This window comes from Schistocerca gregaria, chromosome 4 (assembly GCF_023897955.1).
Source record: "Schistocerca gregaria isolate iqSchGreg1 chromosome 4, iqSchGreg1.2, whole genome shotgun sequence".
NCBI lineage: Eukaryota > Metazoa > Arthropoda > Insecta > Orthoptera > Acrididae > Schistocerca > Schistocerca gregaria.
Window position 1 is genome coordinate 361,812,195 of NC_064923.1, and position 72,089 is coordinate 361,884,283.

Genomic DNA, 72,089 nt, shown 5'->3' on the forward strand with positions numbered 1-72,089 from the left:
GAAGGAGAGTTCAAGTTATCGTCGCTGTGTAATTCCTGCGTCGTCATCTCGGTATCTGTTGAATCCACTGGTCTCAGGTGGATACTGTCGTTGTCGTCCACTGTCCCTTCGGGACTATGGACTATGGCTATCGTCAGCAGAAGTCAGTCGACGCTTCTTTCTTCTCTTCGGCGAACGCTGTTTCCGTTGCCTTGCTTCCGCATCGGCTGTTTGGGTTGCGTATCCTCCGTCTTGGGCCTGGCGTATCACGCTCCCGGTGGAAGCACTGGCAGCCACCACGGATGAGCCTGGAGCGGCCGTCAGCTGCGTCTCTCGTGTGGTGTCCTGTGTCTTCTGTGGTGGAACCGGTGGTTGGAGTTCCAGTCCGTTGGTGTCCATGTTCTCTGTAGGGGGCAGCTGCTGGTGCCCATCGGAAATCTCCCTCACGTCGCCTCTCAGAGCTTCCACAATGATCAACGGTAAGACAGTCATCTGTTGTGGCGTCTGAACGTTATCCCGTGGGGTTTGCAATAAACGTCGCTGGAGGCATTCCGAGCGGACGTGACCTTCTTTCCCGCACCCCGAACAAGTGCGAGGTTGCCCATCATAGATAATAATCGCTCGACAACATCCTATGTACAAATAAGAGGGGACGTGCTTTCGCAGTGCTATCCGTATTTGTCTCACCCTATTTAAAACGGGGTACGTGGTAAAACTCGTCCATTTTTCGGCCACCTGGGATAGAACTGTACCGTATGGTCGAAAGGCGTCGGTAACAAGTTCAGACGGGACCTGAAACGGAAGTTCTAAGACTCGTATAGTGCGGATCCCCATTCCCGCGTGATCGACCGTAACCGCGCCAACATTCCCGTTGGATTGACAGAAACGATACCCGTACGGTGATCGTTGTAGAAGTCTTTCGCAAGCAGCCTCGTCAACAAGCTTGACATAGACGACGCTTGAAACGATCGATAAACTGATTCCCACGATTTCCTGTGGATCGATTTTTACCTCTTTTCTCGTGTGCCTTTGGTCGTGTATAGTCGTTCGCAAAACTGAACTTCAAAGTCGTTTTTCTGTACGAGTGTGCCATCTCGTTCTAGACTCACAACACCGCACACGCCAAGCTGCTCCGGCGTAAACAAACAGGCGCGCGCACCACATCGCGGCCGGCAGGCAACACGGTCCGCACTGTGTCGCTGCGAAGGCAGACTGTTTCATAGATGAAGAAAATTTTTTGAAGCAGTTTTTCAGAAAACACTTTACGTGTAGCATAATAAATAAAACAAACGGTATTTTGGATGCACGTTTTTTGCACTATGTGGCTGACCTCAAATGACTGCAGACGTAAAATCTGAGGAATGGCACAGGTCCCCTGTATCCAATCCAAAGATTTAGAAACCATTCATGAAGACATGATTTGTGCACTATGGGTTGGGCAGTCATCATGCTGGTAGCACAAGTTCCTCATAATCTGCAGAGAAATGTCTTCTAGCAAAAATGTAAGATGGTCTATTAGCAGACTTCTTTGCTTGTCTATGAGAAATGAGTGTATGAGGTGTTGGTTCCCTATCTCAGGCCACATGTTTACACATCGTCGATGCTGGCGTTCCACTTGACCGGGATTGTCAAGATACCAATAGTGCATGTTTTGGCTGTTTACACAACCATTACTGGTAAATGTGGCTCCACCACTAAACAACATACGTGATACATTTGGAGGTTCTTGTATTAGTGCCCATATACAGAAGTTAACACAATGGAGAGTGCATTTTCATAACAGCTGGTACATAACATGTGTTGTTTCAATCTTGGCTCTCCCTTTGATGGTATATGTTTTGCCAGGTACAGAGCTGGTATACTTGGTGATAGGATGCTGCATAGGGAAAGTCTTGCAGCAGGAACTGTAACAGGAGTAGGATCCATGGAGTAGATGTTGTACTAGAATCCTGTCACAAACACCACTGACGTTCTAATTTACCCTATTTTTAGTTTTTTGATTTCAATAGCCATTGTTCCATTTTAAAAAGTGTATGTTTACACAACAAATACGCATTCTAAATATTATTACATTCTGTTCATTGGCTAGCAATATGAGTCCCTGACTACCAATCCTTTCTATGGAAACTACATGACAATGTCACTTTCCACTCCTACAGTATTTCCAGTGCAAGTTTTAGGTGACTCAACCTGCATAGACAGGCATTGGGAAACTGCTTCAGTTTATATATGTTGAGAGAAGACAAGATTAATATTACTGTTAGTAATTGATGGGGAGATACTTACAGACTGTATTATACTCCTTATTATACTCCTTATTATGCGTGAGAGTGCTGGTTGGTACCTACTGGAGCTTCATCGTGATCCTTTCACTATGACAAACACAGTTATAATAAGGAGGGCTCAAGTAAATGTGTCGATAATATAACAAATGGAGTGGAGGGGAGAACTCAATTCCTATAGGTACAGGGGCTACCTGCCTTCTCTTAAGCCTTCCTAGGAGAGGGGGAGGTTAGGGGAGGTGAAAGGAATGTATGGATAAGACAAGGGTCCTGCTGCAATGAATATGACTTGCAAAACTGCTTCATTTGTGGGGGCTGATGGTGGGTCCCCAAGGGGAGGCGAGTGGGTGGTGACCTTGAATGTAACTGCTCCAGTTGCCACAGGTGTAACATTAACCCCTGTCCTTGAGATAAGAAAATGGTAATGGCCTGACTACTGTGAGAATCATCATTGACAACCTACTCTGACTGTTGCTAGGCTCTGACCACTGCCACAGGAGGACACACAATGTTGCAGGGCCTCCATTACTGGCTTGGAGCTGGTAGGTGCAGATGTGAAGGGCATACTGTGTGATTGGTGCGCAGTATGGCAATTGCCTCTTGTGGGAGTCAGACATTGCTCATCGAGAACCTTGATAATGAGTATGCCTGCCCTCATGTTTCCATGCACTCCAGTATCATACAGTTGTCACATCTGAATGCCCTACCAATCTGGAAACTGCATGGTTAAATCAGCCATCCAGATGAAGGCCCACACTAAGACCCCTGAGAAACTCTGCCAGATGCTGATAATGCTGTATCACATTAGTATGTGGTATCTGACTGCTCAAAATCTGGTGACACTCATACCTCTTATATGCCCTACCAAGCCTGGTAGCAACACTAAATGCAACAACACTAATCCACTCTAGTGGCTGTTCTACCTTTCACAGACATTTGGAACTCTGGTCATTTACACATCTGTGGGTGGTGTGTAAGTGCAGGAAGTTACAGTTAAATCTGACTATGTTTTCTTGGTGCTCCACTTTTATCACAGTCATTCATCATTGTACAGTAGTGAAATATGGACTCTACAAAAATGGGTGAATTGAAGTTTTTGGGATGTAATGCCACAGAAGAATGCTGAAAATTAGATAGGTTGGTAAGGTAAGGAACGATGAGGTTCTCATCAGAAATGGCAAAGAAAGGAATATAATGAAAATACTGACAAGTGGAAAGGATAGGATGACAGGATGGTAAGTCATGTGTTAAGAAATCAGCCAGTGAATTTCATTGTGACTGAATGAGCTGTAAAGGTAGCAGTTGTAAAGGAAGATAGAGACTGGAATTCATCTAACAAATAATTGAGCACATAGAGTACAATGAGATGAAGAGATTGTCACAGAACAGAAGTTCATGATGGACTACATTAAACCAGTCAGAGGACTCCTGACATTGGGTAGGGGGTGAGGGGTGGGGGGTGGGGTGGGGGAGAAGTACCCATCTACCACCTCAATGTGGCTAGTGCTTAACCATGCTGACCATTCATTTGGTTGCCTTAGATTCAAAAAGTACTGTATGAAAAAGGAAGATTAAAGTCCTGTTAATAATAACATCATGAAAGTCAGAGTACAATGCCATATAGAACAGAAACAAAACAGGAAATTATTCTGGTAGTCATTGTAATGACCCTAGGCAAACAAACACTAACATACAGTGATCAGACCCAGGGAAGTATACATATTGTCAAGGCTCCTCCTCCACTACATTCTATTTTCTGAGCTGTGCCTCATCTCATATACCAATCTGAAGCAGGCCTACTGTGGAAATTGCTCATTAGTATTCTCTTACACTGTCACAGTGCCTGGATTCAACCTCCTAGCCATAGCTTCATACATGCTAATGATGTGATTTTCTATTTTTGATTCATTTATGAGGAGACCAGTCCTGTGTTCTGCAGCCCCCATAGCATTATTCACCTGTACTACATAGTTCTTTCCTGGATCCCCTTAATATTGTTACATTGTTAGAATATACTTTGTAAATGATGTTTGTAATTCCAGCTTGATTTGGCTGACGTTCTCATTTAATGCTTCTTTAACTTTTTCTACTCCCAAACTGAATAGTGGTTCAGATAAACAACAGCATCCTTGTCTCAGGCATGAAGTTATGTAGAAGGTCTCTCTATTTTTGTCTGTGATTTTTACTACAAATTGACTACAGTGACTAAATACCAGAAATTGAAGGTATCGTGAGGTTGATTCCAGGTGAAATGGATGCTGCTGTGTCTGCCCTTATACAAATCAGAAGAACTGGGTCTAATGAATCAAGGAACTATATGAAAATTTCTAATTGCTGAAGGAAAATGCAGTCGGTATGAAAGTTTCTTCAATATTTGGTTGAACTATTGGTGTGAACTCTTTTTTATTGACATTCATCGGCACAATTTGTCTAGAAACAAAAATATGATACAGCTTTAGCTATACATGGTAAACGAGATAAAAAAAAATGACATTCATAACTAACAAAGCACAGCTTTTATCATTTTTAATGTATGACAAAGATACAGTATGTATGTACATTTGTTATTTCTTACTTTAAATCAAGTAAAATGAGATTCTCAAAGTTCACTAAAAAGTTTCTTAGAAAGTGACTCTTCCTGATTGGAATTATTACCCAGTTAACTAATTAGTTTAGTGAAAGTATGCAGCTTTTGAAACAGAAACATGAGTGCTGCAAAACAATTATAGTGAATTTTTAGTATAATCTTACTTTCAGATTCTTAAAAATTTGGGTATGAATAACTTTTGAAGTACAAACCTGCTGGAAAAAATAATACTTTTATCCCAAAGAGGAGAATAAAGACTTCAAATGACCTAGAACAATGTAGAACCAAATAAATTTTAGCATCTTTGAAAATTTACATTTACATGTTTTGCATATACCATAAAACATGAGTATTTCTATAAAGAAAATATCTCATGGTGAATCAACTATACTAAACCAATTATACTATTGTCATCAATAATTGGAAAATTATACACTGCAGTATTGAGACATTTTGCTTGAATAAGAAATTAGTCATTTCATGTGATTACTGTACATGCATTATTAGTGAAATGTATAGAAAAGAAACAATAATAATATTGGTGTCATCAGTGGATAAGAACACAGAAAAGGCTCCTTTCATGCAGCTCCACATTTTCCACTGGAAATGCAAGAATTGTGCAATCCCAATAGATACCATTACTACCATGTCATGCATTTTTATTTCACATGCTTGGGATATTATTGGTCTGACCCTGACTCATTCTATTTTCCATGAATCAATGTTTGTACTTCGTATATTCGTTACAATACTAAAGATTGCTAAGAAATACACAGTGTGTTCACAAAGTATCTCCACCATCTGTCTTGCTTTTTGAGGTGCATAAAGTAGGCAGCACATTCATGTCACTGTATAAGCTAGAGGCCAGGATTCACAACTAGTGGCTGCATTTAAGTTGGGAGACATTATTACAATTAAAACAATGAGATTAATTAATTATTAGTCACAATTAAATACACTGTACTCACCAATATCATAGTACGTTCTGGAAATGTTTTCCTCTTTCTTGACTGCATAGTTCAGCATGTTTACATTTATTTGTGAACACCTTTACCAATCAAAATATCCACGGGTGTACTGCCGGTCTATAGTGTCCAACGGGCACAATATTTCGGCGATCAAACATGTCGCCATCATCAGGTGAACTGACGGACCGGCAGTACACCCGTGGATATTTTGATTATCAAATACGCCGGGAGAAACTCAAGAATCACACCTTTACCAATGTCTCATATGGAATTAATTATCACTCTCTTCATTTCAGCTATTGTCTTTGGGTTATTTTGATATACAACTGTTCTACCCACACCCAGGGGTGATTCTAGAAGTCAGTCAAGGTAAGGCGGGGGAAGGCTAATAGCAGGAGGAGCGGGAAGGGGGTTTGGGGGTTTGGGGGAATGGAATATCACTTAACAAAAGGAGAGTTGGGGACCTGCACCAACAAACTAGCAAAATTTGGAGTCACTTAAAGTAATTTCTGTAACTGTTTTGGAGTTCTGGGTAAAAATGTGTCTACAGAATGTGTGTGTGCCCAGAAAAATAATGTGTTTTGACCCAGATGTCCCAAGATTTCAAAGTTTTTGTCTGGGGTCAGCAGTTTAAGTGTTGGTAGGCATACCCAGCAGATTTAGCTTTCTTGGTTATTGTAAGTGGTACTCATACATTAATATACATCCAATGTATATTAATACATAATAACATACCATAATAACATACGATTTTATATGGTATTTATTGGTTTAGATAGTAAGCTATTTGCCACTCTTATTCTTTTGTTAAAATGTGTTTAAAATACATTGAAAACTATATTGCTACGTAATTATTAAAAAAATGACTGAGTCTGTTGAAGTGATATATTCCCTGATTTCTGGTCATTTTATCCCGTGTATGATGACTCTCCTTTGCTTGGGGGGGCCTATACCCCCCATAGCCTGCCCCCTTGCCACCACCCCTACCCACGCCCCAAAGGAAATAGTTGGGTTGGGACAGATCCAGTGAGTACAATGGCCAAAGACCTTTCATAATTTTTCTGTATTCAAAGATTTCATCTAAAAGTCATACTGACTGTTGTGGCATATGAGAAGAGTTCTTTTGTTGACCCTGTTTTAATTCAGTAGGCTAATAAATCGTTTAAGTATCTGGGAACAATAGAAATCGAAAGTCAAAGTAGTATAAAAAAAGATCAGCCGTATAATTTGCACTTGCATTATGCCAATACCCATTCTGATTTCCTCTGGACACAACCAGTTTTCTGCTTAAGGCATGTGGATTTTCAGATGACAAAATCTATGAATTATGGGAATTAATGTAGCCTGACAGGTGCAACCAAGCCACATCAGTGAAAAAGGTTTGATCTAAAACACCAACTTCATGTTGGTTAACAAATCGCTGAAACCATTCAAAATGCACTATTCGTTTCCCATGGTCCATACAAAGTCATTGTTTCACAGCAGTAATTTTCTATGCATATATCCCAATTGTTTGATTACACCTTTATGTATTGTTGAATGAGAGACTGTAGCCTCTTGCAATAATCTCCTCACTGATTTTGTTGGACTCTGAATAACTGGACATCACCCATTGGTATTTTTTGTGATCTCTCGAAGGCCTTTGATTGTGTAAATCATGGAATTCTTTTAGATAAGCTAAATCATTATGGTTTGAGTGGGGCAGTGCACAAATGGTTTAATTCATACTTAACTGGAAGAATGCAGAAAGTAGAAATAAGTGGTTCGTGTAATGTTAAAACAACAGCTGATTCCTCAAACTGGGGTTCTATCAAGCACGGGGTCCCACAGGGTTCGGTCTAGGGTCCTTTACTGTTCTTGATATACATTAATGACTTACCATTCCACATTGATGAAGATGCAAAGTTAGTTCTTTTTTCTGATGATACAAGTATAGTAATAACATCCAAAAACCAAGAACTAAGTGATGTAATTGTAAATGATGTTTTTCACAAAATTATTAAGTGGTTCTCAGCAAATGGACTCTCTTTAAATTTTGATAAAACACAGTATATACAGTTCCGTACAGTAAATGGCACAACTCCAGTAATAAATATAGAATTTGAAAAGAAGTCTGTAGCTAAGGTAGAATTTTCAAAATTTTTAGGTGTGTCCATTGATGAGAGGTTAAACTGGAAGCAACACATTGATGGTCTGCTGAAACGTCTGAGTTCAGCTACGTATGCTATTAGGGTTATTGCAAATTCTGGTGATAATAATCTCAGTAAATTAGCTTACTATGCCTACTTTCATTCACTGCTTTCGTATGGCATCATATTCTGGGGTAATTCATCATTGAGTAGAGAGGTATTCATTGCACAAAAACGTGTAATCAGAATAATTGCTGGAGCCCACCCACGGTCATCCTGCAGACATCTATTTAAGGATCTAGGGATCCTCACAGTAACCTCACAGTATATATATTCCCTTATGAAATTTGTTGATAATAATCCAACCCAATTCAAAAGTAATAGCAGTGTGCATACCTACAACACCAGGAGAAAGGATGATCTTCACTATGCAGGGTTAAATCTGACTTTGGCACAGAAAGGGGTAAATTATGCTGCCAAAAAAGTCTTTGGGCACCTACCAAACAGCATCAAAAGCCTGACAGATAGCCAACTAACATTTAAAAATAAATTAAAAGAATTTCTAGATGACAACTCCTTCTACTCATTGGCTGAATTTTTAGATATAAACTAAGTATTAAAAAAAAAAAAAAAACTTAATCATTAGTGTCATGCAACATGCAATATTTTGTGTAATGTAATTTCTTGTACAGACATCTTTTATTAACCTGACACGTTCCACATCATTACGAAGTGTCGTATTCATGATCTATGGAACGAGTATTAATCTAATCTAATCTAATCTCTAATCCGTAACATGATGTCTGTAATGTTATCAAGCTTCTGTTGTGTTAATATTGTGGGCCTGCCAGTTCACAGTGTATCATGAACTGAAGCTGTTCTTTAGAATTTGTGAATTAAATCACACATGGTCTCACACCTCCTCCTATGAGCCATGGACCTTGCCATTGGTGGGGAGGCTTGCGTGCCTCAGCGATACAGATGGCCGTACCGTAGGTGCAACCACAATGGAGGGGTATCTGTTGAGAGGCCAGACAAACATGTGGTTCCTGAAGAGGGGCACCAGCCTTTTCAGTAGTTGCAGGGGCAACAGTCTGGATGATTGACTGATCTGGCCATGCAACATTAACCAATACGGCCTTGCTGTGCTGGTGCTGCGAACAGCTGAAAGCAATGGGAAACTACAGGCATAATTTTTCCCAAGGACATGCAGCTTTACTGTATGATTAAATGATGATGGCGTCCTCTTGGGTAAAATATTCCGGAGGTAAAATAGTCCCCCATTCGGATCTCCGGGCGGGGACTACTCAGGAGGACAGGACGACATTATGAGGAAAAAGAAAACTGGCGTTCTACGGATTGGAGCGTGGAATGTCAGATCCCTTAATCAGGCAGGTAGGTTAGAAAATGTAAAAAGGGAAATGGGTAGGTTAAAGTTAGATATAGTGGGAATTTGCGAAGTTCGCTGGCAGGAGGAACAAGACTTTTGGTCAGGTGAATACAGGGTTATAAATACAAAATCAAACAGGGGTAATGCAGGAGTAGGTTTAATAATGAATAAAAAAATAGGAGTGCGGGTAAGCTACTACATACAGCATAGTGAACGCATTATTGTGGCCAAGATAGACACAAATCCCATGCTTACTACAGTAGTACAAGTTTATATGCCAACTAGCTCTGCAGATGATGAAGAAATTGATGAAATTTATGATGAGATAAAAGAAATTATTCAGGTAGTGAAGGGAGACAAAAATTTAATAGTCACGGGTGACTAAAATTCGTCAGTAGGAAAAGGGAGAGAAGGACACATAGTGGGTGAATATGGATTGCGGCTAAGAAATGAAAGAGGAAGCCGTCTGGTAGAATTTTGCACAGAGCATAACTTAATCATAGCTAACACTTGGTTCAAGAATCATAAAAGAAGGTTGTATACATGGAATAATCCTGGAGATACTAAAAGGTATCAGATAGATTATATAATGATAAGACACGGATTTAGGAATCAGGTTTTAAATTGTAGGACATTTCCAGGGGCAGATTGGACTCTGACCACAATCTATTGATTATGATCTGTAGATTAAAACTGAAGAAACTGCAAAAAGGTGGGAATTTAAGGACATTGGATCTGGACAAGCTGAAAGAAGCAGAGGTTGTACAGAGTTTCAAGGAGAGCATAAGGGAACAATTGACAGGAATGGGGGAAAGAAACACAGTAGAAGAAGAGTGGGTAGCTCTGAGGAATGAAGTAGAGAAGGCAGCAGAGGATAAAGTAGGTAGAAATACGAGGGCTAGTAGAAATCCTTGGGTAACAGAAGAAATATTAAATTTAATTGATGAAAGGAGAAAATATAAAAATGCAGTAAATGAAGCGGGCAAAAAGGAATACAAACGTCTCAAAAATGAGATCGACAGGAAGTGCAAAATGGCTAAGCAGGGATGGCTAGAGGACTAATATAAGGATATAGAAGCTTATCTCACTAGGAGTAAGATAGATACTGCCTACAGGAAAATTAAAGAGACCTTTGGAGAGAAGAGAACCACTTGTGTGAATATCAAGAGCTCAGATGGCAACCCAGTTCTAAGCAAAGAAGGTAAAGCAGAAAGGTGGAAGGTGTATGTACAGGGTTTATACAAGGGCGATGTACTTGAGAACAATATTATTGAAAGGGAAGAGGATGTAGATGAAGATGAAATGGTAGATAAGATACTGCGTGAAAAGTTTGATAGAGCACTGAAAGACCTGAGTCGAAACAAGGCCCTTGGAGTAGACAACATTCCGTTAAACTACTGACGGCCTTCGGAGAGCCAGTCACGACAAAACTCTACCAGCTGGTGAGCAAGATGTATGAGACAGGCGAAATTCCCTCAGTCTTCAAGAAGAATATAATAATTCCAATCCCAAAGAAAGCAGGTGCTGACAGATGTGAAAATTACTGAACTATCAGTTTAATAAGTCTCAGCTGCAAAATACTAACCCGAATTCTTTACAGACGAATGGAAAAACTGGCAGATGCAGACCTCTGGGAGGATCAGTTTGGATTCTATAGAAATGTTGGAACACGTGAGGCAATACTTACCTTACGACTTATCTTAGAAGAAAGATTAAGAAAAGGCAAACCTAAGTTTCTAGCATTTGTAGACTTGGAGAAAGCTTTTGACAATGTTAACTGAAATACTCTCTTTCAAATTCTGAAGGTGGCTGGGGTAAAGTACAGGGAGTGAAAGGCTATTTACAATTTGTATAGAAACCAGATGCCAGTCATAAGAGTCAAGGGGCATTAAAGGGAAGCAGTGGTTGGGAAAGGAGTGAGACAGGGTTGTAGCCTCTCCCCGATGTTATTCAATCTGTATATTGAGCAAGCAGTAAAGGAAACAAAAGAAAAATTCGGTGTAGGTATTAAAACTCATGGAGAAGAAGTAAAAACTTTGAGGTTCGCCGATGACATTGTAATTCTGTCAAAGACAGCATAGGACCTCGAAGAGCAGTTGAATGGAATGGACAGTGTCTTGAAAGGAGGATATAGGATGAACATCAACAAAAGCAAAACGAGGATCATGGAATGTAGTCAAATTGAATTGGGTGATGCTGAGGGAGTTAGATTAGGAAATGAGACACTTAAAGTAGTAAAGGAGTTTTGCTATTTAGGAAATAAAATAACTGATGATGGTCGAAGTAGAGAGGATATAAAATGTAGACTGGCAATGGCAAGGAAAGCGTTTCTGAAGAAGAGAAATTTGTTAATATCGAGTATAGATTTATGTATCAGGAAGTTGTTTCTGAAAGTATTTGTATGGATTGTAGCCATGTATGGAAGTGAAAAATTGACAATAAATAGTTTGGACAAGAAGAGAATAGGAGCTTTCGAAATGTGATGCTACGGAAGAATGCTGAAGATAATGTGGATAGATCACGTAACTAATGTGGAGGTATTGAATAGGATTGGGGAGAAGAGAAGTTTGTGGCACAACTTGACTAGAAGAAGGGATCGGTTGGTAGGACATGTTTTGAGGCATCAAGGGATCACAAATTTAGCATTGGAGGGCAGCGTGGAGGGTAAAAATCATAGAGGGAGACCAAGAGATGAATACACTAAGCAGATTCAGAAGGATGTAGGTTGCAGTAGGTACTGTGAGATGAAGAAGCTTGCACAGGACACAGTAACATGGAGAGCTGCATCAAACCAGTCCCAGGACTGAAGACCATAACAACAACAACAACATGGTCTCACAATGTGAACACCTCGAATTAGAAAAATGGAATGTAAATTGCATCGTCACATGCTCTGTGAGGTTTCCTCTTGCACAGAAAACCTCTTATACTGGAATTGCTCTCTCTGCAAAAAGAAACTTTCGCACTGCACTGAGATTACACAAGAACTAGACACTAACGCGACTAACAGCTGCACAGCTCCCCCCCCCCCCCCTCCCCTCCTCCCCACCTCCAGAACCACCGCAGGTCAACAGAACACAGGAGAGACCTGAATGTCCTACCAACACCAACCTTAGTTGCCCCACAAGGTAAGACACATGAGATTTGCCACTGTGGAGATATTTTGCAGACGCACGGTATTGAAGCCATCATAGATTTCATGCACTTGTAGCATACGTATAAATTCATGAACTGTGGTCTAAACTCATAAATAGTTCCACAGAACATACAAAAGGAAATTTTTATGTAAAAAAAATCATGCTACATATTTCTAGAAATGAAACTGGAATGTTTTGATATTGTTTGGAATCTTTTCCACATTCAGAAGTTATAGCTCAGCTGGAATGTGGGAGGCTAGCTTAAATTACTATCACCACTGGACACTGCCAACTGCTTTTCTTTTCCCAAATTCATTGTGAGGTTAGGAGGTATGTAGTTAGCATAAATTGCTGTCGCTACCAATTCTATGTCATTTACAAGCCATGGCTGGACAGACAGTGTCAAGTTTAGAATAGTATATAAGGTGAATGCAATATTGCAGGTTGAACTGTCATACTAATGTGGATACTGTAAAACAAAAATAATAAGACAGTGAATACTAGAACTTATTTCTATTGCTATTAGTAAGTCAACATCACTCATTGAGCATTGAGAGGCAGAATGTGTCATATCTTAGCGATTATGTATTAAAACCACCACTGAAACTAAGATTACATACAAGAAATGTCACACAACACTGATGTTATAAACAGTGGCTATAAACAACAATTTGCAGTTCTTCAGTGCTTCCAGTTTGTAGCTTCACATGTGATGATATCATGTTGATCAGTCTACAGTTCCACTTGCAGACAAAATGCATATACAGAATATGTTGGATGTTGCTTGAGCACATGCATCAGTCTTTCTCTGAACATCCTCAGGGCCAATGTTTGAATGTTTGAACATCCAGTGGTAGATGGCTGAACATGTTCATGGCTGCTGTTGGAAAACTGTCCATTGTCTTACTTAAGTGACAGCTTGGATTACAAATGTTGGTGCTGTGCTGTAGTTGTGAATCTCTTGTTTCTTGTAGAAGGATCTTTGATTTTATTTTGTATAGACATGAGAACTGAAAGCATACTGCCAAAATACTGTCATTATTCCCAGCTGCTTGAAAATGGGGCTTCAATGGTCAAGTTTCTTGCTAAGAGATTGTATTCTTATAGCTGTCTTTTGTATGAGCAAAATGTTTATGCTACCAGTAGCGTGTCCCCAGACAGCAGTTCATACATGCTGTGGCTGCGGAACAGTGCATAATATATTGTGATTAAGTACTATTTTGTTATCACACATTTGAGCCTCCTGAGGAGATAAAATACTGTTGAGAGCTTAGAACACACATTTGCAGTATGATTGGTCCATGTCAGCTTATTGTCAGTTGTGACCTGAAGAAGTTCGACACCATCCACGTTTGCTATGGAGCCACAGCCACCAAGGCTGCATGATATTTTCTGAGTTTTATCTTCATTTAATTTAATTTTGTTTGCTTTGAACCATTTTTCGCCTAACTCATACAAAATATCAGCATTCTTTATCGCTCATATTCTACCATCAGTCATTAATGTTGTATCATCTGCAAAGAGCACGGTATGACGAAATATTAAAAAGAGCAGAGGGCCAAGTATGGAGCCCTCCAGCACACATTGTTGAAGTGCCATTTCAAGAGTCATCAGTCCCTGGATATAAATGTCTTGCTCACTCAACAGCACTGGATTATTATTCTGGGTGTGATGAAAAACATTTATTCCTGGTCACATTATCATCACAAATAATTCATAACCATAATCATCACCACCATTTATCAGTGCGTTCTGATCCATTACTTACTTTGAATATAGGACAACTCAAAATTGAGAAAGAGAGAGATAGAGAAAAAAAAGACAAATTTTAGTTCACAAATTACAATAATAAATTACAAGTAAGAAGCAACACAATTTAAATTGTAGAAGTTACCTTTGACTACAGATTCAGTTCCCAAAGCTGTGTTTTGTAAATGAAAATTATTTTTATTGAGTAAAAGCATTGTTCAATCAGGAATGATTTAATGTTATGTTTAAAGGAATTTTAAGCAAGTGCTATTTTGAATCACTAGGTAATGTTGTTGGATAATTTAACTGTTATCTCTGAAACACTTTCCTGATGTAACACTGTTCTAGACTGAGAGATGAGCAAGTTACAAATGTTTCTTGTGTTGTCACTGTGGCCGTGTTTACCTTCTCATAAGCCCCCAATTCTGTTTAAAAGATACTCCTTTAACGAAAGTGTATACTCATGTAATTATGTACGGTATTAGCAGGCTCATTATTTCCAGTTGAATGAAGTGTGATCTACATGTTTCTAGTTTCTTTAAGTTCCAGATAGTCTTGACCACTTTTTTTGCAACCTAAAGAATTTTTTGGTGGAGAATGTCTTTCCTCAGAAGCTGTCTGTATCACTAACACTGATTATGAATCATACTGGACACAATTCAAAGAGTTAAATAAGTAAAATACTATTATTGGAATCATCAGAAAATTGAACATCCTTATGGGAACTGAGAGAACTAAAAGCAATAACAGGCACAGTGGTGTAACTTCCAACTACACTATGTCAGCTGTAGGCAATAAATAGCTCTACTTAGAGCAGAAACTCGTGCTGCTACCTACATTGATATTATCTGATTTAGGAATTACATAATTTGTGCTGTTAAAAAATGCCACTTATCAAGCACACTCATCACCATTAGAAAGATAAGTAGGCACCCAATAATCTACAAGAATATTTTAGTTATCACCTGTCTTTAGAAAAGAAAGTTAAGTTTTTATTATTCATTATACAATCTTTTAACAAGTAAAGTTGGTGTGGCATGACTGCCTAGAAGACCCTAAAGGGCAACTTCAGCCTCCTGAATTGGAAAGGTGTTTTCAATTCTTCACACCTATGAACAACTAACCTTCATGAAGGGAAACTTCATAAGCTAACTCTGTGGTCAGGCCATGAGGTCTATGTGCTGCAGACTCTCTTTCTTTGTCTAAGATGTCATTTGACATCATTATGGAAGAAACTAAAGTTAATAAAGTATTTATGCCAGAAATATGAGAGAGTACTGTGCAATGTACACATCAGGATGTGGATATAGAAGTATTGCAGTAGTGGCCTGCTTAAAGATTGCATTCATCTAGTCCTAATAGAAGGGTTCACTGTTCTGATGCAGTTGTGTTTAGCAATATTCTGGTAGATATAAGGCAATGAATTAATAATCTGCATAGCTACAAAAGAAAACTGAAACACATTTTCATTATGGCTACAAATTATTTGGTTTCATACAGTCAAATAGCAATTGATTTCAAACTTACAGCAACTGCATAATTATCAACAATTCCTTTAATTCAATTATTTTAATTTAATGCTAAGCATAAACAGTCAATAGTATTTTATTGTTAGATGATTACTATGTAGAGAGTTGATGATTACCATGTAGTGTGTTATTATTTGGTAAATACCAGTGTCAAGTGATCCGCAATTTGGGGATTGGTTCAAACACCTTCACTGATGTGCCAAACAAAGTCTTGTTTGAGTTTGTATGTCCTTATCCTCTTCAGACTAATGAAGAACAGAGTGTTATAGGTGCACTACAATTAAGTGTGGGTGCCCTACCATAGGGTGTGTGAATTGTACTTGCATGAATGTGTGTGTCTTTTGGCTAAAGGATCATGTTTATAACAGTCATTTTGTTGTGCCTGTCTGAGTAGCAATATATCTTTTCATTATGCTATTGTTACTCCATCACAGTTTTTCCACTTTTTATAGTTCAGCTTTTCATTTTTCACACATAAAAATCATTGCCAGAGGTGAAAGGAACAATAAGTGCCAAAAAATCATACAAATTACTCAGCACTGAACCCTTTAGACCTTTGGACTTGTAACCTCACATTTATGCTCTTATCCACTACATGAACATGTAATTATTAATTTGACATTAGGAGGTAAACAGCAGCTATTCAATGTACATGATATTGCAGTATTTTACTAGAAATGGTAGCTTTACTGACAGTCTAACGACATGAAATTTAAACTATATAATGATAATAAGTACACAAGGGTGTCTGGGTGTTGATGACTTTACTGCTCATTGGCCACAATTAAACTATTCCTCTTACAAAAGTGCAGTAATATTTTATTGTTAATATTGTGTACTTGTTTAGTTTTCAAGAACTCCCTTGTTAGTGTACAAATTGACTCACTGCAATTTCTGATGGTCTTCTTTCAAGATGATATCTACAGAACATGATAAATTAATGAAGTAATTAATTTCTGAAAGATGTCACTCTCTGGCATTGTTACCATGCTTCATTCATTTTTGTGTATGTTGTCATTCATGACTGGCTGTGCAGAACATGGTTTGTGGATAGAATGTATTTAAATTATGGAAGGATTAAAGGTAACCCATCTTTATATAGTTAAGGCACTGAGTTGTTTTTGGACATTTTCTGCCTAGGTGTTAACAGAATGAAAAACACACAAAAAGTGCACACATACACACATTTTGGATCAATTAATTTTAGGTTCTGAGTCACATCATTGTAAACTACTAAAACAACTAATTTGCAAATGTTTCATCTTACTTGCTGTGGCCCACTTCAGGTTGGTAAACTGCTGTGTACTGGTGAATGTATTCCTTTATATACTGTCATTTTTGGTTATCTGGCTGCTACCAACATCTCATACCTGAGATGTCATTGGGCAATTTGAAGAGATTGTTATGGAGGGGTAGCTGTACAGTTCACTATTGCATGTGCTATTGTGGTGGCTGATTGGAAGGCAACTCTAGTAGGTGATTGGTAGAAGGTAGCATGTTGGCTGTCTGTTGTCTGTGCCACACTGGTTAGTTATTGGCAGGCAAACTCTCACTGGTGATATGAAAGCAATAGCAAATTTGCAGCTTGCATCCAGGGGGTAGTGTTTTCCTGCAGAAAGGCATAAAGGGTGCAATGCAGTTCTCTTGTGGCCATGGGTCAATTAGAGCTGCTGGCTGGTGAACACATGCAGGCCATTGGGCTGTAATCGCTGGCAGTCGTGATGCAGGTAATTTTTAGCCATCCTCCCTGTTCATGTCGTTAGGGCATTTAATTATTTCAATAGTCTATCTTATTTTCATTGCTGTATTCACACAAGGTTCTTGAAAATTGACAGGACAGTCACACTCCCTGTGGTGTTCTGCTACAGTTGACATGTTTTTCTGTCCCTGTTGTACATTACATTCATGCTATGAAATGAGCATGCTAATGTGTCTCTCGGTTTCACCAACATAGACTTCTTCACATTCACATTTAAGTACCTAGACACCTGCAGTTTGGAGAGAAATCACAGAATCCTAAGTGAGCTTCAACAAGTCTTAGATCTCGCAGAGTGTGTGTGTGTGTGTGTGTGTGTGTGTGTGTGTGTGTGTGTGTGTGCGTGTCTGTATTAAACTGTTAGCTTCTAGGAACAATACTGCCTGAAATTTACATAATATCTTAATCACAAAATAGACATGCTATTAATGCTGCTATAGTGTAGTATAAAATCAAGTGGATGAATATGAAACATATCACGCAGTGCACTGTGGCTCAGTGGCTTAGCATTTAAGTCACAAATTATGGATTCAAAGGTCTTGCATTTACCCTCCAGTGAATCTTAAAATGTTTATCTGTCATTTACAATTTCTTTCACCTTTGGTGATATTTGTTAATGTGAAAAATTTTCAGTTGCACAAGAATCATAGAATGACAAGAATGTACCACCTTAACTATGACCATATCTAGTAAAACATGTGGTGTTCAAAGAGACTTTTGGGTGATGATACCTATATGTTGTTGCATCATTCATAGTAACAGTAAAATGAGCTAATGCTTAAAGAAACAGGTTTTACAATGCTGCTACTAAATTGTAAGTGTTGGAAATTTAGGGAGCACGGAGTCATTTTATTACCTCATACAGTCAGTCAGTATAGTACTGGGAAGTCCTGAGTGGAATACAAATAATGGAAGAAGTAAAGGTAGCACCTTATCATCCTTTGCTGAAAGGAATTTACATTCTGACAACATTCTCAACAAAATTTCTTCACCTAGAAGTTGTGATAAGGCACAATTAACAGAAGAACCTATGTGAAGTTTGGTTGTAAGATGGGTAGTTAGAAAAGAGAGTAAAATGATTCAGATAATGAAGAATCTGACTGAGATTTTGATGTGTAAGGAAGACTTACATTATTTGCAAGTTTCAAGCTGATGTTTGGCCATTTGTCCACATACTGGTAACGTGGTGCATGAAGTATTAAAATTTTTACTATCCAAATGAAGCAAAGATCTTGGAAGGAAACTAAACCCAAAAATATTGATATGATGTCTGAAATACGTATTTCAAATTGAAGCTACAAATGGTTCCCTTGGTTCTCATTTGCTATGCACATACAAACAGTTCCACTGAAATAGATGATCTCATAATTATATGAGGGCTGTTCTAAAAGTATCCAAACTCATTTTTTATTATTGGAACCAACATTGGTATAAGGATAAGCACACCATCTGGTTGCAGGCATACATGCTGCATATGCCTGATTCTTTTCAGGACTGTAGAAACAACCATCATTTGGTTAGCCATTGACAAGTGAAAATGTGCAAGTGATGGTTGTCAGATTTTGTGCTGCAGACAAAATGATAGAAAAAGTGTAACAATGTTATTCCATCAAATTTTGTCCTGAGCTTGGCTATTCTAAAGTTGGAACAGTCTGCAAGATTCAACAAGTGTTTGGGGATGAAACAATCAGTACCACATACATAAAGGAGTGGTATAACAACTTCAAAGGTAGCCACTCATCAGTGAAGAGTGGAGCATGTCCATGTAGACCCTCAACATCTACAAATGAGGTTGTTATCAACCACATAAGATCCCTGGTGATGGAGGTCAGATGAATTGTGAGCAGAACACTTTTAGACTAGTTTAAAATTAGTATTGGATCCATTCATTCCATTGTAATCTAACATTAGACTTCAGGAGGATCTCATAAAAATTTGTGTCAAAGTTGCTAACAACTGAGCAGAAGCAAATTTGTTCAGATATCACTCTAGACATGCTGGATACAGCAAACAGTAATACCAACTTTTTAACACTGAGATTACTGGTGATGAGTCCTGTGTTTATGGATATGGCCCAGAAATGAGATGCCAGTCATTGAAATGGAAGCACCCATCAACCTGAGACTCAAAAAAGTGGGGCAGGTCTGCAGCAATGAGAAATTCATGCTGCCCACATTTTTTGACTCCAATGGTGTGATCCATCATTAGGTGTGGTCCATCATTAGTACACCCAGAAGTAGTAATGGCAGTAAGGAATACTACCAAGAGATTCTGCATCACCTTTATGAAACTGTGAGATGAAAACAGCTGGATTAGTGGGCAGTGGGCAGTTCGCAGCTTCACCACGATAATGCTCCTACTCATCATTCTCAATTAATACAATGTTGGCCAAACACAACATGACTGCAGTTTGTCATGTTCACTATTCCCCTGAACAAGCACCAAATGACTTCTGGCTTTCCAACAAATTGAAAAAGAATTTAAAAGAAATCAGATTTCAGAACAGGAAAGACATTATGACAGATCTGATGGAGCAGCTGTGCTCCATGCCAAAAGGAGGCTTTCTGGTGATGTTTCCAGCAGTGGCAGCAGCATTGGGAAATGTGTGGGGAAGTTGAACAGGACTCCTTTGAATGTGATTAGTGTTAAACAGTTTTATCTGAATAAAGATTGTTTCTATACAGAAAAGTCACATACTTTTGAAAAGAATTCGTGTATACATCCATTTTAGATAGATTTTATACTGAAAAGTCAGATACTTTTTGCACAGCATTTGTATATCATATCCATTTTGAATCAGTAACAGGTAAGGAATTGTTAATAGAGAATAGCAAAAAACCTATGATATAAACAGAAGTTAGATCATGTACACTGCACATTCAAGGGCATCATGCTGCACGTCACCTATAAACCAGGAACTCTCAACAGTCATTTCATTGTACATCTGTGACAATATCATCTACACTTTTAGCTGTTAAAATTTCTGTACCAGGAAAGATGGCACAAAAAAATGACTTATTGTGCACTTGTAGTATAAGAGGAAGCATATGTGATTAAATGTGTAATGATGTTATGAAATGGAAAGACTGCTTTACATTTAAGCTAAGCAAGTCTCCATATAAAATTATCAAAAAGTTGAAATATATGGCAAGCCTACTCTGATGACACTGTAATGATGAACCTGGTGGGAGCAGTATTATGCTTGGGAGACATTCTCCTGCATGTATATCGGAGCTATGGTAGCAATCAAAGACACTCTGACACCTGTGAACCATCTGCATCTCTTTTTGCTTGATATCTTCCTGACAGCAGTGTCATCTTGCAGCAATGCAATTTTCTGTGTCATGGAGTCAGAACCATGCTGCAGTGGTTTGAGGAGCATTATAGTGAACTGACATTCATGTCTCTGTGATCAGAGTCACCTAATGTAAATACTACGGAACCCATATGGGTCACTATTTGGTGCCATCACCATGTACATAAAATATTGGCCCATTATTTACACACCTTACATAATCTGTGCATAAACATCTAATGCCACCTTCCTCCACAATCCTGCCAACAAACTGTTGGATCCCTGATATGTTGAATCAGTGATGTATTTCATTCCAAATATGGACAAACAAGCTATTAAACAAGTGGTCATAATGGATTTGCTCATCAGTGTAGTTCTTATCCCGTACCACTTGCCTGTTGCAACATCACAGCATGGTCATATATACCCTAGAAATAACATTTGTGCTCATTTTTACCCAGTTTGACTTTAGTACACCTCTACAATGATCATCTTTTCAATTACAAGCTGGGTTAAAGATTTGTGAGTCCCTTCTACAAAATTTACACTGTAGCCTATTTTTTTATTACTCTCAATCATATTCTTGTTCTCTCATCTATATTCTGCAAATATTTTTCAGCATTTTAAGGAGGCTACACGGGATCTGATTAATTTTTCTTTTGGTGTCCTTCCTCTTAGGGGAATGGTGATAGTTTCCCATGGATCCATGTCTGCATCTGTATTCTGCAAGCGACCAGACATTATGTGACAAAGGATAAATATTATGCCAGATTCATTCTCCACTTTTCTTTTCTATTTTAGCTGGTAAACACAATGAAATGTCATCAATATTTCTGTGAATAAGCTCAAATTTATCTCTAATAATGGTTATTGAATGAGAGATACCATGTACACATTTTTGCACACAGGCCCTGAGCATTTTGTGGGTATGGCTCTCCTGAACACATTATGCCTGTCTTGTATGGTTTCCACTGAAATTTTATTTTCAGACCTCACGCTCACTTAACAGACCTGCGAAGTATATAAAATTGTGCAAATGGGTGAGATGACTAGAGATGGGGCACAAGCTCAGATTGGGAGAAAGGAAAACAGCCCTGTCTTTTCCAAGGATTTGTATTAAGCAAATTGAGAAGTCATGGAACACACACATCAGAACAGTAATAATGAATACAGACAGACAAATTTGAGTTCAGTGTGCTGTTGTTGTGCTACCTCACACAAAATGAAGTATGTTCTCTCTTATTTTACTCTTCTAAATATCTTTCATTAATCTAACTTGGTCAATATCTAATGCCATCATACAGTAGTCAAGAACTGGTTCAACAAGGGTTTTGTTTGTTATATACATCACACATGAATTGAACATCCTTAGAATTTTTCCAGTAAATATGAATCTCACATCCGCCTTTTCCACAGTAATATTCATGTTGTTGAATGACCTTAAATCAATCAAGACATATACTTCCAAATTCTCTACAATATTTGTTTTATGTTGAATGTTTAAATAATCTCCCACATATTTCTGGAAATATTTTGATTCAGTTAATAATGTTTACCTATGACCTCTCTGAGGTTTCTTTTCTTATTTTTGAGATAGTATGTGTGTCAAATGTGTTTCCATGTTGGCATTCGCTGTAGAAAAGATAAAGAAATTCCTTTATGGTTAACAAATTTAAGACAGGTAGGTCCATTTTGATTGAAGTTGCCCTACATACATAACTGATACCTCTTTAACAATAAGGACAGAGATGTGAGATTTAGTGTCTTTATAACATGAAAGTTCCTACATGTTGTATTCTCAATGTAGCTTATGAACTGCATTGTGACAGTGCTTTCGATGCTTGTCACTACAGACATGAATCCTGACTGTGAATGACATCAGAGGTACTGTTGAAATTGTTGTCCAGTAATTGGGTGCATTTTCATTGTCCTTAGTCTTCCAATTTAGCACTTCAGTCTGTTTTTGTGATTGAATTGGAGCATTTGTGAACCATGAATTTTAAGGTTTAAGTGCACAAAAAAAGGTGACTTTTGCAGGGGATGTAAAATCTGTGTCCAAAAGTTTATTACTTCACAGAGGCTAGATTTAGATTATTGTTGTTTTATGTTAACTAAAAATCTCCATAATGATGTGTGAATCATAACTGATATGATTTTCAGCACAAAGCTATTCAGTGTATTGAGCCATAAAAAATATCATATGTAGATACACATGTAAAACAGTTCAGGCAATCTGTCGAGATGTGCATCTTTAGAAGTATGTGTATGTTTTGAGATGAATTTCTATCTAAATTTTGTGGTTTCATTCTCAGAAGGAAGCAAGATGCCAGTCATGTGACCTTCCTCTATGAAAAGTTAAAATGCACACATTTTGATTAGGCTGCTTCCTTCACAAAATATCCACCTACATATTATGTGTGTATGCCATGAATGCTATTCGGCTTCACTGGAACACCATTTTACATTTTGGTACGTCAAAAAATACTTGTAATTCTTGTGAATTAATGCAATATTAATGGTGTGCTACTGTTTTTCAGTACAATCCTAAAAATATAAAATTAATTGCCATAAACTTTCCTCTAGCCAACTTGATTAAGATTTATTATGGGAACCAAATAAATTTATACTTTGTCAGAGAAAGAACATACTATGTTTCAGTAGTGATACACTGTGGGCTAGCTGACTTTATTGTCAACTTCATAGAATGTTTAATTTTAACACTGTTTGTGAGATTTAAGTGAAGGGTAGGGACAGAAGTCAAAGTATGCTGATTAGACAGCTATCCCAACTGCAGGTCTTGAGGCTGCTAACTTAGTATCACCATATCTTTCAGCAGTTTTTGTTTACTAAGCTGTTTACAGGAACACTTGCAGATCTTGTTCTCTTTCCAAGCCTAAACTCTGTAACATGCTGTGCTCATCTCTGCATTGCAAGACTCACCTCCCAGACAGCTATCTATTGAAATCTTCATGGCATCTATTTCAAAGTGAAGCTCATGCCTTTTTTTCATACACTAATTAAGAGCAATTTCCTAGTACATTCCAGATGCTATAGATCTGCAAGTTTTCTTAAATTAACTGATTCAAGTGCAGTCCATCACTGGATCTGGATTCAGTTACGTCTGTTATAGACAATTATTCTGACTGTGACACTAGCTTGAACTGCAGAAAGGTTATAGATTGTACTGGAGTGGAAACGAAAAACAAAGAACAAAAGGAGTGGGAGCTGTTGTGAGGGATGGTCTGAAAGAAGAGGTACAGGGGATACATGACAGGATAATGGAGGTCAGAATAATGACAAAAGGAAAAAGTATGGAGATAGTTTAGAGGTATGCCTCTTAACTGGGCTGTACATCAAGAGGAGGAGGACTTTGAGAAATAATTACAACAGCAGTTGAATGGACAAAGGATATAGTCATGGGAGACTTGAATGCACATGTAATGAATGAATGACAAGGCTATGAAAGTGTACTAGGAGCAGAAGGATGAGGAAGTAGAATGAAGAAGGAAGGAGATTACTGGAACTCTCCAATAGAAATAATTTAGTGATAGATAAAACTTGACTTTGGAAAAAGAGAGCCACAACAGGAATCTATTACAGAAATCTTTGTTGGATTACATGCTGTATGACTATGGCACTAAGATGACTGTAATGGATTTAAAGGTACTACCATCTGAAGCACTGGATACTAATTACTGGCAACTGGTGATGTGCATGAGAACCATGAAGGAATGGGAGAAGACAGAGAACCAAGAAAGGAGAATTAGAGTAAGCAAAAATGAAGAAGTAAGTCATGGAAAAATACCAGGAGATTATAAGGGAAAGCTTACCAAAGGAGAAATCAAAAACAGGAGAAGAGAAATGGTGACAATTTAAAAGTGCCATGGTAAAAACTGTTGTAGCTAAATGAGGTAGGACTAGCTCCAGTGGAAGGAGACCCCAAGGAGCAGTCAGAGGGTCAAGAAGGTAATGGGAAGGAAGGACAAGAAAGGACTGAATTAGAATGAGAGGAGAAAGAGGCAAAGAAGACAACAGCTGAGGAGAGAAGAAAGTGGATGGAAAAATGGACAAAGCTACTGGTGGATGATAGCAGAGAAACAAGAAAGTAATGTATAGAATTGTCAAAGGAAGAGGAGAGGCTGAGAGAGGATGCTACAAGAGGGATTAAAATGGAAAAGAGGTTAATATAAAAGAGACACTGAAGATAATGTGGAAGAAGTACTTTGAGCACTTTCTAAATCCAAATGGACTTGGAGATGAGGATAATAAACTAAATGGGTTAGAAGTAAACTCTGTGGAGAGGGGGAGGGAGGGGGAAGGAAAGACCTAACATAGTGACTGTAAATGACTATAGATGACTATAGATGAGATGAAAGTGGGAAAAGCACCTGGTGTAGTTGAAGTAAGTGGTGAAATGGTGAAGGCAGTAGTGGAGGTTGGGAAACAGTGCCTATATTTCATGATGAGGATGGTATTTAATGAGAAGAATACTCCAGAACACTGGAAGAGGGCACAAATTGTCTTTAAAGGATTGTAGAAACTACAGAGAAGTCTGGCTGATACCACACTGTGCCAACGCATATGAAAAGTTCCTGGAGAGGAGGATCTATCCAAGGAGAGAGAGTGACTGTATGGCCTCTGACTTGGAAGGTCAACAGTTGTTCTCATACTTGCAGTGAGATGTATCCAAGAGCACCACTATGAGTTTGAGGGAAGCCCTTGTGATGTCCTTTCTCAGTATAGAAAAGGCATTTGATAGCATCTGTAAATGAGAAATCTGGGAAGCTTAGAAGAGAAGTAAGTGGAAAAAGGGAAAACAAGCAACGTGGAAGCGATGTAAAGTGGAAATCTGAGTTGTGTGAAAGTGGGAAATGAAAGGACAGACTGATTCCAGCATATAAGTGGTGTAAAACAGAGAAGTGTCTTGTCTGCCCTCCTCTTCATAGTGATCTTGGATGAGAAAATTACTAGGGTAGCAGAAAAAACTGTAGAAGATAAGATGAAAGCAATTGTGTTTCAAATGACTTGACAATATGGGGAAACAGGGTGGAGTAGATACGGCAATAGCTGGATGTTTTGGAATAAAAAATGAGACAGAGTGGAACGAAATTTAATGAAAATAAATATGTGATTCTAATCACAACTAGAAAGAAAGATAGTCAGAGTAGCAGAATAAGGACTGGAGGTGCACAACTGAAGAAGGTAGAAAATGTGAAAACAGAAAAAAATGAAAGGGAGATGAGTGAACATGGCATATAGGCAGAACTATTCCTGCCAAGGTTTAGGAGTGTTGTTTGGAACAAAGAAGACCCACAAAAAAGCAAAGAACTAATATATAGAAGTTACTACAACCCGATATTAACTTATCTATTTCAAACAAGGATAATGAAGAAAACAGATGTAAGCAGATTACAGGCATGTCTGATAATAGAAACAAGGAGAGATAATATGAGGGATGAAAGATTAAGGGAAATAATTAAAGGGGATCCCTTGCAGTGCAGTTTAGAAGCATCAAGGTTGAGATGTACTGGCACTTAAAGAGGGCAGAAAATGAGACGATTTCCAGGGAGATATGTTAAATGAAGATATGAAGGAAATGACCAAGAGGAAAACAGGAATAAATGGCTGAAAGTTGTGGAGAAATGCGTTTAAAAAGAGTTGAGGACTGGACCAAGTGAACACAGAAAAATGGCGGGAAATAGGACTAAACGGTGAGGCTTACATTCAAAACAGACCCTGCCTGGGGCTGGAAACTGTTCAAGATGATGATGATGAATCTGGTAACTGCTGAAGCACTACAAAAGTATGAGCATTTCATAATGCACAGAATTAATAGCAGCAACAGTAATGGCAGAAGTAAGACAAACCAACTGATATTTAACATTTTACAACACATTCTTTCCCAGTCAAACAGCCGTACATGGAAAAGAGAGATTTTGCAGCACTTAATGCTCAGGGTTTTAGCTTTTGTGAGATACCGTATCAGATTTTTCTGTTCTCCACTACATTTGCTGGATGACTAGTAACTCATGACATTTCTCTTCTTCATTTAAACTGCATCATTTCTTGAATTGTTTGGAGTACTGACTAATCTTTGTGCTTACAAATCTTTATGAGGATTCAAATTAAATCATTTCATAGTATTAAGACATTTAATTGAAACTGCAAAAAATCACTAAAATGGCAACAAACATATGAGTAAGTATTTAAAAAGAAAGACCACTTGACGAAAAAAATCTGCAGGTAAATTTCTTCTGTGTTTGTTAATTTTCAAACTAATCCTGATACTACCGCCTTTACTTTCCCCAAGTAACACAATTTATGACTAGATATTTTTGCTGATTTAACAAATTTCTTTGAATGGTGATAAGAGGAAAAAATTAATTTGGTAATAAAGTAAAAAATTAATGGTTTTTTATGTTTCTGCAGTCTACAATATCGTCTAAATATTTCTTACTGTACTGAGCATTCCTCAAACATTTGTCGTAGTCGAAGAATCAGCCAAGTGTATCATGATTCATAGGATAGCTATTAAACTGACGAAAATGAAGATCCATCTTGTTTGCAGTCTTAGACTCTCCAAAAAGTAGAATTCCTTTGACACAGATAATTTTTTAGTGAAATACTTATTTCTGCCTTTTGACAATAGTGTTATTGGAACAACATGTAGTGCATTTCTCATTAAAAGATTAAAGTCTGTTTTGGTGAAGCTTATTTGTGGAAAATGGAAAGTTACATGTTGGCACCTGCTGAATTTAATTTTGAATATCTTTCCTACGTCTTAGAATGTGTTACTCTAACATCTAAGTGTATCAAATATTTCTCAGAGAAAATGATACCTATATAAATTACATTTCGTACTTGGAAAGCTTTCACAATTCACACTGTCACATGTAATCAGTGCCTAGATGATCAAAGTGTCTATAATGAAATATTATTACATAGTTGTGGTTTTAGTGACTCCTCTGAAGGGTTTTAAATGTACATAGGAAATTATTTCGATATTACCAAATTTCTGATGCACAGAAGTTGTAGACTACATCTAGCAAGAAGAGCACAGAACACTCTAGAGTAGCTGAAGACTGTAAAGGCAATAAATTTCTGTAATCAAGCAGCTCATTTACAGGCTCTCACTGGTTTCAGCCATATTCCTGAGAATGTCATGATATCTCAAGTAAGTTAAGATCTAAAATTAGTTTCTTGCCAATGATGCAATTTTTATAAATAATTAACAGTGACAAGGAGTGAAAAGAGCACACTGTACATATCTGGACAGCACATTCGACATGACAGTGAGGTCTTCACAGTAGGAACTGAGAGTAGTAGGAGCGATCAGTTGCACGCAATAGCCTATGTGAAAACACAGTTTTTGGGGTGAGCTCTGAGAATGTAATTAGGTTTTTTGATTGTTAGAGATCAGACGGACCAAACAAATGGCTGTTCTTTAATAACTTCACTTATTAATAGAGTGAGAATAATCTTTTGTGTCTATGGTGCTACAGAAAGTTCTTCATCTTGGGATTCAGATGGAATGTGACGTTTTATGTCTTATTCTATAAATATGGCCTTTATTGAGTGTGACATTACATATTTTAGTCGTAAAATTTGTTGGTCAGTTTCATTGTAATATTATAAGCGATTGAGAACGAAGTAGTATTTACAGATGAATTTTAGACAACTAAGAAGGAATGTGGAAATAGGGAAAGTAATGCGTAGCAAAAAAATACTCTTCATTTAACTGTACAAAAAGTATTTATTAATTAATAATACTGTATAACAAATAACAGTTAGGAATAAAAAAGGCGGTAAAAAAGAACAACGGAATACAACGTTAATTACATATTGGTGAAATGAGTGGATGGTGAATTGAAAATGACATGAAGTGAGATGAGATGTAGTGAGGTAATGAGGTAGTGCGGATCCCGATGTGTCTCTTCCAGAAACTCCGCCTGCCGTCAGCCTGGAACACAGAAGAAGAACTGTCAGCGTAGGTACTACATCTCTCATTACGAGTTCTACATCAAATTTACAAGTAATTTAACGGATTTGAAATGATGTATTATGATCGGAGTAAATTTTAAGGGAAAATACCCAGGCTTTCACGATGTAAGTAGCTGTCTGAATGTTACATTTCTGTGTATCTGACTGAGTGAAGACACGAAAATTTTCTTTTCAGCAATTATTTCTTAAGACAAGTAGACCCATGTGTCGAAATGCTTCCTGTGTTTAACGTCAAACATTTACATCGATGAAACCTCTATAATAGTTGAGACCATATTTAGCACTTATTTGTACTGATGAGTCCAGTTTCAAATTGTTTTACGTGCACCTCAGAAGATAATGAATCTCGAGATAATAGCAGCTTTGTACAATGGTGAAAAAGCATAAAAACCCTTTACTGCTTCCGATCATTTTCGCCAAATGGTTTCGAACGGTCCTTAGTGGTTCCAACCTGTACGCAAGAGCAAAATCTGCGGTCGCACTGGGCTCCAAACGGGTGCGATCATGTTTGATGGGGATGTAGCCACACGAGTCCTTAGGGAAGGGTTGAAATGCACAAGGGTGTCAGCAGTGTCAATGGTTGCGAAGGAAGTCTTACTGTTGCTCGTCGCACTGCGGACTTCGTTTTCGAACGCGAAATGTGTGAGAATCAACGACCAAGGGAAAGGAGTGTTTTTATTGACACTACTTACGTCATTCCCTGCTGCCTTTTGGAGCCAATGGTTCAAATGTCTCTGAGCACTATTGGACTTAACTGCTGAGGTCATTAGTCCGCTAGACTTAGAACTACGTAAACCTAACTAATCTGTTACACACATCCATGCCCGAGGCAGGATTCGAACCTGCGACCGTAGCGGTAGCGCGGTTCCAGACTGCAGCGCCTAGAACCGCTCGGCCAAGTGTCGACTCTTTGCTGTTTGAAACGTCGTCGGGACCGACGGTGACGTCGCTGAATGCCGCGATTTCGCGCCGTTACAGACGGTAGAGCACTTGCCCACGAAATGCAAAGGTCCCGAGTTCGAGTCTCGGTCCGGCAAACAGTTTTAATCTGCCAGGAAGTTTCATATCAGCGCACACTCCGCTGCAGAGTGAAAATCTCATTCTGGGAACGTCCCCCAGGCTGTGGCTAAGCCATTTCTCCGCAATATCCTTTCTTTCAGGAGTGCTAGTTCTGCCAGGTTCGTTCGCAGCTCGTGTTCGTGCGGTAGCGTTCTCGCTTCTCGCGCCCGGGTTTCCGGGTTCGATTCCCGGCGGGGTCAGGGATTTTCTCTGTCTCGTGATGACTGGGCGTTGTGTGCTGTCCTTATGTTAGTTAGGTTTAAGTAGCTCTAAGTTCTAGGGGACTGATGACCATAGATGTTAAGTCCGATAGTGCTCAGAGCCATTTGAACCATTTTTTTTTTTATCTGCAAGGTTCGCAGTAGAGCTTCTATAAAGTTTGGAAGGTAGGAGGCGAGATACTGGCAGAAGTAAAGCTGTGAGGACGGGGCGTGAGTCGTGCTTGGGTAGCTCAGACGGTAGAGCGCTTGCCCGCGAAAGGCAAAAGTCCTGAGTTCGAGCCTCGGTCCGGCAAACAGTTTCAATCTGCCAGGAAGTATCATATCAGCGCACACTCCGCTGCAGAGTGAAAATCTCATTCTGATTACAGAGAAATGTTGCACGCACTTGTGAGCCAGATTTCAGACTTCAGCTTCGTGACGGGTAAGAATTGTGGGTTTTGGAAGATGTGATCCTTTAATCCCGTTGCGCAGTGTACTTAGCTACACACAACTGATGTCAGAAATAGGACGAGTGAGTGAGGAAGAAGGGCGACTTGCCTCGCTTAAGCGCCTAGTCCCACGGGTGCCAGCCATGGTGCTCCTCCTTGATGTAGACAGGCACGTGGACCTTCTTCACGTGGTGGTGGTGTACTGTGTGCACGTGGTACGGCACGTGGATTATGAAGTGCTCGCTGCAAAACAAGAAGGTAGCGTCAGTCAAGTGGATCTGCTTTTGTCTGCTCGACAACGGAACATCGGCATTAAATCGTTTAGAAGAACTACATAGTATATGTTAACGAAGTAGTCTGTACTCACTGTTTACCACCTCCCAGGTTTCCTGGCTCCGGGATGGGGTTAGCTGCCACCAGGGCTAGGACAGCCACCACGAGAAGAAGCTGGAAACAGAAAAGCAAGCATTAAGTATTGGCAAAGAACACATGGAGCGCAACAGAATCATATAGGAAAACAAGGGCGTCCGGAAGTGGCACTGTAAAAACGGTCTGTAACCGTATTGGTTTTTCAGTGGTACACGTAAAGCACTGTTTATAACTTGCTATACTGCACTTCGTGTAGTTGTGTATATAAGGACAACGAAAGAAAGTGTCAGTCTGTCTCATAATAAACAGAAGCAAAACTGTGATTTATTCGAATTCAACGAATTAAGGACGTGGAAGATCGATTTCAGCTTAAAGAACATAAATTTTCTGAAGTCTGAGCTCTAGCCTGAAAATTGTGGAAGAAGGCTGTAAACATAAGATAGTGCCATGTTAATGATTAACCACGAAAAACTGTGCAGACCAGCTTTGACAGGGAGTTACACACATCGACACTGTTTCATCCGTCGACCCAAGCCAACAGAGTTATTGAGTGCGTACGAAGAGGCTAAAGAACTCAGGTCGTGTGGCTATGTGATATTCTTGCAGTTACGTACTTAATAATAATGATCTCAGTGTCGCTATTTTCCTACGGATTATACCGTTCGGCTGCTGCTTCGTCTTCTGCCTATGATGTCTGAAATGCAGCATCGGGCAAGCGCTTTACTCTGCACACCGCTATTCCTCTCGTTATTTCAGCTTTAGAAGTGGAGGCGACCACGCTTCTTCCTCAAATAACTCTTCTCACACAGCTCATTGGATCCTTTTCCGTCCCTCCCACCGGATTACCTTCCTCAACCGTACCTCGGATTCGATCCCGTATCTCGACAGCTTAACTAAAGAGGCGAGTCCATTTAGGCCAGTCCATTTTGAAAATGTGTTTAAAATGGCTCTGAGCACTATGCGACCTAACTTCTGAGGTCATCAGCCCCGAGAACTTAGAACTATTTAAACCTAACTAACCTGAGGACATCACATACATCCATGCCCGAAGCAAGATTCGAACCTGCGATCGTAGCGGTTCCAGACGGCAGCGCCTAGAACCGCTTGGCCACTCTGGCCGGCACAAAATGTGTATTGCACATTATTATTATTATGCAGTATTTTTAGACTCCTTAAGACCTTTTTTGTGGTTGATAAGTAGGACAGAAGATGCAACTCTTGTAATTATTTACTGTTTTACTTGACTTGGGAGGACGATGCGACACGGCTCCAGGAACACTCATGAAATGTTTCCTGTGCCACGCGCGTCTTTAGGCGGCCGGTAATGTGAAAGTAAAAGGTAGAGACAGCAGTGAAACGTTGACCGCGCCCACCCAAACATCTGTTGCACTCAGGTGAACGCACGGCTACAGGAGTAGGAAGAGAAACCGGAGGTGGATGGGATGAAGCGGAACGAGTGATGTGGAACAAGGCCACTCTATGAACAACCCGTCCCGTCACTTTCTCAGAGCCGGTTGGACCACTCCTTGAACACGCAGGAAGTAATGAGTGTGGTGGACAGCCCGGTGCAGCGCCAAAGGTATACACCTGACTGGTAGCTGGAGAGGGACAGCGCCAGGTATCACCTTTTAGGCCTGGAAGGCTGTTTTGCCCACTTAATGTATACAGGATCTGGCAGCAGGGAGCAGCACACTACGATGGTTTGGCAAGTAGCGCCAATGGTACTCCATTGCGTGCAATCAGTCAGCGTTGCAGATCAGGTTGTATTGAGTTTACTTTGTCTCTGTGACTGCTAGTTGTTGTATCACATCACGTTTCGTCATTCACCATTTGTAAACTGGTTTGAAATAATAGTAAATAATAGCGACTGAGAAGATAAGTGTTGAGTATTTATACAAATTTTTAAACAAAACTTGCCTTTTATCTTGTTACCGCAACTCGTTTCCCTTCACAACTTATGTCCCGTATTGTGACCTACACATGTTTCAGGTCGTAAGGGTTGCATGAACGCAACGAGGAAAAGGCACTAGGAAACAGAATCTCGATTTCGACTACAGCAGAATGGTAAAAAGTACCAAGAACTAATAACAGAGTGGGTATGGGACCTCAAAGTTTTCGATGAAAGGCATGGGAAAAAAATAGAAGAAGCGCACGAAATTTTGGATGTGCGGCTAATGTCATTATCGCGGAAATAACTTCTTAAGATTTCTCTAGGATCTTATCAAAAAACTGACATTATCGTACAGATTTAACAGGGGAAATAAGATGACTGGAAATGGTTTGTATTTAGCGTTTACGAAAACACGCGTCAAGTTAACCAGAGGCCACTACGTTAAGTCGGTCTACAAGCTCGGGTAGACGTCAGGTATGTAGATGTCTCATTCAAGACTACGAATAAAAACAGGAGGGGAAACATCTCTGTACACTGCATGAGAATCTAGCATGCATTGTGTGTCGTGGGTGTTCTTCGGATAACTGAATTCCGCATCAAGTGTAGGAGTGCTGGGCTTATTAACTTTAAGCAGATGTCGACGATTTATGTTTCTGTTAAAGATCTCGTTATAAATTTAAGAACTAATACACGTAAAACTTGAGGGAAACAGTAAAACAATTTAAACATTAACTGGCGAAAATTTAAACTGTTTCGTATCTGAAAAAATGGTGATTGTATGGTGGGCCACACCAACCGATCAGAAAAAAATTCGTCACGAAACTAGAGATAAATTTGAAATGCTAGGAATCACTCTTTTCTTAATTAATATATTTCTCTCTGAATACAGACAAAAGCTATTGTATTAAAAAGCTACATCGTCACGTTGTAATGCATTTTTACCATTACTTGTGCTTTATGGAGTATTTTACTAAGGTGGTAAAATATACGCCACACTCTCCTACAGTTTTGTTCCCTCCTTGGGTACAAGTTGTACAAAACACTATGTAAGAAGGAGCTTAAGTAAAAATCGTGCTCACCGATTTCCGAAAATGTTTCTACACAGCCCCTTGCAGCAAGAGTAAGTGATGTATTAATACTTTGCTGAAGCACCATTATGCTATACTTTGCTTCAAGGAAGAATGAAATGGAATGATCGTGTGACCGTATTGCTCGGAAGGTAGCGTTTGGGGCTGTTCTGCCGCCGGCTTGAAATTTTTCTATTTGAGTCCACTTCGGCGATTTGAGTGTCTTTGTGATGAAGATAAGATGAATGATCAGGACAAAACAAACTTTCAGTCCTTGGGCGAAGAAAATCTTCGAGGCAGACGAGAACTGAAACCGGGTCAGTGCAATCTAGGTACAACGACACTAAACACTAGAACGCGTTCTGTGGACTCTTGCAAAGGATACAACGGAGTAAACTAAGGGTAAATTTAAACGCGAAACAGGAAATATGACATTTGTTGGTTCAAATGGCTCTGAGCACTATGGGACTTAACATCTGAGGTCATCAGTCCCCTAGAACTTAGAACTACTTAAACCTAACTAAGGACATCACACATATCCATGCCCGAGGTAGGATTCGAACATGGGACCGCAGCGGTCGCGCGGTTCCGGACTGAAGCGCCTAGAACCGCTTGGCCTCCAAGGCCGGCTGACATTTGTTCATATTATTCTTATTGATATACCAGGACATGATGAGAGCGTCAGTTTGAAATGCTACTAAAAAGACATTGCTCGCTATGACACGTTTACTTCTAATCACCAGGTAGCAGACGTTCCAAAATACATCACGAAAAACATTACTTCCTCTCACATAATTGCAAGGCAGGTAAATTTGAAAACAATCAGTGCTATTTAAAGTAATGTACTTAAAGTAAATCTCTCCCTACTCAGTGATCTTATGCATTTAACACTGGCTTTAAGAACACGACATCTCACAAACAAATTATTAATATAACTACATGAGCTTGTTTAATCTTGAAAATTTGTGAGTCTTTTATCACGTAGTGACTGTTGTGCAGCTACCGTGCATGAACAGTAAAAATTAGGATATGAACCTATCACATATTATCTGCTGGGAATTAAAATTACAAGAAAATTAACTATAAATGTTCTTAGATCACGCTCTCACTAGTATGATTTGGCATGGTGCGGGAATACTAATGATTACGTATCACTGGGCGACTAAGGATTCGAGGCTACACAAAAGAAAAAGTGAGGGTTGTTCGGAAAGTAAGGGACGATCGGTCACGAAATGGAAACCACAGTGAAAATCAAAAGTGTTTTCTTTGCACGTTTAGCTACACCTTCCAGGCACTTTTCTACAGAGCCGCCGCTCCGACTTAGACATTTGTTGGAGCGTAATACCAAATTTCCAACACCATCGTCATAGAATGCAGCAGGCTGTGTTTTCCGATAATTCTCTACGGTGGTCTACAGAGCGTAGCCTGCACCCGAGTGTTGTCTTCGTATCCAGCGTTTCATGTGAACAGATATGATACTCAGGACGAGCCAGTTAGGGATGTGTTGTGGGTGATCGAACACTTCCCATCGAAAAGGGTGCAGGAGCGTGTTCACTGCCCCTGCAGAGTGCGGCAGAGAATTGCCACGAAGAAGGAAGCGCGTGGCAGTTGTGTTAGGTGGGCTGAATTCATTAAGGTGAAGCCTCTCAGCGGGCCCTCCGACTTGGCTTAAGACATTGTTGCTCTAGGCACCTTTGTTCGCTCGCACTGCGTCTTGATGCGATCGACGGGCATACTAGAGACACTGCCCAAAACGTGTGTGAAAAGCCTCATCGGATTTTTCACAGTGGTTTCCATTTCGTGACCGACCATTCCTCACTTTCCGAACAGAACTCGTAAAATAAAATTAGTTTTTAACATCACGTCTAAATCGAGATTATTAGAGATGAAGTAAAAGCTGAGATAAGGCAATAATAAGTGAGGAAATAAGCCGCACACTTTCCGAATGAACCATATCGACATCCGACTTAATCTGTCTGGCGAAACCATGAGATATCTAAATGTGGGTAGCAGGGCCGAGATATGAACCCTGCTTCTTCCGAATACGAACCCTATTTGCTATCTGTTGTAACACTTAGCTTTGTCGAGGTCATTGCTTCACTTTCATCTGTGAAAACGCTGAGTGCACATGAAAAACTGAAGTCGCAACGTCATTTGTTTTTCTCATCTATCTGCTCTTCTGATCACGCACTGTTTGATCTCTTTCTGGGCCGAAGGATACAAGGTCACGTCACTTCCGGTAGGAGTGCTCGTAGTAAAGCATTGCACCGTCCACGCGTACCTCTAACTTAAAGGTACCTCTTGCGTACCTCTTGGTATTATACAATAGAACATACAACAGCATCTGCCGCGTTTGATAAGTTAAAAAAGAAATGAATCCTCCTGTCCTTGGCCTTACGTGCTGCAAAGTGGCTGGCAAACAGTTTGCGCAGCGCCGCCACCGTTCGACGAACGTGAGGAGAAAGCTAAAAACTGCACCGTCTTCATGTAGAAGAGCGTCAAGAATCTCCTAGAGCCAATGATGACTTCACACTTCTCTCGAGCCCGAATTCGTTTCAGCGAGGCAACGAATGTAATACTCGTAGGGATCCTGCTCACCTTCTCATGCGTAATTTGTTACCTCATATGTCTCCTACCATTAGAATAATACACTCGGTGGCTGAAGTAATAATTTGTTGATATTAGATGTTCTGTGCTAGCACTAGCTACAGTTTTTAGGAATATGGACGATGCTATATGGCCTCTGACATCATGGTAGGAGCTTAGTTGGCAATTGACAACTAGATAATCATTCCGACATCAGACTCAGTATATCACTGGTCTCCGTTCTTTATTAAATTTACGAACATATTAATCTAAAACAACTGAAAACCTAAAATCTTATTAATTCGAAAAAGCTTACAAGATACTATGTATAGATTTACATATCGGTTATCATTTTCGTCTTTCTCTCTCCATCCCCCTCTCCCCCCATTCCCTCTCCTCTCCTCTCCTCTCCTCTCCTCTCCTCTCCTCTCCTCTCCTCTCCTCTCCTCTCCTCTCCTCTCTCTTTGCCCGCGAAAGGCAAAGGTCTCGATTTCGAGTCTCGGTCGGGCTCACAGTTTTAATCTGCCAGGAAGTTTCATATCAGCGCACACTCCGCTGCAGAGTGAAAATCTCATTCTGGAAGGTAATATTATACCAAGCAGTAAAATCAGGACAGATATACGGAAAATAATACAACCTATATGCCCCATTTAGCCTTGTAGTTTACTTTTGGAGCTGACTGTAAGAAAACACAAAAATAGTCGCAGCTTGTTTTAACTGATATGCGAGCATGTAAACCGAACACGGCCGTATTTATTCCGATACCTAGTCTGATGGTCTAGTCGACATTTACAACTGTTACAAATGTATCTGTTGTAGCTTCTTTCGGCCTGTTCATTGTCCTTTTGAAGGCGAGGAAAAATGACGGTGTTGCTTACTGTCTGTAATGTAGTAACGTATTACATCACACATGCGCAACAGATTGTAACCAAACAGACTGTTCAAATCAAATGGCTCTGAGCACTACGGAACTTAACATCTGAGGCCATCAGTCCTGTAGACTTAGAACTACTTAAACCTAACTAATCTAGGACATCACACACATCCATTCTCGAGGCAGGATTCGAACCTGCGACCGTAGCAGCAGCGCGGTTCCAGACTGAAGCACCTAGAACCACTAGGTCACAACGGCCGACTCCAAACAGAGTGTGCTGAGACACCAATGACTACGGTCAAATGATCCAGCATCTCATTCAGATCGTCCATCACGTATGCGAATCGAAATGGGAAACATGAGAAGCTCTGACAGTGTCTACCGCAATGTCTTTCAATGCTCTTAAGATAACAAGTTCTACAGGAGTAGCTCTCTCCTGCCTGGCAGCATCATTAACACAAACATAGTGCCTTCCTACATAAGGGTAGAACACGTTTACTTTTCCAACGCAGTTTGTTAGATAAGAGACCCAATATTTCTCTTTGAAGAAATATACTCTGCCATGACTCAGAGTAATAGCAGGAAGATACAGGGAGCTGATATGACTGTCCTTCTTCGGGCGGCCTTTAATTTCTCTCCCCGTCTGACCAAACGATCGACCATCTCTTGACCTCTGCTTCGACGGGCCGTTGAACCCCAACCTTCCTTCCTTCCAAATGCGTCTACAATCAGTGAAGAACATTTCATTAATACCGACGGTTGAAGTGGAGAAGCTAAAGACACCAACGAAAGAGCACTGACATTCAGTTCTCTAGTTCATCACTTGTTGGTATACATCGGGCTACAAAACGAAATTGATATTTAGTGCCTTCAGCCACACAATTTTAATGTAGCTGTAGTCGAAGATGGAGCCACAGAATTTAAATTCAGCACGCGAAGGAGCGCTACGGCTCAGTTAAGATGCAGTAGACGACAGACTGTAAGCTTAAGGATTTTATGACTCGCGGCCCTAGAGTGATTTTCCTTTTGAAGTGCTTTGTGTGCTTGAGAAAGTTCCTAGCTGTGCCGCTTCCAAATTCGATGCTATGCTGTCCGTACGCCAGTAATCTGATTGGTAAAGATGTTCGCTTGTCGAAGGAAGACAGGAATGTATCACCTCCACAGTAAAACTATCCTTGTAGATCATTGGAGTATTGGAATGAACTCCCCGATTCATTACTGCTTTACTCCGTAAAGAACGTAACACTGGCGTAGGGGTCTTAGCCTGTCTTCACGTAATACGCTAACACTGATGCAGTTACAGTACTCGTACAGATAAAAGGTGTACATCTTCTCCAGGTATCGGAAGCCAATTATGCAAATGCTTTGCATTACTGGGATGGAAAGGATTAATCCAAGTTGGATACCACGCGACTCCGGGATTTTTCGACGCCACCGAAGTAAATCTAAGATACCGTCCTTTACAATGTTTCCTTTTATCTTCCTCGTGTGAATTGCTTTCTGTAAATACTATCAATTTACCAACAAAATCAACCAATAAACATACACATTTACCGCCTCCGGCTGTAATCAGAAACTATTCTCAGATCACGAAACCACACTAGCATGTTATTGCATATTGAGGGACATGCGACGTCCCCACTGTATTCAGTATAATGTAACGCGATGTAAGTTATACGATCCGAAGTTAGTTGCTAGTGACAATCGAACATGTAATTGTTGGCAGTTTTGTATGATTTTCTCGTGAATAGTATTTTGAAGCGAACCAGGTAAAGGTATACTTCTCCGTCGCAACGTAATACCTTGCTGTACCAGCTTCTCCGCAATTACTGCTTTATTAAACGAAATTACAAAGTATCCCTTGAGCTTGAAGAAGCAGTGCCTTAACACTACCCTCTAAGGTTTGAACTCCCCGTCCCGTCATCCTGACTAAGAATTTCTAGAGTTTTCCTCAACCGCTTGTGACGAGCGCTGGTATTGCTTTTTCACATGGCCGGTGTCTCGACGGTAAAGTGCCACAACGCCGACCCAGAGATCTCAGATTCGATTCCATTGCAGTCCTAGGGTTTTATCTGTTACTTATCACTTGTTTGACTTTCTTGTTAATGTAGAAAATGCCGAGTTGCACAGTGTTACAGAGCCCACGTTAAGCTGTAGATCCCTCTAAATTGAGTGTGCAAGTAGTTCACAGGTAGGAGGAAGGTAAGGGCACTACACAACCAATATGACCATACTCACTAAAGCATTGTCATGTTAAAACAAACTTTCGGGTTCATGAAATCTTTACCTATCACCTGTCCCCACTCTTATTCATCTGAGTAAGTGCTTCATTTCCGATACCAGTGCTGACGACGGGAAGGTAAGCGCCAAGATTCCTCACAAAATATGAGTACCACAAAATATGACGTCCCACCAGTATCACTAGAGCGCGTGGGATTAGCCGAGCGGTCTCCGGCGCTGCAGTCATGGACTGTACGGCTGGTCCCGTCGGAGGTTCAAGTCCTCTCTCGGGCATGGTTGGGTGCGTGTGTCCTTAAGATAATTTAGGTTAAGGAGCGTGTAAGCTTAGGGACTGATGACCTTAGCAGTTAAGTCCCATAAGATTTCACACACATTTGAACATTTTGAAGCATCGCTAGAAATGACGCAACAGTTACAATTCTGAAGCCGAGGCGTGACGTTAAAATTCCGGTTTTAGGTCTCAACCAGTAAACCCTCAATCGCCGACTCTACAAGTAATCGAAGTCTGGTGTGTACAGTAGCTATCTGCAAATGAGTTAACGTTTCAAATATATGACGTAAACTATGTAAGCGAGAAAAAGATTAAAAAATACTTGAAATCATGTTTAATATTAGTTGGAAGTCACTATGCGCTCTCATCAGGCACTAGATGAGTACAGTTAGGCTAATTGGCGCTCTGTTTTAAGCAAAGGCTAGTCTTCCACGTATTTCAATTTCGTGAGGTCATACCTCCTGAACTATGCGTTGCACAGTGATACAATTTTGCAGGTACATTCAGTAGTGCAGGAAAAAAGTGTTAGGAATAGAGTTCTTCGTAAATAAGTAACAAATTAAAACGTGATACCTAATGCTGAAGTTTTACTGGACGAACAGCAAAATTTGGAGTGAGCGACTTTTTTCTCTTCGTCATTTTGCGAGGGCTTTAGCGAGAAGTTTGGTAATAGTTTGAAATTACGTGTAAGATTTGATGGAAGCCACTTAAGTGTTCTCGTTCTCAAATACTTGATGAAGATAGTCTGGGTAATTTTCATGCCACGAGTTGTGCTACCTGAAGACATATACACAGTTTCTGTCTTACCATGTTAAGTATTTCACATAAGATTATAGCTCTGGATGGGTAGTTTATGGCAGTAATTTAAATTTTTACGTTTCGTTCGTAATTATGTGAAATACTGAAAACCAAAGATTTGTTGCCCCTGTAACTGGAATTGTGCAACACGTTAGGCGTTTATGAATGTATTGGCAATCCCGAATACAACAAAAGATGAATGCCACTGTCAACAATGCCAACGTTGATATCTGACCTTTCCCTGTCCAAATTGGCTAGTGCATCATCTATAATGAGATTGAGGTTTAGGTTTCCTCCCATTCTTAGCCCTACTCCTATATCACGAGGGGCGTAGCAGGTGTTTAACGTTAGCGACTCCCGACAAATGCGGCGGTTGTAGTTACTTACGATGCACTTGAGGAGGGCCATTCCTGCGGCTGGTTTCGGTGCTCGCGGCTGCAAAGTGTTGCTGCTGCTGAGAGTTGCGCTGCGACTGCTGTGGTGCCGACCTGGGGTGGCGGGCAGCTTATAAAGCGCGCAGCCCCTCCAAGCTGGCCGACGGGTTTCACTTTCCACGAACGCGCCGCCGTCCGCCGCCGGGGCGCATCCCACAGGCTGGAGCAGCCAGGGGTGGTGGGAGCGAGTGCTTCCACCGGCTTTTCCTTCCGGAGCAGGAAGTAATTGCCGGAGGGACTCGCCGCCGGCCCGTGGACAGCTATTGCCTCAGCGGCGCTCCCGAATATCGTCCCCGCGCAACGGCGCTGCGTGACAGCGCGCACGTGGACGTTTGGCGTGCATCCAGGAGCGAGCATCGCGTGCTCGATTCACGTTCCACTTGCCGCTACGTCGAAGACACGATGTCTCTATCGTCGTTGTCTGCGAGGTGTGGCATCACCAATAAAGGGCCGAGCAGCTAAGACAGCCCACCGTAAATGAGTCCGTAACAAAGTTACGTAACAAAATCACTAAATTAAATTGAACTAAGCGACAAATTTTGTGACGTACGGATGCAGTTTCTTAGCTTTTATTGCTGCCGATTATGACAGCGACTTTGTTGATTTCAACGGCATGGATTACACTGTATCGACATAAGCCATGCGATGCTTCCTATTATCGTCGGCATAGCGCAGAAGGTCGTGGCGTGGACTCAACAAGTCGTCGGAACTTTACTGCAGAAATACTGCGCCATGCTGCCGCTATAGCAGACCGTAGCTGCCAAACTGTTGCCGCTGCAGGACTTTGTGGACCAACTGAAATCTCGATTATGTCCCGCAAATGTTCGATGGGATTCATGCCGGGCGATCTGGGTGGCCAAATCAATTGCTCTAATTGTTCAGAATGTTCTTCAACCAAGTCACAAATAATTGGGGCCCTGTGACCTGGTACATTGTCACTGGGACACGAAGTCTATGAATGGCTCCAAGTGGTCTCCAAGTTGCCGAACATCTAGAGTGCTTGGTCCTTCCCATGTAAACACAGCTCTCACCGTTATGGATTCACCTCCAGCTTGCATAGGGCCAAGTTGACAACTTCGGTCCACGGTTTAACGGGGTGTGCTGCAATGTGTGTGAAATCTTATGGGACTTAACTGCTAAGGTCACCAGTCCCTAAGCTCACACACTACTTAACCTAAACTATCCTAAGGACAAACACACACTCCCAAGCCTGACGGAGGACTCGAACCTCCGCCGGGACCAGCCACACAGTCCATGACGGTGTGCTGCACACTAGAACCCTACCATCAGCTCTTACCGACTAAATCGGGACCCATCTGACCAGGCCATGGTTTTCCGGTCGTCTATGGTCCAACCAGTATGGTCACGAGCACGGGAGAGGCGCACCAGGCGATGTCGTGCTGTTAGCAAACGCACTCGCGTCGGTCGTCTGCTGCCATAACCATTAACGCAAAACTTGGCCTCACTATCCTCCCCGATACGTTCGCCGTACGCTTCACATTGACTTCTGCGCTTATTTCAGGAAGTATTCCTTTTCTGTTAGCACTGACAACACTACGCCAACGCCGCTGCTCTCGGTCTTTAAGTGAAGGCCATCAGCCACTGCGTTGTCCGTGTCGAGGAGTAATGCCTGAAATTTGATATTCTCGGTACATTCTTCACACTGTCAGTCCCGAAATACTGAATTCCCTAACGATTTCCGAGCTGGTATGTCCCATGCGTCTAACCCCAATTACCACTCCTCGTTCAATGTCTGTTAACTTCCGTCGTGCCGTTATAAACACGTCTGAAACCTTTTCACGTGAAACATCTGAGCACTGATGACAGCTACGCCTATGAACTGCCTTTTTATACATTGTGTAGGCGATACTGACGTCATCTGTATACGTGGTTATCACTATCCCATGGCTTTTGCCACCTCATTTAAAGGTTTTGTTTGTTATAAAATAACATTTGTGGCTGCCAGTCACGAACAAAATAGGTTTTGGTCCTACTGGAAAGAGCCTTATGCTGGTTCTCGTATTTAATGGCCCCTAAGATGGAGTTTTACTAGTAACTGTCCGAACCTCCTTTCCCCTAGAATTAAATTTCGGTATTAATGTAGTTCTTATAGTTCGACCTCGAGTCTACGGTTCATCAAAAAGGGCCCTAACAAAAATATACTCGATCATGCGGAACGGTTAAATACTTTAAGTCTTCGGGGGATAAATTCTATATTTGACTGCCTAAGCTCACGTAATTCCTTTAATACCAAAAGTTCCACCGCTTCAGAGATTATCAGTTTCAAAGAGTAAACAGCATCATCAAAGAATAATTGTCACTCTCTGTAACATATCTCACTCTTTCAAATTAAAGATAAATTGAACGGCAATGTAATAAATTCGAAATTAAATCACCAGCCAATACTCAAATGCTCTTGTCACGTAGAAAAATACCCACTGAGCGCTGAAAAAACAAATCTTGACTATCTTACGAAGAACACCTTAAATTCACTGCGCCTCATAAGATCTGCCTCTCCTTTTCTTAACTGAAAATCAATTAACATCAAATTCAGCCAGTTATTATGGCCTGGCGCAGCTCAAACGTACGACGAGTAATGGTATCCAATAGGAAAATGGCAGAAAAAGTGGGAAGCAACACCAGGTGCCATTAATATGTACATCTGCAGTCCTCGTTCAACATCTTGAAGGGACTATTCCGGCAGCCAGTGAGGGAACAGCTAGCAACCAACATAGATTGTTGGAACCAACGATGTCTACCGTCTTGGACTCCGACATCATTCGATCTACTGGCAGAGAAGATTGATATGTCCAGCCTTGTCCATGGAGTTTAAACGAAGCTCACAGTGTGCATCATTGTCCCCAATACTGCTCCGTGGTCCTCTTGGTGAGTCAAGCGAAAGGACTGAATCAGGGACTTCATTCTGGTTCTGTAACACCGACGGCTGCTACTTCGTGTAAATGGTTAACTGGAAGGTGACTTTCAAACAGAAACGAGGGAAGTTAGCCAATGTGGAACTCTGAAATCTACTGTACGTTCCGTGTGCCAAAAAATGCTGTTGGGCCGCCTCCCAGTTTATTAAAATTAGGAAAATTTAATACAAGAACTAAATTAATCACTGTGTTGGTAAGAATTACTAACGTGTTAACATTAACGGAAAGATGCAAGTGATTAGATGGAATAAGCGTATGCGAGTAATGTAAGTACACATGATAAATTATATAATTCAGAGCCAGCAGAAGCTTAAGCTTCGACGAAAAAGTGAGATAATCAGACAAAAACCTAGAAATATAAGGCCCGAAATAATGCAATCTTACAAAAGACAGAATTTAATCTTACAATAGAGGAGGGATTTGTTTGAGAAACAGTCATCACAGTTTTCTTCAAGTAAAACATATCAAAAATTCACAAACTAATTTTAAACTATGATTTGTCGTTGCCTGTTATTTCATTATTTATCTCACTTGTACTATTACTATACTCGTTGCTGAGGCATATTGTGCTGAAATAAAAAGCAAATCTTAGGCACACATTGGGAAGTTCACACAAACATACGTGATTCACATGCAGAATAACAGAGATAAAAAGAATTTTGGTCATTACAGTAAGTCAAATGCTCATAGGTTTATTCCTATTGCTAGGATTCAATTACTGTGATTGGGAATACTATGGAACACTTACCGACAAAGAAATTTATGTGCATCATCTTCTACATGAAACTAAGGTACACTGGTGTGAAACATCTGCATATGCCCTGAATATTCAACAACAAAGGAAAATTAATGAGACTCATGAAGACAATAAAATGTGACCTGGAATTAAGAATAAAACTTATACGAGATGGTACTGAAATTATAAACAGTGAAATTATCACCACATAGTATGAAGAAAGCTACACAATCTTAAAACTGGAACGAAGTGAAAGGCAGGAGAATGAAACACATACCCCCAAGAGAAGCCCGCAATTAAAAGAGAAGTCTGACGGTGCAACTTTAAGCCTGTACTGACGTAAATAGCTTCATACACCACGAGGTCTGGTTACACAAATCAAGGACCGGAAAAACTTGCTAAATACTGAAAATATACTCATGACTGAACTCTGGAAAGTATAAGAATTCGAATACCGAACTTGAAACTCATCTAGCAGACCAAACGCGTATGTCAGTTAGAATACACTGACACACTCACCAGCGCGAAGTCTTTCTTAAGACTACCATCTTCGCTCATCAGAGGTTCAGTACCCCATGTAGCTGGAAGAGACCAGAGGGATCCTTTCCGCCACCAACTTAACTGCTGTGGAATGACTATCGAAGTGGTAAACATCTCTGTAACTTGACTGAGAAAGCTACGTTGGCTACACTGCTGTACTGCTACCATATAAAAGGCAAATTCAGCATACTACAGTAACTCACACATTGATTCATGGGATAAAGATAGAAAGGAAATTTGGAAGCACAAAATGCAGGTAATATACATAGGATTGGGTGGTTACTTGGAAAATCGATGCTATAAGTAATTCTATAATACTGATTGGTGACAAACGCGAATAAAAAAATAAATCACAAATTACTGAGTGCGAACAACAAAACAATCAAGTTAAATAATATGAAACGAATCTAACAGAGACGTTTCATGTGGACTTGCAGCATAGCGTTGAGAACTGTGGCCCCCCCCTTAAACGGGTGAGGTGTGTACCACACATCGGACGCTGCTACGCACTTATTTGAATTTGTGTGAGGTCCACATAAAGACTTTTTTTATGTTAGGCGATGCTCCATCAAATACGTATAATGGTAATTGTAGGGGACGTGTATGTGTCAGTATAAGATCAAAATGAATGCCCCTGCGGGCGACAGTATTAAAATCCTAGTGATTAACTTCCGAAGCACCCGTAACCGAGAGCCTGATCTTGAACCGCTCCAAATAGTAGCCCACATATCATTAGGTACAGAAAGCTGGATAAAACCTGAAATGCACGGCAATGAGATTTTTGGCGAATATTTAACTGTATATCGAAAGTACAGGCTAATGGTAAATGGAGGTGGTTTATCTGTCGCAGAAGACAAGAAACTCAAATCCACCGAGATAGAAATTCAAGCGGCATGCAAGACTGCTTGGACAAGACTTAGTATCATAGACGGGCATAAAATTACAATCGCAGTCGACTTCCAGACTCATCTCCGGATGAAACCGCAAACTTTGGAGAAAACCTGAGTTGAGTAGAATCCTAGTAGCCCAGTCAGTCTGTCGTCATTGGAGGATCCTTTTACACCCAAGAATCGATCAGGAAAATTACAGTTTTATTAGTAGTGGGCGTGGCAAGACGGAAGTCTTCACTCGAAAGATTACTAAATGCCTTATATGAGAACTTCGTAGTACAGATTGCTTGGAAACACACTCATGATCTGATCTCTTTGAGGAAGCTCACGTAAAAACTGGTAGTTATAGCTATGGCGATTATCAAAGTACAGATGTCAGCTAAGATAAGTAGAAGGATTTATATCTTCAGCAAACTCGATAAAGGCCAGGAGTGTCGTTCTCCATAAAGGACTCGAACCATTTAGATTTGGAGAGGACCATGTTGAAGAAATGTGGCTCAAGTTTCGAATAATAGTTGAGCATCCACTTGGTAAACATGCACCTGGGAGAACAGTTCATGATGAAAGGAACTCTCTACCAGTCACTGCAAAGAAACTTCTAAAGAAACAGGGACTACTGCAGAATAAGTGTAAAGCAAATCATAGGTCACAGATAGAGAGATGCTGAATGAAAGGCGTTAGGCTGACAAGAGGGCAATGCATGAAGTCTTTAACGACTATCATAGTAAAATATTGTCGAAGAAACTCTCACAAAACCGAAAGAAGTTCCAGTCATTTGTAAAAGCTGATACTGGTACAAGAGTTAGTGTTCATTAATGGACGAGACAGAACTGAAACTGAGGGTAGCAAAGCTATATCACAGACACTGAACTCCATTTTCAACTCTTTTCTTACAAATGAATATGCCGCGATATGTTTCCAATTTAATTCTCCATTGAAAAGATGAGTGATACAGATGCCTGTGTCAGTGGCATTGAGAAGCAGATGAAATCACAGAAACTGAACAAAGCTCCAGGACATGGTAAATCCATATCAGATTCTGTGTAGAATTAGTGGCTGTTTTAACCTGTCTTTCAACCGCACTCTACCGTAAGTCCTTCGAACAAAATTCCGTGCCCCGTAGTTGGAAGAAATTGTAGGTCACACTCGTTTACCAGAAGGGTAGCAAAATTATTCCATAAAACTGCCGTCCAATATCCTTGGCATCTTGGAACATATTCTGAGCTCAAACGTAATGGGTTATCTTGAACAGAATAACCTCCTGCATGCAAGCCAGTAAGGATTCCGCAAAATGAGACCATGTGAAACCCATGAGACCATGTGGAGCCCAACCCACTTTTCTCACATGACACACTGAGAGCCATGAGTCGAGGTAGTCAGATAGATGCAGTATTTCTCGATTTTCGAAAGGCATTTGACTCAATACCACACCCACGTTTATTATCAAAAACATGACCGTATGTGGTAAGAAGCGAAATTTATAACTGTTTGATTAAGTTCCACACACGCTTTGAAGCAGAAATATTCTACAAAGGCTCTTCCCAGTTCCGCGTAAAATGTATACAACTGTATTAAAACAACAAAGTCGGTCTCATAATCCGCCAGCTTTACACCTTAAGAATTACTTTCGTACGTGAGACCATCTGCCACATTCTCCTACATAATTAATCAAAAACAGCATCCTGATGTCTTTCCTCGTTGTAAGTATGTTTGGGATGACCTGTCTTCGCACCCCCTCCTTGTGTAAACGTAATATCAGGCGAGCAGCCGTTTAAACCTCCAAATCAGAGTATAGTGTGTGGCATTTAAAACAGATCAATCGAGTGACATGAGCGCTTTCGCTATAGGCAAAAATAATTTTTAAAAACCCTGCTTAAGGTGGTGGGACCCACATAGTTCTATTAATAGTCGGCATATTGGTGAGTGAATGGAGGAGACACGATAGGTACTTTCACTGATACGGCTATTTCATATATCTGACGATAAATTATTAATTAAAGGCGTATTTACACTCATCCTCAGTAAAAACGAATTACCTTGAAGGACTATAGATACCACGCCCATATTCGCCGGACGTATTGATTAGTATGTTCATCAGAAATGTTTAATATTTCAGTCACCTCGGTGCACCATGTGTCCTGTTGCCTATGGATACAGGGTCCGCCATGCGCCCTGATAACTTGTTCTATGCGTGATGGCATCGAAACTGATATGGCGCGAATGGTATAGTCATCCATGCTGCATTCACTTGGCTCCAAAGTTCGTCTATGGTGGTTGGCATTGGGTCACAGCGCTGTTTCACCATTCCACAGACATTTTCGTTTGGCGACAAGCCTGATGATCTGGCGGGCTGGGGCAAAAGGTTGACCTCCTGTTATACCAAGAAAGTAAATGTTCATGCAGCAACATGTGGCCGTGCATTGTCTTGCTGAAAAATGACGTCTGGGGTGTCGTGCAGAAAGAGTATGGCTAAGGGTCTCAGGGTGTCATTCATGTAGGTCACACTGGTCACAGTGCCCTGGACACGCACCATATGTGGTTTGTAGCTGTAACCAAGAGCATCCCACACCATAAGGCCTTGAGCTGGCGATGAATGTCTTGTGCGAATGCAGTCAGTGTGATGCCGCTCTCCCTGTCTGAAGCGAACCAAAATGTGGCCATCATTTTTAAACAAACAGAACCTGGATCCGTCCGAGAACATTATCTGATACCATTCCTGTTCGCAGTGACTTCATTCCATGCTCCACTTCAGTCTAGCATGTCTCCGCACATTCGTAAAAGGTAGGCAAAGAAGTGCATGACGCGTACGTAACCTGATCCGGAATAAACGGTGACAGTAGTGTATTATGTGTTACACTGTTGCACCATAGTCAAGAACGATGCAGATCTGTCCTGCAGTCCGATATGGTTGAGGTATCGATCTTCTAGGAAGGTGTTCTGGGTGGTGTGACCTGACCAATCTCGTCGTGTCCTACGGCCTTCGGTGAACCATTCTACATACACCAGTTAGACTCCCAAAACAATTCATCCCACATGGGCAGCAATTTCCCAGATGGATGCATCACATTCTCTCTTACCAATACACACCAATAAAGCGCCTTTAATGGTTCGCGGATACGTCTGCGAGGCACCCTGCACATCTGCTCAAATCACACTGATGCATCACTTTCGATTTATAGCGACAACGAAAGCGCACTCACATTTTACTGCTACGTGGTGTTGCACCGCGATATCGATGTTGACCTTGAACCCACGGGCTGACGTGATTGAAATACTAATCATTGCTGTAGAACATATTAATCTACATGTCCCGTGAATATGACGTCCTATCTCTTGTCGTACGAGGTGGTCTATTTTTTCTGAACATGGTTGTGTATTGGGAGCTCTTTGCCGTTTTTATGACGTTTTGATGTCGCAACACCCGACAATTCATGCTAAACTCAACAGAAACAAACTTCCTGGCAAATTAAAACTGTGTGGATGACCGAGACTCGCCTTTCGCAGGCAAGTGCTCTACCATCTGAGCTACCCAAGCACTACTCACGCCCCGTACCCACAGCCTTACTTCTGCCAGAATCTCGTCTCCTACCTTCCAAACTTTACAGAAGCTCTCCTGCGAACCGTGCAGAACTAGCACTCCAGAAACAAATACGTTTCGTCCAGACGAGTGAGACAGCATCGATTGTGTACTGCCAGTCGGATCATTTGAATGAAGTGGAATATCTGGCTACTCATTTAAAGTTTGTTATGAAGAATGTGATGCTGATTTGTAGTGAATTCTTGGTAAAACATTTAAGCTATTGACTATTTCTTTAGTTCGGGAAGCAACTGCACATAGTGCACTTTTCTCTCTCTCTCTCTCTCTCTCTCTCTCTCTCTGTCTCTCTTTCCTTTTTTTCAGATTAATATTGGATTTACGCCATATTGATTGATGGATGGTTTCACCAAAGTGCACGAAGAGCAGTAAAACTGTTATTAAGTTAGAAATTAGTTCATGCAGCTGCTACAATAAAGCAAACAGAGTTTGCTGTAAGTGAAAGACTTCTTCAGAAATTTATGTTCAGTGATTCGGATGTATTAAGTAAAAGTCATGGCGATGGAAAATCTCGACTAAAGATTGGATACTGTAGATCAATTGTTAATTATGAGTGAGTTCGTGCTTTTCAGTCACATAGCGAGAGCGCAGCGCGCTCGCGCGCTTGTGTCTGTGTGTGTGTGTGTGTGTGTGTGTGTGTGTGTGTGTGTGAGAGTGTGTGTGAGTGCACATGAATGGGTGGATGGTATCTGTTCTTTTAGACATGTCCGAAAGCACAGGCTATAACGGCCAATGACCCCTTCAGTGCAGACTCAAGCGAAGCTCGAACTCTTACGAGAATCGACGAGATGCTGCGAGTAATGAAGGTAAGGAGCAGGGCACTGTATCAGTGGTGTGGGGTACTAGTTGAGACTTTGGGTCTGAGAGAAGGCGTTCTAGCGTAATCCGTCCGGTTGAAGCGACCACTGTGTCCAGATGGCTTAGTGATCAGTGCGTCTCGAATCCTGGTCCAGCATAAATCTTGAACTAGCCCCGTTGGTATAGATCAATGCCACTGGCAGCTAATGTCTTTCATTCCCTTGTCTCTTACGTACTAATGTTGACAAGTCTGTAAGTTCACTGAATCTGGGGCGAAACTCTAATTTGCGGCTACTTAAAAACACGCGACGGTCAGTCAGAGTTCCAGGCAATGAGGTAGCGTGATTTTAGCGTCCTCTGGTGGAGCGCATGCGTGGCACCACCCATCAGAGACAGCGAGCGAAGGAAGAGTGAGATCGCCCGGCTGCGCACTGGAGGAGATTCAAGGAGATTCAAAAGCGCCGCATAGCTGTTATGTGGTTGACGAAGATGTCGTGGATACTGCACGAACCATTGCTTTGTAGGTGCTGCTTAGGACAGAGTGCGCTCTCACGCTAATAGAATCATCCTCTCCGAACTTTTCTTATGCTGTAAGAGATGTGCAATGCTGTAAGATGTGTTCTGCATTTATTATATTCTAAAGCACAATTTCGGCACCACACTCTAACGACGAAAAACGCGTTCACGCCATAACACGCACTACGTCGGTCTATGCTGTTGGCACTACATTTGATGGCGGATTTCCACAGGGTATAGCGAGGTTCTTCACTCCAAATCACTCTCTTCTACTCATCCACTGTCCAGGGGCGTTGCTCTAACACCACCTCAAGCAACACTTGGCACTGCCTACAGAAATGTGTGTCTTCCGAGCAGCTTCTCGACTATTGCATTCCATTCTATTTCTCTTGATACGCACAGTAATTGTGCTAGGTGCACTGCCAGTGGCACTTCGGAACACACGAATGATTTCTTCCGCTGATTTCATGCGATTTTCTAAAACTACCTTCGCAACGCTCGATGAACGCTGTCTGTTAGTACATGACGTCTGCTTGATCTCGGTTTAGTTGTGGTTGTTCCTTCGCGTTTTCGCTTCACAATCACATCAGCAATACCGCACTCCAACAGCTTTTGAAGGGTTGAAGCATCAGTGGTGGATTTGATAATCAGGTGACATCTAACGATTAGTTATGTTCGAAGTCACTCAGCTCTCCTGATCTACCCATTCTGCTGTTACTCCTTGCCTTCTAATAACATAGTGTTCCCCACCTGCTTTTATATTGACGAATCTTCTCGGGACATGTAGTGGTCAATCCCGGATACATTTCATCAGATAGTGAAAGTTTCGTGGTCTCATCAAAGGGATACGAGTTGGTCGTTAGCTGCTGAAACTTATTTATTGCATTTGCCTCGGTACAGTTCTGTTAGAAATGGGTTCCTGACACCTAAAATCAAAATCGGCAGCAATCTGAATAAGCCAACGCCCTTGCCGCAGTGGTAACACCAGTTCTCGTCAGATCATCGAAGTTAAGAATTGTCGGGTGTGCCGAGCGCTGTTGCGGGGTGCACTCAACCCTTGTGATACAAACTGAGGAGTCGTATACTGACATACGGCCGGGAGAGCGGTGTGCTGACCACATTTCCCTCCATATCCGTATCCAGTGATGCCTGTGAGGTGAGGATGACACGGCGGCCGGTCGGAACCGTTGGGCCTTCCACGGCATGTTCGGATGGAGTGTAGTTTAGTTTAGTTAGCAATTTGAATAACAGAAAACAGTAAATTGCATTTTATGACTAAATGTCCGTTCGTCAAACTCTTGTCACTCCATGCGATAGTTTATGCCTGAGGAAACATTCTCTCTGTGATACTGAAAATCTACCCTAGACTCTCTTGACTTCGGAAAACCAAATTTTTGTGTAGCCTGCGATATGCTAAGATCATCGTATATACTGCGTTCGAAGTCGGTTAACCCGAGTCGTACCGAGTGGTTCACTACGTTCCTTTCTGCAGCAGGCTGTTCAAATATGGCGTCTCCACTTACTCTGCCCAACATCTAGTCGTAACTTTCGGGCATCGTACATGACATGTCTTCCAGTGACTTTTGGGCACTCGGCAAACAACACGCAGGCATAGCGACCACTCCACTCAAGAGCACTGCCCACGCAGACTGTTGCAAGCACCCGAGGCGACCTCGTACAGGTGTGCCACGTATACATGTTCCGTCTTGTTGCACATTAGTGTAGAATATACACTGCTGTTGCAGAGAAACTTTTCCCCATGTATTTCGACGATCCCTTAACTTACATGAGTGTACGTCTACTAAGCAGCAATTGCGACATCTCAGTTGGTACTGGTGTATGACAGCACAATTACTTCGTTAGTATAAAAAAAAGAAAAAAAAAAGAAAGAAAAGACTTTCTGCAGACCTGGGCCAAGCCTAAACAGAAATGAATTATTAGTGCAAAGAGATTAGTGTTACACACAGCCGTCATAAACATTCTCAGAAGCTCGTAAGGGTGTTGCAGGGTAGACTGTGCTGAGAAATAATTGTTACGTCAATAATTAGATATTTTGCACCGTTTCAGATTTAATAAGCATTGAAGCTATCCAACAAATCCGCTGCGCTCGCAAATTGAAGCGGCACGCCGGATATAATTACTATCAAATGTTCTCACAGCGTAGACGATAGCTAGCAAGACTGCAGAGCATCTGTCTCGGGTTCGGTCCTTATTACCATCCCAGTTCAACTTTCGTATCGCTCTCTTGTTGGATTTTAGAAAAAACAACAGAAGATTACGTTTGGAGACACCGTCTCTGGTGGGCCACTTAATTTGCTCACGCAACGGCCTGATTGTCTGCTTTAATGCTGTTTATATAGAAAACGGTGCGAAGCATCGTTTTACTTAACAATTATTTCTCTGCACAATCTACCGTGCAGCAAACTTACAAGCTTTTCAGGTTGTTCTGACCAACCTATATATCTTGCAGGAGATGTTGAAGAAGGATGATAAGGTCTACGATAGAAGCTGTCTCAGATTTCTTCAAAACTGATGTACTGAAACCACAAAAAAAAATTTCAGGGTGATCAGATGGACGTTTGACCCATGATTTTTCTGACAACGAACCCAGTGCCGTGTAAACACTAAATTTCACTGGATTCTTGAAAATAAAAAAGTAGCCAAGGAGCTCGTATGTCTCTGTACCTAACTAGACACGAATCGCAACTCTGGTATGGGCTTCAGCCTATGGTTACTGTTTCGTTTACCACCGTGCACAATAAACAAAACTATCTCAAAATGTAATTTGATCTACTGTGAATGGTTTACGCCAACAGACGAGATCGTACAAACTTGTGTTGATATTCGGTGACATTTCCAAGGAGTGCAGAGTAGATCATCTATTAGCTACACACTAAGAATCTTAAAAGAATGGTAGAATGGCTTCACTGTGGACTCGCCAGTTTTTTGGAATCATTCTGTTTTGGCTGCTACTCTTCCAGTAAACTGTAATGGTAGTTATCAAGATGGTTACTAACTCTCGGGCACGTGTACACGTCTCCTAATCGTTGTACACTCTGAAGCAATGTGCTTGCGGCAATACAGGGCGCAAGGTGGAAGAAAAGGTAAATGTCGATTACGGCCCTGCACTTGAGGAGGTGCCCGATGCCTATGCTCCGAACATTTTATATGTCTACGCTCTGCTCCTCGTGTCTGAAAGACTCTAAGAGAGCACGGTAGAAGTCAACACAGTCCCAGCGGAGTTGCAGGTTGATACAGGTTCTTCCACGACTATAGTGATTTAGCAGACTTATCGCTGTTCGGGCTCACCTCCATCACAGGAATTCTCCAGACTCCTGCGAAGCTACAGCAACGATCCTATCGAAGTAAAACGACAATTAACGGCCCGCATTCAGTATCATTCTATTACACTCCTGGAAATGGAAAAAAGAACACATTGACACCGGTGTGTCAGACCCACCATACTTGCTCCGAACACTGCGAGAGGGCTGTACAAGCAATGATCACACGCACGGCACAGCGGACACACCAGGAACCGCGGTGTTGGCCGTCGAATGGCGCTAGCTGCGCAGCATTTGTGCACCGTCGCCGTCAGTGTCAGCCAGTTTGCCGTGGCATACGGAGCTCCATCGCAGTCTTTAACACTGGTAGCATGCCGCGACAGCGTGGACGTGAACCGTATGTGCAGTTGACGGACTTTGAGCGAGGGCGTATAGTGGGCATGCGGGAGGCCGGGTGGACGTACCGCCGAATTGCTCAACACGTGGGGCTTGAGGTCTCCACAGTACATCGATGTTGTCGCCAGTGGTCGGCGGAAGGTGCACGTGCCCGTCGACCTGGGACCGGACCGCAGCGACGCACCGATGCACGCCAAGACCGTAGGATCCTACACAGTGCCGTAGGGGACCGCACCGCCACTTCCCAGCAAATTAGGGACACTGTTGCTCCTGGGGTATCGGCGAAGACCATTCGCAACCATCTCCATGAAGCTGGGCTACGGTCCCGCACACCGTTAGGCCGTCTTCCGCTCACGCCCCAACATCGTGCAGCCCGCCTCCAGTGGTGTCGCGACAGGTGTGAATGGAGGGACGAATGGAGACGTGTCGTCTTCAGCGATGAGAGTCGCTTCTGCCTTGGTGCCAATGATGGTCGTATGCGTGTTTGGCGCCGTGCAGGTGAGCGCCACAATCAGGACTGCATACGACCGAGGCACACAGGGCCAACACCCGGCATCATGGTGTGGGGAGCGATCTCCTACACTGGCCGTACACCTCTGGTGATCGTCGAGGGGACACTGAATAGTGCACGGTACATCCAAACCGTCATCGAACCCGTCGTTCTACCATTCCTAGACCGGCAAGGGAACTTGCTGTTCCAACAGGACAATGCACGTCCGCATGTATCCCGTGCCACCCAACGTGCCCTAGAAGGTGTAAGTCAACTACCCTGGCCAGCAAGATCTCCGGATCTGTCCCCCATTGAGCATGTTTGGGACTGGATGAAGCGTCGTCTCACGCGATCTGCACGTCCAGCACGAATGCTGGTCCAACTGAGGCGCCAGGTGGAAATGACAAGGCAAGCCGTTCCACAGGACTACATCCAGCATCTCTACGATCGTCTCCATGGAAGAATAGCAGCCTGCATTGCTGCGAAAGGTGGATATACACTGTACTAGTGCCGACATTGTGCATGCTCTGTTGCCTGTGTCTATGGGCCTGTGGTTCTGTCATTGTGATCATGTGATGTATCTGACCCCAGGAATGTGTCAATAAAGTTTCCCCTTCCTGGGACAATGAATTCACGGTGTTCTTATTTCAATTTCCAGGAGTGTATTTTCACGGCACGCGTCATTATGGTAACACTGTAGGTGCCACAAACATCCTTGGTTTGGATCTTGTAATGTTTGGGTTTGGAAGTACATGACTCCACCAACAGCATTCAACTGTTAGGGGATAGTTCCTCCTTAAGCGAACTGTGCTCCAAGTACCATCAAATTTTTTCTCCCCCTACCAGCCCATTTACTGCTTTTGAGGCAAATGACATTCTCTTTCCAAAAGCCACTACCTGCTTCTTCAATGCATGGAATGTTTCATTCATTCTCAGGGATAACCTACAGTCGGAACTAAAGCACCTACAAGAGGAAGGCATTCTTACCGCAGTCACAGTCAGTTACCGTGGAAAAACCGAATGGGTCACTTTGAATTTGCGGTAACTTCACGGCCAGAACTATTGCAGACCGTCAGTGACATATACCCGATTCCAAAAGAGAAGAATATTATTGTGCGACTCGCAGGTGGCAAGATTTTGGGGTGGCAAGATTTTCGCCAAGATTGATTTGCGGGACACTTACTTTCAGTTCCCTCCGGACGAGCCATAATGGAGCAAACTAGTCCTTTACACTCTGCTTGGATTCTTTCGCTATAACAGGCTTCCTTTAGCTATTGACAGTGCTGGCTAGTTTTCAGTGGTACTTGGGGCAGTCGGCGCGGAATGTACCCGTCACAGCGAACCACCTGGACGACGCTATAGTCACTAGCAAAAACGTCCAGGAGTTGGCAGCCAGTCTTGATGCCTTTTTTGTTATTCTTCTACAAGCCAATCTCAAATGCAATCCAGACAAATGCGGTTTCTTGTGCCCCTCGTTTAGAATTTCTTGGTCACGTTCTCAGTGCTTGAAGGATATGACCCATGCCACAATATATTTACGCCGTCCAGCAACTTGCAGTCCCAAAGGACATTAAGCAACTACAATCTGTGATCGGCCACTTAATTGTTATCACAAGTTCATTCCAAATGATCCGGCCTTAGCAGAACCGTCCCATCAGTTGTTACACAAAAAAGCGAAGTGGAACTGCACTGCAAGAGTAGCGCTTGCACCCTAAGCCCTCAATTAATTGCTGGACGTATTCCTATCAGTGTCTTCTCGTAGAATTTTTACCCTTTACCCTGTAGTGCTAAGTCGGTACCTTAATACGTGTCCTAACATACTACCCGTTCTTCTTATCACTGTTTTCCATATGATTCTTTCTTCTTCGATTTTGCAGCGGAGCTCCTCATTTGTAATCTTATAAGATCACATGATTTTCTACATTTTTCTGAAGCACCAGGTTTCAAACGCTTCGCTTTTCTTCTGTTCTGGTTTTCCAACTGACTGTGAGTCACTACCAAAAACTCTGTGCTCCAAATAAACATTCTCATAAATATTTTTCCTCTGTTTAAGGCCTGTGATTGATATGACTTCTTGGCCTGGAATGCTCCTTTTTGCATGTGCCAGTTTGCTTTTTAGTTCCTTCTTGTTTCGTCCGTCATGGGTTATTTTACTTTCAAGCTATCGGAATTGGTGAAGTTCTTCTGCTTCATGACCACCAATTTTGATGTTAAGTTCCTCGGTATCTACATTTTTGCTACTTCACATTACTCTTGTCTTCCTCCGGTTTAATCTCGGTCCATATTCCTTACTCATTCGACTGTTCATTCCGTTCAATACATGGCGTACTTCTTCTTCGTCACTTTCACCGAGAACAGCAATTTCATCAGAGAATCTAATCACTGATATTCCTGTGGCCTACGATCAAGCAAAACCTTCATTTGTAGCAGCTGATGATCCCCATTTCGATTTGAGAACGGTGTTATCTCTCGAAGTAGATGGTTTTTATGTCCTATTACATTCATATCCAAAACTCTGACTCAGGTGCAATGCACCTACAGCCGCATATAAAAGAAGGATCTGGATATTGTGATCGCATCAAGAAATTCCACGATTATGTGTATGACTGACTGACCATGAACCTCTTTTACCGTAATTCAAAGCCGACGCCAATATTCTGATCGAACCAGTAGTTGATACTATTTTGTCTAGCTACTCATACGACAGCAGATATGATTCAGTAGCTGAACATACCAACGCCAACATCCTCTCCAGGTTACCATTGGGACAGGAACCAGAGGTCTGTTGCCACATGGGCTTAGAAATGGAACAAGCAGCAGCCACCCTGCCCTTACATGCAATTGTCATCATCCGCCACTCCTCAGAAGAGCCATTCGTCTGGGAAATATCCATCTGGTGAACCGAAGATGGCCAACGGATCAGAAACAGGTGGATCATCTGGAAGACTACGCATTCTGACACAGGCCCAACGAGTTCTACACTCTCAACTGATTTCTCTTATTTCAAGGATAAAATTGTGGCATTCACGTTGTGATCCCATCCACCTTGTGGCACTACATCGTATTTGTCCTACATGGGCTACTCATGAAGAGACTGGCTCACCAACATATTTATTGACGTGTGACTGCTTCAGATATTTCCAGTATTTGGCAGCATGTAAGAACTGCCAAAGTAAAAAGCAGCAGCCGATCACAGATGTTTCCCTTGGCTAGATGCTTTAGTGCCCTGGTCGCGACTCCATCATTTATACTTTGCACGCTCCTTCCTTAGCCACTCATAGTTTACCATGACCGAAACAGGAACCACATTTCCCTATGTTTCTTGGATGTTCTCTGCACATACCCTTCAGGCTCTGGAACAGATCTTCTCTGTAGAAAGACTCCCGGAAACCATGGTAACCAACAATAGGTGTCAGTTCAAATCTTCCAACTCTTTTGGTTCTCTCGGTGTCATCGCCCCAGTACACACAGCACCTTCCGCCCTGCATCCAATAAATTAGTGGAAAGTTTTGTTAATATAATCTTTTGATAATTAGCAGAGTTGCACAGGCATCATGATTTAGACGAAGCCCTTACTCTGTATCTGTTATTGTATCGCTCCACTCCGCAAGACAGTTCCAGCCCCACCGAATAGCTCCATGGTCAGCAGCACCACTCCAGACTCTCCAACCTCCATCCTACGAAACTTCGTCTCCCAATCCATAGTCTCGATATATAAAATCTTCATCTGTAAGACTTGCATTTACTGAAGGGGATAGAAAAACTTGTTGACTGCTTAGAGAGAGAAAAATTATTTAAGAACTTTGAAAATCAGATGTGCTTGCAATTTAAGGGTGATTCTCGTTAATCGCAGCATATAAAAGGGATTTACCCTAGCGAGAGAGGTATCAGTGTCTTATTTCATGATTAAGTTTAAGTTTAGGACCAAGAAAAAAATACCTGTCTCGCTTTAGATCGTTATGCAGGAGGCAGAAGACTTCTTTGATGAGCTGACCCGGAGAAAAATTTATTCATTTGCATTTTGACCTTGAAATCGGAAAGCTAATGACTGCAGACTCTTGAAAGGAGTCACCTATTCTTCAATTTTTACGTACCGCGTAAGCGGCCATTCTGACACAGTCCAGGCCAGCCAGATATTAATCCGTTTTCACTTACCTCCTTTTGCAGCCTCGAAGAACTGCTAAACTCCTTTGCCTTCTCTACAGTATAGGGTGCCCCAGGACTATAGTAATAATTCCTCAGTTGAATTGTTATTATTAAATAAAATTCAATTCAACGCTAAAAAAATAAAAACACTAGAATGTGACAAAACAATATCAACCTTTACATCTCCACTGTTTTTCTAGAGAGATGATAAAATTCCATCTGGCACGGAAATTATTTATTGTAACGTTTCAGATGCCACCATTACTCCATCAAAGATGACGTCTGGGCTTGGGTTTCTCCAAAAACCGCCACCAATGGCTTCTGGCATTGGTCAGTCATCAAATGGGACGGGCCATGGTGGAAGTACGAGTGCACACTGGCTCCGTTTGTTACAAGCATGTCAGCCAGGTGCACCCACGGAAATCAGCGATGCCTCATAGCAGTGGATTGCCACGATTGTTTGTCCCAGAGTCCGACATCTTCCTGTCCCAGAATATAGGATAACACAGTACAACACCAGCAGCCACTAAATGCTTCAAATGGCTCTGAGCACTATGGGACTTAACATCTAAGGTCATAAGTCCCCTAGAACTTAGAACTACTTAAACGTAACTAACCTAAGGACAACACACACATCCATGCCCCAGGCAGGGTTCGAACCTACGACCTTAGCAGTCGCGCGGTTCTGGACTGAAGCTCCTGGAAGCGCTCGGCCACCACGGCCTGCCCAGCAGCCACTGGATCCACATTCTCTGGTGAGGACAGCCCGTACCCTGTCCCGATACCAATCCTGATCGACATCGAACTCAGAACACCAGGGTCATCAGTTCCACTGGTATCCAACAAAGAGGCGCCAGGTTCCTCAGACGTCCTTCAAGGGCGGATGGGAGGGCGGCTGGAGAAGTTGTGTACGCTTTGTACTCCATGCAGATTAGCAACCCTTCTCACAGCAGTGGTGTACGAGTGGTCTAAATTCGAAGAGCTTATATCAGCAGACAAAAGCTTCAGTCACGCACGCTACCTAGACGTGAGGGTGGTAGAGGTCGCTGGCCCCGTGAACCTTTTTGCACCCTTGGGCCACGTGACAGTAAATAGTTCCTGTAGCATCTCGACGTGTCCTGTATAGTTTGGGCGTCCCGAAGCCACACAGAGTCATCTTCCATCGAGCTCTGCGCTACATGCCGTTCTTCTGTCAGAGTCTCGATCGGAACCTTCACTACGTACAACGGTATGGGACAGTGGCCACCGCCAAACGATGGTGCCGCCATTGCCTGCATCTACCGTCAGCAGGATGTGACAGCATCGGAGACGACCAGGAATTTGGTACTGGTCTTTAACCTTCACTACACCAAGCGATATAGCACAGTGTTTAGCATAGGCCTACTGGGCTCGCATTCAGGTGGGCAACGGTTCAAATGCGCTTCCGGCCATCCTGATTTATGTTTTCCATTATTTCCCTAAATCGATTGTGGCAAATGCCAGGATGGCTCCTTGGAAAGGACCAGGCAGCTTTGCTTTCCCATCCTTCCCTCCTCCGAGCTTGTGCTCTGTCTCTAATGACCTCGTTGTCGACGGGACGTGAAACACTAACGTCGTCCTCCTCCTTCGACCTTCACTACTTAATTCGGTTCTACTTCTGAATAAATATTAAATTTTTACTGTTTCGTCATCATCGTTTTCAGCTTAAGTTTGGACTTGTATAAAGCCAGTGCTTATCACGAACTTAAACTATTGTCGTGACTAAGTTTTCTGCAAAGGAAGTGTTCATTAAAACTGTTCTACAGTGTTTATCTGGGCTGTTTTGTCATTGTGTCCCAAGCGACGCAACATTTTTCACTACCAAAGATAAATCATTCCATCGCATTTTACTTGATCTCAGTTAACCTCATCTCGCTAGGACACTTTCGCAACATGAAGAATTTCTCTGTCCAAAATGTCAATACAGAGGTCCTTGGTCAATATATCAAAGTAATTTCTGACTTTTAAGTTATAATGGCCAAAAATTTTGTCTTATTATGCTACATATGATATACAAAGTTTACAGCTATTTGTAAAATGCCAGTAAACACTCACTAATGAAATACGTAGCGGGAAGAAGCCTCTGTAGCCGAAACAGCTAATGCGTTCTTATGCAGTCGTGCTGGACTCTGAGGTAAGCCTGTTCGAGTCCTAAAGGAGAAAATTTTCCCCGTCAGTATTTAGCCCACAAGATGGGGAGAGGTGGTGCCGTCAAATTTCTCATCAACAGTCTTTGTGCCAGTGTGCTGAATTAAATTTCAAATCTCTCTGCAGCGTCTCATGAAGGCGAGGGCAGGCGGACACTATTGACGGTGCTTCATCCGTTGGATAAACTCGGCCGCCCCTTTGTGCTCTTCGACATGAGTATGCTGTGTGTCGCCACCGGATTTCATCCTCTCCATTCCTTTCATCCATATTAACACAAACTCAGCAGTACACTGTAAAAGCAGTGACAAGTTATCCACACGACCCGGATACGCTATAGATACTTCTGTACAGGTAGGAGGAATGCAACGGAGCACAACCTCAACTAGGAGGTTGCCATGAGCGCGCAGGGTTCCTCCATCTGCTCCTCTACGCACATACTCCATGTATGGGACTCTTACATGAACAGAAAAAAATATTTCTTCTTATTTTTCAAATTTAAACCTCCTGTTGTGTCATAATGCGTGAGAAAATGAGTCAGGAACATTGCCAGCTTATTCTGAATGTGGAAAACAGTAAATAACTGTAGAGGAAAAACAGTTCGAGAATGTTTGAATATAGTGTTAGTGATGTGCTGTTTGACAGTCACGTCAGGTAAATATCTCGGTGTAACGTCGCAGGGTGTCATCAAATGGAACGAGGCTTAACGTTGGTTGTAGGGAAGGCGAACGATCAACTTCGATTTATTGGGAGATGAAAGTGAAATGGCACACAGAACATTTGTGCCCCACGTTCATGTGTGTGTGTGTGTGTGTGTGTTTGTTTTTGTTTTTGGATTCTTTGTGAATTTATTTTGCCAGCTCTTGTGTTTGCGTGTTTATGTGCAAGTAGATGAGACCTTTAGAACTTTTATTACTGATCGTTGTGTAACGACGTGTAGCGAATCCCACACCTTCATGGTCTATGTAACTAACGCCTGTATTAGCAATGGAGCGTTAATTGCGTCTGCCACGTCGTCGTTTTGAAGGCAAACTGCTTTAGTTAATTCATTGCGTCAGCATAACAAGAAGGAACAAAGTGTGAAATGAGCAACAGTAAGAGTGCTCACTGACGTGCGTGGTTAAATACTCGACCAAACTGTGTCCTCATATGACTTGCTTTCATAAAGCAGTATGTATCCCCTGAAGAGGATATTTAAGTTTTGTGCACTTTTCGGTGTGTTACAGGACTAGTAACTGCAGTGGACTAGATCACTATGTTAATTACACCATTCAGGCACGGAACAAAAACGGTGCAATGCGTTATAAGAATTAGCACTCTTGAATCGCACAAGAAGGAATCGCTATTTAACTTCAGCCATACGCAATTAACTTTCCTGAAGTTGGAGAACAGATTTAAGAAAGAAAGTTCAGAGATCTCTCCTAAGAATAAGTCTGAGTTTATACATCACTATCAGTTAAGTTTTAATGTGTCATAGTTTATTACTTGCTGTACGTTTAGAGCATGAAGCACTCTTCATCAGACAGTAGAAACGGTTTCAGGCCTTCGTCGTGGTTCCTTAAAACTAAACCTGCAACAGGTATTTTGTTATTATGAAGTCTTGCAACAGGCTTCAGGATTGCAGCCGGATGACACCCAAATCTTACCACGATTATTCGTTTACCAACAATTCAGCCATTCGGTTGGCTGAATGGTTGTTAGCTGAAGTATAGTTGCAAGATGTCGACGTCATCTGTCTGTAATACTGAAAGCTCATGGAATATTCAAATATTGTTGCTTGTCTTGCGCACCTAGTTTGCACCTAGAAAGTGACTGTAGGCTTCCCTTGAAAACTAGAAACATCTGAAATGACACCAACGACTATGATTGAGGGAACGCGATGAATCAGAGTTTGTCCTCCCCCTTACTTTTAGTTAATGAAAACAACTCTTTTCAAAATGCAGTTAGAGGACTACTATGTAATGATCGGGCAATATCGTGCTTTAAAATACGTCAACATATGCTATAAGCCTCCGTAAATGCGGAAACATAATTAAGCTGCTGTTTAGTCCATGTAAAAATACACGTAGCAGTTTTTTACACAGTTTTTGTTTTACGTTTTTTCTACGATAAGTGCACAATGAACAGTAAACTGTGAAAGCAATAACTGTTACTTGTTAAGTTAGCTTTCTTTTAAGGTCTGTAAGTGGAAGGAAATACGGACAACATTCAAAATTTACATAGAGAAAGCGGAGAACAGTTATATTACATACGTACAGTTACAGGCCCACCATTAACATTTACACAGCAGGAAGGATATCAAATTACGAAATTGTAATTGCGTAGACAGAACAGCACTGTAAATTGCGTGCTTATGGAATATCGTCTCAGTTATGTGACTGCATCTGTTATTTCCTGTCGGAGAGATCACAGTTCGTAGTAATTGCCGGAAAGTCATCGAGTAAAACACAAGTGATTTCTGGCGTTCCCCAACGCAGTGTTATAGGCCCTGTGCTGTTCCTTATCTATATAAACGATTTGGGAGACAATCTGAGCAGCCGTCTTCTGTTGTTTACAGATGAAGGTGTCGTTTATCGACTAATAATGTCATCAGAAGATCAAAACAAACCGCAAAACGATTTAGAAAATATATCTGAATGGCGCGAAAAGTGGCAGTTGACCCTAAATAACGAAAAGTGGGAGGTCATCCACATGAGTGCTAAAAGGAACTCGTTAAACTTCGGTTACACGATAAATCAGTCTAATCTAAAAGCTGTAAATTCAACTAAATACCTAAGTATTAATAACGAACAACTTAATTTGGAAGGAACACACAGAAAATCTTGTGGGGAAGGCTAACCAAAGACTGCGTTTTATTGGCAGGACACTTAGAAAATGTAACAGACCTACTAAGGAGACTGCCTACACTACACTTGTCAGTCCTCTTTAAGAATACTACTGCGCGGTGTGGGCTCCTTACCAGATAGGACTGACAGAGTACATCGAAAAAGTTTAAAGAAAGGCAGCACGTTTTGTATTATCGCGAAATATGGGAGAGAGTGTTACGGAAATGTTACAGGATTTGGGCTAGACATCGTTAAAAGAAAGACGTTTTTCGTTGTCACGGAGTCTTCTCACGAAATTCCAATCTCCAACTTTCTCCTCCGAAAGCGAAAATATTTTGTTGACACCGACATACATAAGGAAGAATGATCACCAAGATAAAATAAAGGGAATCAGAGCTCGTACAGAAAGCTACAGGCGTTCATTCTTTCCGCGCGCTATAAGAGATTGGAATAATAGAGAATTATTAAAGTGGTTTCATGGAGCCTCTGCGAGTGCACTCTCCGCTGCAGAGTGAAAATCTCATTCTGGAAACATCCCCCAAGCTGTGGCTAAGCCGTGTCTCCACAGTATCCTTTCTTTCAGGAGTGCTAGTTCTGCAAGGTTCGCAGGAGAGTTTCTGTAAAGTTTGGAAGGTAGGAGACGAGATACCGGCAGAAGTAAAGCTGTGAGTACCGGGCGTGAGTCGTGCTTCGGTAGCTCAGATGGTAGAGCACTTTCCCGCGAAAGGCAAACGTCCCGAGTTCGAGTCGCGGTCGGGCACACTTAAATGTGATTTGCAGAGTATCTATGCAGATGTAGATGTAGACGTGTGAAATTACTAGGAGCTTTTAATAAGTAATGCTTCTGAAAGCTGGTTCGTTTTACTCAGGAATCGAATACACCATATTATTCCCCACTATTTTCGCTACAAAACCCTCCATTCAATGCGGTGGCCTTATAATACCTTACTGGAAGGGTCTATGTGCCCGCATGGTACCATTCTACTGGTCGACGTCTCAGCCAACGTCTTGCTACGTCAATAACCTTCCCAGAGGAGGGCACAATTAATTGGGTCAAACAAATGCAAGCTGGAAGGTGCGAGATACGGGCTGTAGGGTGGATAAAGAAGTGAAGTCCAAGTGCGCAGACTTGTTTGACGCCTTGAGTTGTCATGGAGAAGGAGAAGTGTGTTTGCATGCTCGTAGGGACGATGACGCTGAAGTAATTTCCTCAGTCTACTGAAGAATACAAATGAGAGTTGGTAGTTGCACCATGATGGAGGATATCAGATAGAATAAATCCTTCAGAGTTCCAGAAGACCGTCGCTGTGACTTTACTGGCTGAAGGTGTAACTTTGAACGTTTTCTTCGGAGGAGAAGTGATGTGGTGCCACTCCATGGATTGCCGTTTTGTTTTCGGTTCGAAGTGATGAACATATGCTTCATCGTCTGTGACGATGTTCGATGGCAAATTTTCACGATACTTCTCGTAACGCGCAAGCAGTTCCTCACATATCGTCCTTCGTTGCTTTTCACAGCCTTCTGTTACACGGCGAGGAACCCATTACGCACACTCCTTTGAGTATCCTAAACGGTCCAGAAGTGTGCCAGCACTACCATCTGTGATGTCCAGTAGAACAGCGAGATGTTTGATTGTCATCCGTCGATCACCTCAATGGGAGTGTCCGCACGTATCAGCAGTGCAGGAGTCGCAACTGCGTTCTTCTTTCTGGGACTAGGGAGATCGGACAGATTTGCAACGATCTTATTGCAGTGATGACAGACGCCTCGCCCAACGACTCACCGTGCTTTTGTTCACGGTCAGGTATCCGTAGACATTCTGCAAGCGCCTACGTATATATAAAAGATCTGGTTTTCCGCCAAAAAGAAACTGAACAACAGCTCTCTGCTTGGAACGCATCTCCGCTAAAGATGTAATTTTGAACGCTACGTATAGCTTCGCCAATAACCAGATGTTAAGGAAACTACAGGGGCCGAAGCAGGAATATTCAACGATGTCCGCTACAAATACCGCTTTTTTTACCGAAACTGGGCGAGAGAACAACGTGTTGCATTACTTATTGAACAACTGCTGTCTGCACAAAGAGCTGCCGGCTCTGAAAGCAACAGTGACTCGAAGTCGACCAGACATCTAGTCTGTCTGAGCTTCGACGATAGACAGGGGTACGTCATTCCATGTAAGCACATATTTTCATTAGCTCAGAGATCTGGAGAATGTAGTGGGCATGGCAACAGCCGAAGACCAACTGTATCGAAGCGTGGGTAGCATCTGGTCTCTGTCTTGCTGGAAGACGATTTCACCGAGACTTCGAAGATGAAGCGCAGCCACTGGCCTTAACACGCCAGAATTGCTTGTTATTCGAACCACATGTTATTGTACTGTGATACAACTGCAAGCTTTCCCAGTTGTTGAGCCCGTATGACGATGCCAACTGGCAACAATCATTCTTCCTGGAGCCCCCACGCAAGAATATGTGGGATATGGAGAAAAGAGTTTCATCTGAAAAAAAAGGTGATATGGTACCTTTCGTGTGACCAGCGTTGTCGGTGCGCTTGTCCCTGCTGAGACAACACAGGTAGCAGCAATGATGTTTTGTTGTGCTGACAGTCTGTGAAGCTCCAGACGTTGATGCACCATCAGTGTGGATGCTTGTGTTGTAGCAAAGAAGTCAAGGCATGTGGCGCTGGTGTACGAGCCCATACTGCCGAATGAACAGTATATGTATCATAATTGAGTAGACATCCGCGGCCAGAGCCAGTCGACATAAAAGTTTTCTGGACCAATAGATCCAGAAGAAGGTCGCTGCAACTGTGGCCGAAACGTTCGTTTTCTGCAGCAGTAGTTTTATACAATAGGACGCAGTACCATACCCAGAAAACTTTTATGTCGAATATATCTATCCTCTCGGACGCTAATCATCTGGGGTTCCCTTCTTGCCTTTGAGTATGGCCTGCATGAACCCGTCGACTCTGTATTCGCATGCCAGTCATGGAATCTCGAACATCGCGAGCAGCAATGAGCAAACGATAAATTGCTGTCTCGATAGATTACGCACTTGCCGCCATCCATTTATGGACCTCGTTAATAGGCGTTTCCCCCTTTTGCATTGGGCAAAACAAACACTTCTCACAAACAGCTAACATTCAAAGTTTTTTTTTTATTATACAGGGTGTAAGGGGTGTAAGTGAAGATATTTTAATATGCGATACCTTAATATGTACTCATACAGTATCAGTGTGTTTGGCTGCTTTTCTCTGTGTTTATCAGTCTTCCCGCAGAAACGCCGTTTGGTTTAACAACTGCTGTTTTTGCACGGTCATAACTGCACCACTAAGTGGACTACCTCTATCAGTATAGACTAACCATTTTACGTCCACTAATCCACACCTCAACGTCTGACCTGCTGTCCATTGGAAAAATAAGCATTAATGACTTGCTCTTCCCACATGTACTTGGAGGTACTATCCAACCTAAAAACATATAACTCGTAACAGCTGTAATTATAAGTCTGCAAATGACGTAAATACTGACATAATATTGTTCAGTACACCGTCCACAGTCACCAACAGAATTATCTGCACCCGTTACACACAGTATATTAGAAACGCACAGAGCAAATTTTCCTTGTATACAGAATGTTGATGACGTTACTCCTACATGCTACATACTATATGCGATTGCATTTCAACGCTAATCAATTTGCACATCAAGTGACAGTTCGACGTTTACTCCATACCATCTTCGTGATGCTGCGTTTGCAACGGCCAGCATTAGTGCCATGAAACAAGTGATTTTACATCTAGACGTTCAGAACAATCGTTACCACATAAAAAACACAGATTTTCATAACTATTTACTACACTATATCTCACATTATACGGCATGTACCACAATTACTAACCAAAACTGACACTCACAAATGCGAGGGGCAGTCAAACGAAAATCAAGCATTCGCCACGGTTTGATCCTGGAATGGTTTCATTGCCTCTCGCATAACTGAAACCAGCGTCCTCGTATGTCTCTCCTCCGATCGCCAAAGATATGAAAACCAAACCGTGAAATATTCGGAGTACACAGAGGATGCTGCTGTGTTTGCCCGACATATCGCTGAAGTGTGGCCTTCGTTCGACTGGCAGTGTGGGGCAAGCGTTATCGTGCAACAGAATGATTCCGTCCGACACCATTCCTGGACGTTTTGATTTTATGGCACCTTGCAGTTCTGCAAAGTGTCTTCATAGTGCTGTGTATTGATTGTGGTTTCTCTCTAAAGGTACTGGACGAGCAGAAGGCCCCAGCATTTGAAGAAGGAGGTCGTTATGGGTCATGATGATTTCACCAGAACTTGCATGTACTGTTTTGGAATTCTTTGCCAGGGAAGATGTGAGATGTTTCCACTGTTGTGTTTGCCATTTGCCTCACATTGTCAGAATACTGTCGGACGGAATCATCCTGTTGCGCAATAGCTCCCGATCCCACACTGCCAACCTATTTGGTAGCCAAGCACTACAGTATCCTCCGTACAGCTTTGATCTTTCACCGTGTGACTTTTACCTCTTTACCGACCCGAAGAAAGACGTGCATGGACGTGAGTTTCAGTAGGATGACGAAATGCAGGAGTGATTGCAATTGTGGATCCGTCAGCGGCCGATGGTTTTCTATGAAACCGGAGCTGATCGTCTCGTCTCCCGTTGGGATAAATGTCTTAACGATTTTGGAGATTACCATTAAAAGGAACCGTTTCATGGTCTCGTTGTGCTGGGTGTTAGATTTTCATTTGACTGCCCCTTGTAGAAGGAAAAAGGTTCAGTAAACACGGATCCACAAACTGCTAGGTGATTGGCAATGTGTAGTTCCGAGTAACTGCTGACTTCAGCACGAAATATTGTGTTAGTTATACAAACTAATCTGAAATCTACACTTTTAGATTAACTCCTCATCTCATTGTTTCCAAACTTAACCCATGCTCAATCTAAAAATGAAATACAGTACTACGTAACACGTTAAATGTTATATTTTACTGTACACTCATGTCTGGTTAAGGAGCCAATCCATGCGTCATCGTAACATTTGGATTCAATACTCCATTTGTCACTACAGCGAGATAAAAAGTCTTTCAAACAACCAAGTATCAGTTCATGAATCTTGATAAGACAAAACGACTGTCTGATTCAGTTCTTCACCGTATCAACCGCAGTACTACACATTTCACTTCTGAAATAATCCCCATAAAAACTTGATTATTGAGGTTAGGTGATCTTGGAGGTCAAGGTACAATTCCTCCTCGACTTCTTCGTCGTGGACCATATTGGCGCTTAACATCATCAGCAAAATGTGTTGGTGCCCCGTTATGCATGTACACTCCCAAAGCATGGACCGTGGGTGAAATTTAAGCCGTGCTAGATGGGGCCTTAATAGAAAAGTTCAGAATTCAAACATGTTACTACTAACTGGGACAATATTTCATACTAAAGTTCCTAGCAGTTCGTAACAAAACATTCTCAGTTATCTCACAAAAGGTTGGCTCGTATACCTAACTGTATTGAGTCGGTTTGACTTCATGATCAAATACTTTCAACTGTGTCATTTTTCGCTCTTGGTTGTGATACATCGTATATTTTTGGTCCCGACCCGTTAGGCGCACGCGTTAGTAAGCCACTTTCGGCAATCGGAGAGACGTGCCGACTCTGGATCTAATCCTAGTGTGTGGCTTTTAGGCAGTTTGCCACACCCAGCTCGCTGAATACCACACTGGTACTGACGTCCTAACTCAATTACACGATGCGTAAACCTTTCGAAAACGATCTCACATATTCAGACGAACCGGCAAGCCTCTACCACTACAAATGCCAAATCCAGATTAACATGGCACTCTTTGAAAGAGGAAAGAAGGTGACGTCCTGTATTTCCTATCGCTGCCAAGAAACGACTAGTGTCACAATACAAAAACAGTTACTATTCTTTTATTTAGGCTGTATGTCCTATCTTTGCCTAACGAAGACTCTGATGAAGACGTTCCATTATCCGCCAATACCAGCAACAGTTCAGTGCTATGTGCTCTCCTTTTGCTGTCTAATATAATTACTCGAGCAGGTAAACTTACAGTGACCCGAAAGTTTGTTAACATTTGTGACTGCCCTAATTCAATGAATAATGTATATACAGAGGTAAAATTATACATACATGTTTGTCTTGAGATGCGGTTTTATTGAACCCAAAAACTAGTGCAAAAACTGGGTCACAGATGGCGCTAGACAGCAACACACCAGTGATACCACATGAGTATTATGTATAAAATGAGCTGCAGTGAGAGAGGGAGCCAGATGGCCAAACGATCGCGGCACTTTGACTTTTCCAGAAAAGACCCAGTCAGTGAAACTCTACTATCAGACAGGGGAATCCGCTACTGCAGCGTTACGGTCAGTGTTGCCATTAGAAGAACATTCGAAAGGGTAAAGGTCGTGTGATAAGTGTCGCTGTGAAGAAACTCATCACGAAGCTCGAAGCCATGGGTTGTTTAGGCGAGCGGCCCCATAGTGGGCGACAAACCCAGGTACTACTGCCACTGGGGCAGTTGGGGAAAAAACGAAGATTTAAGTTGTTTCATCTTAGCATGATGAAGTCAGTGATGGCGACGTCTCAAGTCGCACCGGCGTTTCACGCATTAGCATTTAGAAAACTCTATGTCACACCCACCAGTGTTGCCCGTAAAAAATCCAGCCTTATGATGAACTGTTAGCCACCGATTTTGTAAAGTGGAGAGCATTTGCGGTATGGGCACTTCAAGAGTGGGAGAGGATGACGACTGGTCGTCTAATGTGTTGTCGAACGTCAGAATCTGAGGGTCCGTTACCACCCACCACTGCAGAATTTGGGCTTCCGAAGTTCTTCTAACTGTCGTGAAAGCTCCACTGGAAGACGAGTATGTCAAGGTGAGGTGCGGATGATCAACGTCAATCATGATAGGATATTTTTTGTTCGAGGAAATGCCGGGTTCTGCTTTCCAAACTGTCAGAGTGACAGATGCGAAATGTGCCCATATGTTACAGAATCGCATCATCCCTAGCCTGGTTGATAAACACCTGCTAGAAGGTACAACTTTTATCTAATATGGCGCTCCACCCGACAGTGCTGCACGTCTGAAAGATATCTCGAGCACATCGTTTTCTGAGGATCACATGCTCAGCCGCCAGTTCTGTCATGCTTGGCCTCCCAGGACCCGACATCTCACCCCGTGTCAGTACTGGTTGTGAGGTTACCTACAGGAGCAAGTTTACAGCTATCGTCCGACATCGTCAGGGATGCTCAAAGAGAACATCCGATTTAAACTACGTTGTTGTTGTGGTATTCAGTCCTGAGACTGATTTGATGCAGCTCTCCATGCTACGCTATCCTGTACAAGCTTCTTCATCTCCCACGACCTACTGCAACCTACATCCTTCTGAATCTGCTTAGTGTATTCATCTCTTGGTCTCTCTCTACCCTGCCCTCCAGTACTAATTCGTGATCCCTTGATGCCTCAGAACATGTCCTATCAACCGATCCCTTCTTCTAGTCAAGTTGTGCCACAAACTCCTCTTCTCCCCAATTCTACTCAATACCTCATCATGAGTTACGTGATCTACCCATCTTATCTTCAGCATTCTTCTGTACCATCACATTTCGAAAGCTTCTATTCTCTTCTTGTCCAAACTATTTATCGTCCATGTTTCACTTCCATACATGGCTACACTCCATACAA

The 72,089-nt window shown here is 41.7% G+C and overlaps 1 long non-coding RNA gene across 1 annotated transcript; it reads right to left on the reverse strand.

Annotated features, from left to right (window-relative positions):
- Positions 1–30,617: 30,617 nt before the first annotated feature.
- Positions 30,618–41,087, reverse strand: LOC126267427 (uncharacterized). Its single transcript, XR_007549004.1, has 3 exons — positions 40,995–41,087; positions 30,878–30,957; positions 30,618–30,753 (listed from the first exon to the last, which is right to left on the reverse strand). It is a non-coding gene; the product is annotated as an uncharacterized LOC126267427 (long non-coding RNA).
- Positions 41,088–72,089: the final 31,002 nt, after the last annotated feature.